This window comes from Mustela nivalis, assembly GCF_964662115.1.
Source record: "Mustela nivalis genome assembly, chromosome: 6".
Lineage (NCBI taxonomy): Eukaryota > Metazoa > Chordata > Mammalia > Carnivora > Mustelidae > Mustela > Mustela nivalis.
The window spans coordinates 151,645,543-151,714,890 of record NC_139025.1 but is presented as its reverse complement, the minus strand read 5'-3'; the positions used below and the strand labels follow the sequence as shown (position 1 = coordinate 151,714,890).

Genomic DNA, 69,348 nt, shown 5'->3' with positions numbered 1-69,348 from the left:
GCGCACTGTGAGAGAGGGGGCAATATGGACAAGTCCCCGGACGGGGCATGGAGAGATGTGTCCTCGGAGTTATTTGTGTTCTTCTAGGGTCTGTAAACCCCTCTGGGGACAGGACGCGTCTGCTCTCACTCTGAGCCCATGTGGTCCAGTGATGTCCAGCCCACTTTAGCGGTGGGAGCCCAGGGAGGGGCACGCGATGCAATCAAAGACCGCTGGTGACCTAGCCAGAAAGAGGGACTTCTTCTGAGACCGGGGACCCCAAGATCCTCTGTCAGTGAGCGGCCAGGGCTATCTCCACACCCACAGAGAGAGCGCACGCGAGGGGAGGACCCCGACAGCTCAGACACACGGTGACAGAACATAACCTTCTTGCTCTGCCACACCTATGCCCAGAAAGTACGCACAGGGCCTCAACAGAAAAGACCCGATTCGGTCAAGTTATCAAACAGCGGGAGAAAATGTGGAGAAAATCGAGAGCGGGCGTTGTAAAGGATCATTTACTGACTGACAGCCACGACAAAGGCGCGAGAGGGTGAGACAGGTCATTTTCATGATCTTCCTCAATCATTTCTTTCCTTTTTAAAAGAATTTATTTATTTATTCAAGGAGGGGGAGGGCAGAGGGAGAGAGGTTCAAGCAGACGCCCTGCTGAGCAGGGAGGGTCTCGAGCTCTGGACCCTGACATCGGGATCTGAGCCTCAGTCATGGGCTGGAGGCTTAACCGGCTGAGCCGCCAGCTGCTCCTACTTCAATCATTTCTTCAGCAGAAGCCAGTGTGAGTCTGAGTGGGGGTGGAAGCAAGCGGGCAGAGAAGGCCGGGCTCAGATCCTGCCGAAAGAAGACTTCACGGTCTCAGGCATCTCTAGAAGGAAGCTCCGAGGGGCCACGAACCAGCCCCTCTCAGCAGACAACCCTGCTTTCACTTCCAACACGGAGACCCCGGCCCCTGGCCATCATGGCGCTCTGCGTCCTCTCCCTGCCTGGCCCCCTGTCGGGGGTCTCTGCCGCCACACCCACACCCTCTCCACTTTCTACCTGCAGGACGAGGTGACCTGCCCCTCCACGCGGGCCCCTTGCCCTCCTCCCCTAGGTCTAGGGGGCTGCCCTCCACCTGCCATCTGCCTCCTCGCCCTTCCCCTTCTTTCTATGCCCCCTCCCCCCACCTCAGCTCACAAACGTGGTCCAAGGGTCTCGTGTCTCCAACACACACCTTCCCTGACACTGCCACACCCTGCTTGTTAACATTCCCACCTGTCCTCGTAAAGAATCCCTGCGGAAAGATGTCTGTCCTTGCTGTCTGCCCTGTGTCACCTCCCATTCACTTCCATGCAGCCCCCGAGTGACCTGCTTGGTCACTAAATCCCCCGGCCACTGCCCCGTCCCTGTTCCACAGACCCACTTTCCGCAGAGGAGCCCTCCACCTCTCCTGACCACCCCTACCGCCGGGGCTCCTGGGTCCCCCGTCCCCCACCCCCATCCCCACACCCCCTCAGGCTCGCTCTGCCCCCTCCTCTGCCAACACCCTCTGTGCAGCTGGTCCCCAGACTGCGCGCTTCTCCATTCATTCTCCAGGCGTCCCTGGGGACCCCCTCCCTTCCTCCAAGGCCTGGCTGTGGTGCCTTCAGCACCCTGTTCCAAACAACTGGCCAACCCTCCACCTGACAAAGCTGCCTACTCCCGTGCTCCCCGGCTGTGGAGGTCCCATCATGCACCCGACCGCCTGAGTAGAACCCCAAGGCACCCCGGATTCCAGGGCGTCCTTCACCCTGCACATTCGCTGGGCTCCCAGGTTTGCTGGAGAAGTAGATTCCCAAGGGCCTCCCCGTCCCCTACACTCCGTCTTCCCACCCATGGACGGCCGCCCTCACCACCTCCTCGTCCTACCTGCCTCCCTCTCCCAGGCTTCCCCAGCGTGGATCCTGCCCAACGCCTGCCTGTTCAATCTCTCAGTGGCGCTCTCTGGCTCTGGGGTAACATTCAGGTCCCCGAGCAGCCTGCCCGCACTGCGCCGGGCTTCGCCTCTGCTCCTGGGGCTCCTGCATGGAGTGCTTCCTCACCCCTTATCGTCTGGCTGCTTCACCTGGCTGGCTCCTGTTCAACTGCTGAGGCCTGAATGTCACCTCCTCCTGGACGTCCTCCCCGATCACTCCCATCCCTCCTCGGTGTTCCAAGCTGGCTGGCTGCGTCATGGGGAAATATTAGCTCCCCTCTCCCTGACTGAGCAGAGAGGGCCTTGGGGACAAGACCTGATCTGTCTTCCTTCCGCTATCCCAGCTTCTAGCCTGGAGCCGGCCCTGTGTGGGGTGGTGAATTATTGGAGAAGTGGGTGCCCTGGGACATGGGTGACTGGGTGGTGGGTGCTGGTAGGGGGCCTGGGGGGAGGGGTATGGCTGTCTCCCAGGTGGGGCGGGGCCCCAGGCTCACCAGCACAGAGCAGGCCGGTGCAGATCCATCGACAGAGCGGCGCGTGCTCCCTGCAGAAGCGTCGGGCCCTCCGGGCTGGCGACAGGCTCCTCCTGTGGGGGGACCGGCAGGGTCCGCCAGGGGCCCCAGACCCCTCCTGCCAACACCTCAGGCAGAAGCCACTCAGGCACACCCCCAGCGAGGTGCAGGCGTGGGCCAAGCGGGGCGTCGGCCTCGACGTCACAGGACCCCAGAGCCAACTGAGGAATGGCCCGGAGCGGCCGCGCCGCCTACCCCAGAACGCGGCCCCCAGGCTCGGGAGGGATGTGACCCCGATGCTGAGGCGAACCGGCCGCTGCAGACATGCGCAAACCAGGACCCACCTGTCTGCGGAGCCCGGGGTTGGTGGGGGAGGCTGCCAGCTCCGCATTCTTCCTGGGGACGGGAGACTCACCGCCTGGGTCGCAGCCCCTCGCAGCCTGTGAAAGCCGGCTCCATGCCCGCAGTGCCCCCCAGCACCCGCCTTCCTGGCCCAGTGCAAATGCCAGCTCTTGCCTGGTCACCGGGCCACCTGTCTATCCTGGGAGAAAAGGCGGGCACTGGGATGGCCTCTGGGGCCCCACAGGCTGGGCATGGAGGAGGTGCTCACTTCAGCCACCAGCTGCTGTTTTAGGGACGCCCCTTTTGTCCCTGTCTCCAACTCCAGCCTCCTAAGGGAAGCAGCCTTTCCCCACCTCCCCTCCACCACCCTCCTCCTCCCGCTCTCCTCAGCTCAGGATCTGGCCAGTGGGGACCCGTGCGAGCCTGGGCATCCAGAGACCGAGTTCTAGGCTCCCACTTGGTGCCTGTGTGACCAGGGCCGGTCTCTCTTCCTCTCAGGGCTTCAGCCACCCCATGGGAAATGAGGGGACCAGACCAGTTCAGGGGGTTTCAAACCAAGCCTGGAGGTTCCCAGCGATGCCCGAGAGACTAAATGGGGTAGCAGGTAGATGGAGAGGTTGGGGGTGGGTCAGGCTGCTTCCGGGCCCCCAGCCAGCTTCAGTCAGAACAGCCCCACAGGATATACTGAGGTCCCTGCAGGGATTTTGTTCCAGCCACTTCAAGGCAGGTTGGGAGCTCCTGGCCAGGGTCACCCCTGCCCACAGTGCTCATTGGTTGGCTAAAGCACGTTTGCTCCTTTCTTTGACAAAGGTTCTGGGAGTCCCTCCCTATTGTCAAGCAGACCAGGTTCCTGTCCCTGCTCCCCACAGTGACTTCCGCCCCAGGCCAGGGTCCCTCCTGGAGACCACCTACCAGCCTGAGAAGGGCTCCGGGCGGGCCTCCGTCCGGCTGTCCCCACCCTCTGCAGGACTTAAGACGTCACCAGGGGTCCGGCCTTCCTCCTAAAGCCACCAGAGAGGGACCAGTGAGAGCAGAGAGAGACCCTGGCTGGTACCTGCATGACCATGGGCACCTCAGGAGGGGGCTGGGGTGGCGGCTGGGCTTTCACACAGGAAGTCATTAGAGGACAACTTCATTAAATTCTGCAAAGCACACATTGACTGCCTACTGTGGGCTGGACTCATTATCAGACGCATCCTTCCCTCAGGGAGCCCATAGTCTGCACGCAGGAGGGACCCTGGAAGCTCAATGGCAGCCAGTCGGGGAAGCCGCAGGTGGAGCCAACTCATGGCATGGCCCCAGGATGCCGTCTGCCCTCCGTTTGTCTGCGGAGTTGTGTTTTGGGGGGTAGAAGGGCTCCTCCTACAGAGGACAGTGTGAAAGGAACACCCGGGGGCTGCACATTGTGCTGAAGGGGCAGGGGCATGTGTTGGGAATGGTGGGGGGTGGGAAAAGGGTGCCATATTTAGCTCCAGAGTTCTGGGGGGTGGGCCTCTACTTGGCCATTCCAGAGCGAGGACAAGATGGCCAGCTTTTCAAAGGCGGTAGCCCCAAAAGAGCTCCACCCCCACCCCACCTCTGATCACATGGTCTCTCCTTGATTCTTAGCTCACTGCTCAAACCTCCCTTCCAACCAGGGCAGGTAGTCCCAGCACACCACAAGGGCACAATGAGCGAAATAAAGGGGCTGCTCGGTGTGGAGGAGGCCAACATGTTGTGGGGGGTTCCCCAAGTTTTCAAACAAAGACGTGGGGGGGGGTGAAAAAAGATGGTGAGCAAAGGGCCCCCTCACAAGCCAAAATAGGGAAGGGGAAGGAGACAGACCAGGCTTTCCAAGAACTCAGCCCCCATGTTCTCCAGACCATTAGCCACAGATGTGAGCGAGATGGACTCTCCTGGTTTTGGTGTCTTGTCTTCCATGTGTCAGACCTTCTAGCTGAAAGACAAAGTCAGGACCCAAAGCTGAAAGCAGAAGGTGAGGCAGGACCCAGGGAGGGGGCCTGGAGAAGGCAGGGGGATGGGAGACGGATGGAAATGGGGAGTGGACACCTGGTGCTGCTTCGATCATCCCAGAGCTCAACCCTCCTTGTGCCTGGGGGGCCCCAGAGGAAGGCGCCTCTTCCTGCACTCACTTCTGAACCCGTGGGGCCCAAGCCCTTGCAAATTCTGTCCATCTCATGGGGAGGTCAAAGAAGGGATTCTGTAAAAGAGGCTCTAGCTTTCAGCACTCCCACAGCAGGTTAACGACTAAAGCAGTCACTAAGGGATAGCTTCACCATATTATACTCTCCATTCTCTGAAAGCTGGAAAAATAATATCCCAAAGACTCTTCCAGACCTGAAACTAGCCCTTCCACTGGACTTTTCAATTCTGAGAGCCAACATAGTCCTTTTTTCCCTCAAGTTCATAGGCTTTACTCATCTGAATAAGAGCCCAAGTTAAGGCCCCATCTCTCTCCACTCCTGTCTCCTCTCTGTTTCTTCCCCTTGGGGAGCACCCTACTCGATCCAAACCCCAGCCTGGTTAAGCTCACACGGTGAGAAGCACATACACATGGGCGCCCACGCGAGCAAGGAGACGTGTGCAAGCACACAGACAGGCAGAGCCCAGGAGTACCTAGCTACCAGTGCACACACGCAGACGCACAGCCACCAGAGACAGGCAGGACCCCCGTCCTACTCACGTATTTGTGGTGAACGAGTTACTTTCGTGCCTGGACAGGAGCGTGTATTTCCACGGGGACAAGATGACTTTGACCTGCTTGCACTTCGGCCCGTCTTCTCTTTTCAGTCCCGGTTCCTGGACAGAGTCCAGAACCCTGGAAGTTGGGCCTCCCACCTAGCTCCGTCCAGTGCCCTCTCCAGAGCCCGGGGCGGTGGCCAAGGCAGGGACCCCAACCGCTCTCAGAGAGAAGGGACACAGAGCCTGTGGGTCCCACTCTGGGCCTGGCCTGCTGGGCTCCTGCTTTTAAACTTCATCTGCCTTCCTCCTGTGAGATGCCCTCCTGTCTACTCTCCCTGGGTCCTATATGGACCCACCTCTTCCAGGAAGCCTGTCTTCACTATTCTCATTCTTTGAGGTTCGCCCCCACCCAGCCCGGGGCCCGCTTCTCCACCGGCCCTCGAGGTCACCCAGGCTGGAGGATCATGTGTGTTTGCTTTTCATCTCACATCTCCCCAGGGCCCCTTCCTCACGGAATTAGTGATTCTGACAGCAAGCTCTTTCCCTGCGCTCAAAGGTAAGGAAACCAGGCTGCTGTCACAAACAGCGACGGCGGCTCATGTCCAAGCCTCCAAAACGTCCGGACGACGGAATGAAATCACATAGTTTGGCCGCCTTTCTTCTTTCCTCCTTTCCTCCCCCCTCCCTTTCTCTCTCTTTCTTTCTTTCTTTCTTTCTTTCTTTCTTTCTTTCTTTCTTTCTTTCTCTTTCTTTTCTTTCCCTTCTTTCTCATATAAGTAATTTGTTTCTTTTTCTTTCTTTTTTTTCAAATTTTTATTTAAATTCCAGTTAGTTAACATGCCATGTAATCATTTCTTTCTTTCTTCTTCTTCCTCTTCTTTTTTTTTTTTTTTTAGCCAACACCTAAGCAAAAGTATGTGAAGTCAAGGGACAAACACATTAATGTTTCAGTCCCCCAACTAAACATTAAACTGTTCTGACAGGGTGGACGACATGTCTTTAATAATTAATAATGTGCACTCAGGACCAAACCCCATGTGATGCATAAACATTTCCTGGTAACACAGGCTGGAGGGTTACCTGCGTACACCGGTTGTTCTAGATGTTTGGAGAGGGTAATGGATGGGGGGGGGTGCCCCTTGTCTTTAAAAACATTTTTTGTCCATCGCTGTGATTACCAAAGCATTACATGTGCTTCATGGAACACTGTGTAGAGATAAACAGACAACAGCCAGTTAAAGACCCCTTGAGGCTGAACCCCCTGAAGGCAACCTGGAGTCTGTGGGGTTGTTCTCCAGACTTTTCCTTTATGTTACTGCTTTTTCAAAGGAGCCTGAGACTACACCAGCTTTCTTGCCATCTGGGGCAGAGATCCACACCCTGCCCCACTCTGTTGGGGACTCCTGTGTTGCCTTGATTGTAAACTCAGTGTCTACGGCATCACCTGGCTTATCCTAAAGGACGCCCATCTCCGTGGGGCCTGGTCAAGCCCCGGTGAGGCTGCACCTGCTTCTCTGTTTCTGCCTGCTTCTAGCCTCTTCCCCCTCCCCTCCCCTCCAACTCCCCCTTCCTCCTCCCTCTTCGCCTCCCCCCTCCTCTCTTGGTTTCTCTTGGCACCCAGAGGAAAGGCACAGGGTAGAGCTCAGCCAGCAGCAGCCAAGCTTGCTGCCAAACATTCCCTATGCTGCACCTAAAACCCTTGACATTTTTGTGTGCCCTGATCTAAAACACGGATTTCATAGGCAGTGTGTCATGGTTTGAATCCTGAGCTAGACCCTAAAGACTCTGAAAGTTAACTTGTTTCTTTCAAGTTAACAAGGGGGGGTACAGTACCTACCTCGGAAATAAATATTGATGGGGCTTCAAGGAGCTAACGCAGGGGAGGTGTTTGGCAGAGAGCCTGGTGCCATCAGGCTGGCGGGTGTCACCACTGTCACAGGGTCCATCTCGGGGATGCCTTGACACTGCTTTCCTTCTCCAAGCTGAGAGAGTCTGGAGGAGTGACCCCAGATCGCCTTAAGTGATCCTGGATCCCAGAAGTCAAATACTTTTTTTAGGTGGAATTTGGCCGAGAGCCCCAGGCTGGGGGTTGGGAAGCTGGATAGGTTGGGGTGAGCAGTTCCCACATCCCCAGGGAAAAACCCAGAGCTGGAGGACCTTGGGCATCCTGGCTGTCCCCACCCTCTGGCTGAGTGACCTCAGCTGGCCCTCTGCATGCCTGCTTCCTGAGGAGGTGGTCTCTGAGGTCTGTCCCCTCATGGGGTCGGCAATGGGGGAGGGAAGCCTGGGACTGAGCTGAGGACGCTGGGTCCAGGGCAGAGGCAAGGACCACATCTCTCTCTGTCTCTATCTACCTACTTTCCCATATCAGTGGTGTGTGTGTGTGTGTGTGTGTGTGTGTGTGTGTGTGTGTTTTCCCTTCCAATCAAAACAAAACAGCACTTGAAAGGATTTGCACGGAAGAGCCTGCTCTGCCTCTCACACCCCCAACCCCTCTGTCAGAGGCAGCCACACACCTGTTTCTGGTGTTCTTTCCCTGGGGCCACTTCCTGTGTCGGGGGAATTCTTGGCCAGAGCGGGGAGAGCATCCTTCTCCCTGCCAGGCTCTGAGAGAAGAAAGAGAACGTTCGTAGGGCCGGGGAGTGAGCTGTTCCGAACGGTCAGAGGCAGACGTTACCAGAAGGTGTGTTCCCCGGTCTCTCATCCCATGACTGTGCTCACACTTCTCGGCTCTTCCCAGACGAGGCCCTTCTGTGGCACCGTTTCCCGTGTCCAGGCCGCACACAACAAGAGAGGCTCTCGCTGTCAGATTCCATAAACAGGAGCTTGTCATCCTTCTCTCCTAAACCTGCTTCTGTCTCTTACTCCTCAGCCGGTTGACGGAAAGGAAAGCCGGTGATGCCATACGACGTTTCCTGTCCTCGGGGCGCTGAGAGATGGGCTTCCTATAGTCGTGGCAGAAATATTCCCAACTCGAAGGCACATACAAATTCTAGACACACAGGGCAAACTACAAAAGCAGAAGAAACAGCTTAGGTTTTTATAACCTCTAATATAAAAAATGTAACTCATATAAATTTTATAAATTTGGGGAATGGACTCTCCCAAGACTTAGAGGATGGCATTCTTCCTAGCAACTCTACCACATGTCTAGGTGTTCACAAGGGAAGGAAGCAGTCCAAAGCCTTCCCCCACCCCCTGCCCCAGCCCACCACCACCCTAGCTGGCTTGTCATGACTCTCCAAGGGTCCCCTGATATAGAGTCCACCCCTCACCCCTGCTCATTCATTGGGAACAGATGGGCACAAATGGCCATTACCCAAAAGAGAACGAGAGGATGACTCTGGGGCTCATCTATGTCAGCTGGGCAAAGAAGGACACCTGGTCCCACACCCACGCAGGGGGAAGTTTCCCCGAACAGTTAAGAGATCACTATCTCTAAATATTGAGCTGGTTGCTATTTTGTGAAGCCTGTTTCCCTCGTGGTTCATTTCCTTGAACATTTCCCTTGTTGTTCTATCTCCCTCTGCCCCTTCCACCTCCTGTCAGCTTCTTACGTAAGGAGAGGCTGACATGTTTTCTTTTCAGTTGGGTCAAGTTCAGATGTTCTACAAACCAAGATAGGTCGTAATTCACATCATCCCGTTGGCTTCAAGGATGACGTCTCTAGCTTTGACAGATTTTATACCAAAGGCTGTAACCCCCCTCTGAGGTGCACCATTTTCCACGAGTCATCCGCAGGGGACATGGGCGCTACTAATTAGGATCTCCATGGCCTTGCTGGCCCAGAGCTCCCACTGAGTCACAGTTGAGAAGCTGGCTCATTACATAGGCAAAAACAAGTCCTTCATTGTTCCCTCCTCTCCTCTGTCAGAGAAGTGGTCTCATGGGACCCCCACTGAGCTTTAGAGCAAAGCCTGTTGTTTGTTGTTTTTTTTTAAGATTTTGCATTTATTTATTTTTGAGAGACTGAGGGGAGGGGCAGAGGCAGAAGGAGAGGAAAGGAGTAGCAGACACCCCTCTGAGCATAGAGACTGATCATCCCAGTACCCTGAGACCATGACCTGAGCCAAAATCAAAAGTTGGAATCAGATTTGAGCCACCCAGGAGCCCCAAGGCTGATATTTTTATAGAAGTTTCCACAAGGAGGACCCTATGCCTCCTGGGAGCAGCCAATAAACTGAATCTACCACTAGTAGTGTCTATAGGAAAAGGTACTGACCAGTAGGGCTTCACAAATTACATACAATTGTTAGAACAAAAATGAACACGTCTGAGTGTCACATCTAGACATTGGAACTTTCCAGGCGTAGCTTGCTTCCCTCCACCCGGGTGGAGTTCCACCGATAACATCGAGCCATGGAATGAAAGACATAGCCTCGCCTCTGCCTCTCCTCTGACTAGTACCAACTGTTCCTCCTGTGAGCACCTGCCAGTCACACACCATGACTCATTCTGAAACATTTCCTTTCCATTTCACTCTTCCTGTAGAAGCAAGTTTCTTATTCCAAAGGCTGGATCCAATCCCCTTCACTCCATGGCCGTGGGGTTTGTGGAGAGCCAGGAGCTAAACATTGGCCACCTTGTGGGTCAGGAGGCCGTGCTGAGTGTCTCCCACAGGATGAGTGTTGACAAGATGGTTTTCAGGGGCAGGGGTAGAGATCTGTGTCAACCACCCCGTTTTGAGAGAAAGGAGAGACACTAGGGTCTCACACCTTGAAGAAGAGCAGCATGTGAGTGGCCCCGAGATGGATTCTATAGTTCCAAGAGATGGGAGAAGCTTGGCATATGCCAGGCTGGGCTATGGCCTCTACCTGTGTGGTCTTGATGAACCATTATAATAACCTAAGAAGGTCGGTATTTGCCACTGTTTCTCCCCACCTGTCCTCCATGCAGGTGTGTGATGAGGGGACCACCGCCATAAATGGAGCCATCATGGAGAAGTTGAACAGTCCCAAGTAGAATCATGGGGAATCGTGCTACATGTTTGTATCTGGGAGCTCTGGGTCAGACACTCAAACTGCCCACCCCATGTTTCCACCTCGCCAGCTGCTTGGCACCTGGATTCTGGGCTCACACTTAAAGCTGATGGCTCTAAATTGTGTTCTCTGGTCAGACCCCGTGAAATCTGGGACACTGTGTCTCTGAGCAACTTCCTAAGACCCAGCAAGAATTCTGCAGGGGCTGATATGCTGGACAATCACCCACTGAACCTGAGTAATCTGACTCCAACTGCTACAAACACATACATTTTGTCCTGAAAGAAAAGAAGAGCCCCAGTGAAATTTCTCTTCCAATGGCAGAGTCCACACAACAGGACACCTGATGGTCTCAGGTATATTCTTTAGCCTGAGGTGGGGATTCCTGTTCAAGTGATTTGCAAGGGACGGGGTGCTCTTGGCAGAAGGGGAGGAAGGGATAGAATGAGGCAAGGGTGAAAATAAAAGTGTGGTCTTGACTAGAATCTGGCTTTAGCTGGGTTCCACAGGAAAGCTCTGGAACACGAACTTGCCCATAGGTTAGTCACACCTTGAGGCCAGGCCAGACCAGTTGGTCATGGGCCAAGGACTGGGGAGGGATTAAGAGGCCTCCATTTGACTCAGGGCAATTCTTCAGACAAGGGCCGGCTGTGAGCTAACTAACTCACAGCACCTGGGGGATGGGTCCCCAGTAAAGGGGCCTGGGCAGGGCACCCTCATTCCTAGGCTGCTGGAAGCAGGGCACAGGCTGCAGGATTACCCCAGGCCTGGGCCCATGCCCAGAGTCTTTCCCATCAGTCCTCTGCCTGCCTCAGGGGGTCTCGTACATGACCCTGGCTTTGTCTGCAGCCTTGTTCCAATCTCATGGGGGTTTGGTGGAACCAAAGTGGTTTAGTGTGAAACCAGGGTGTCTAGTTTGGTTGGAAATGACAACAGCCGGTTGAACCATGGAGGCCATATCCCATACTGGACTTGGAAGTACTAGACAAGTCATTAAAAAGCCAGTGGCCAGAGCAGTTGGCTAGACCATTCCGTCAGGCCGGGAATCTGCAGACTCATCTCCTGTCGTAATGCTGCCACCCGGGGATGTATGGAAAGTGACAGGAGCATCCCTCCGTCTGCACATGCGCCATGTCCTCTGAGGCTGAGGGCACAGCAGCTGCTACTCCTCATTACCCTTTGGAAACAATAGATAAGAGCCATTTGTGAACCATATGAGTTCTGAGGCCAGAGGACAGTGCCTCATGGGTTCCAGGACCCCCTTCCCTGAGCTGGTTCCAGCCGTACAACCGCAGCCTCCTGAACCCAGAGACTCCTAGAGCCTGAATCCCATCGACCTCGACCTTGCCACTGCAATTCAACAATGGGGCTCCAATTTGCATGGTTGGGTGGGATACGACTCAGATAGGTGGTCCCTAAAGCAGAAGGAGTTGGGGGTCCCAAAGTGGGTACTTTTGTTTCAAGTAAGAGTCACATAAATGACCAAAAAAGGATACTTAAAGGGAGCGCACCCCTGGACAGTCTCAGAGAGACAAGAACCAGGAAAACCAGAGACCAGCCCCACCCCCAACCCGACCTACAGAAAGACTGTCTATTCACTTCTGACAGCCAACTCCAGAAATAAAATAGGCGAATGACAGATAAATGGATGGATAGATGATTGATAGATAAAAATACAAAGACTATTTTTTATTGTCAACTTTAGGCATTCTCTGTTGACTCGACTATATACTCCGAGAATTCAGCTCTCTTGTTTGACAGTTGCATTCGTTCTTCTATTCATGACGTTGCACTTGGGGTCAGTTGCTACTGCTTGGGTTGGCAGGAAAGAGGAGACCCGGAGGAGCCCTGGCTTGGACAACATCCTAGAGCTACCATGCCAGCCCTACGTGGGCCGTGCCCAGATCTCCTAATGCCTACCGACCTCTTCCTGAGGAGGAAATAACTCCGTCTTGCTTAACACTACTGCCATGGGAGGGTTTCTCTACTCTTTCCAGTAACCACTGATCCTACCGAGGCACCACTGCTCATGGGGTTCAGTGCCAATGTCCTTCCATGTCTAGCCCCGCTGGTCTCTCAGCCTCGTATTTCGATACCACAGTGTTCTTACTGACCGCGCACTATCCACACAAGTTTTCATTCCACCCCTCTGCTACAACTGGACACAGAACCTTGACCGGATTGTTTCCCCTGCCTGGGACGCTCTTCCCGTTCCTCTGACCAACAGCCTTCTGATCTCAGCTCATGTATCAACGCCTTCAGGTTGGCTCCTGAGAGCCCCAGTCTAATTCTACACAGCCCCATTCTTCTGCTGTGTAGTACTTAACACACAATTCACCATTACACGTTTATTGGTGTGTTTGTTCAATGTTTGTCTCTCCCACTAGACTGTAAGCTCCCTGGGGGAGGAGTCTATGTCTGTTTTGTTCACTGTTATGTACCCAGAACGTATAATGGTCACATACGATAGGCAGTCTGTGAAAGTCCTAGTAAAGGGATTTAAACAACAATGAGGCAGCAGAATTCAGGGAATTTAAGCAACAGGTTCCAACTCCTCTGGCCAAGAAAGCTGGGTCTGAACTCGAGTTTGTCTCCCTCATTCTAAGCTCGCCTAACAACTTTTCCATTTGGAAAAAGAAGGGAAGAATTTGCTTCTCAGGTCGACGCAAGTGTCTGGTTTCCTGGTTGGTTAAACGTCTCATTAAAAATCAATGAGATGGATTTTTGGTGCACAAATCCCATTTTCTCATAAGCTTAATGAATGAGACAGCCTTGCTGAGTTTTATCAGCGCCGGGGTACTGGCACCATTGAGTCATAAAATGGAGACCCAACCCTGTCCCCTACTACACTGTTGATCGGCCAATAACCAGAATCCATACTCAACATAGCTCAGGGGATGAGAGGCAGAATCAGAGCAGGAAAAAGAAGAGTTACACCTGGAAGAAACTATATTAAATAGCTAATACACATGGTCAAAAACTATAGGGAAAATTTATGGAAGCTTTTTAAAGGCTGCTGGACCGAGACAGGTGGAATATAATTTTGTTTCAGGTTGTATTTATTGATATGTCTGCTCAGCAAAATCTACATTTAAGGCAGAATCTCAAACAGCAGGATACAGTTTGTAACCATTGCAGCATGGGGGGGTGGATAACACAAATCTGGACCAAAATGTTGACCCAATGCTACATTATATGAAAGAGACCAACTATCCAAGAAAACAGGAGCTCACAGATTTCAGGAGAAAAGAACGCTTTATTGGGTCCCTTGCCTGCATCCAGCCCATGCACCCTCTCCCTGTCCTCAGACAGGCCCCAGAAGATGGTCTTGCTCCTTGCCATGAGAAAGACGTGGGTGAGGCCCTGCTGGCTTTCCTCTCCAGGCCTAGAATGCTGGCTGGAAGAGCTGCTATGGAAATGGGCACCCTGTTCTCAGACGGATACGAGGAACAAAGTAGAGTCTTCGTCACAATGGTCATGGACATGGAAACCAGACCTCCAGCTGCGGCTAATCAACCCTGGGGTCCCAGGAGAGAAGACCGGACAGTCCCTTAGATATCATCTAGTCATACCAATAACGTAAGACTTGAGGTTGGGCAAACAGGTCTGTCTCAAGCTGCCAAGATGGAGTCAAAATCTTCCACTAATTTCCAGATCTTCGATGGAGAGAAAGCCAAATATCGTTGAAGGGAAACCTTACTTTAACACTTCATGCATATTGCCCACCCTCCTTGGCCTTCCCCAAAGTGATCTGCATCCACTTATCTGGGAACTATAGAAGGAAGAGAGAAATACCCAAACCTGGGGAGAGGAGTTCCGTAGGATACTGGCTCCAAGCTGTCCAGTTTCTGGGCAGCACAGAAAAGCATGCAGTCTGCCAACCCATGGGGATGGTTGCACTGAATTTGCACCATGGTAGACACAGAAGAATCTCAAAGCCGGCCACTGGTTGTTTTGACTGCCTGCTTGAAACAGATCGACTTGGAAAGAGGCATCCCTCCCACAATGGTGCTCTGATGAGTGGGGTAAGAGCGACCAGAGTAGGATACGACAAACACAGGCCACTGGAATCCCCCTCCCTACCAAAACGGTAAATCAAAGGTAGAACTCTACTTCCAAGGGGGGTGTAGGAATAAATCAGTTTAACTACCAACGGCTCGAGAGTGACGTCCTAGCGATTCCCACCACGGCTCCGCTTGGTCAGCGCAAAACACAGGGAAGTCTCTGGATTGCTGTAAGCTTTAAAAAGTGACGTCTCTCATGGCAGGTGCCCTTCCAGAGATGGCCTTCTCGCCAAGCAAATTCATTTTTTTCTTCTATTTTGATGAACAAAGAACTTCAGAAGGCGTTTATCTTCAGCTGGGCTGCAGGAGGGCAGTATATCTTAGCTGACCCCGCTCCGGGCCACCACCTGGCCCCCAGGGACACTGCCCCTACTGGCACAGTGTTGTCTCACACTGACCACATCGTGCTGATAGAGCCTGGAGTCAGCAGTTTCCCTAGATGCCTTGATAAGACGTATGTGAGTCAGAGGTGGGAGATAAATCATGTGAAAATGGAAAAAAAAAAAAAAAGGTCTAAAGGTCTTGTAAAGCTTCTAGGGGTTGAGCGGTCTGATGAGGTCAGGATATTTCCTCCACAACATAGAACAGATGACCGCATTGTGTGTCCCTTAACACGAAGACCCAGTTCCATTAAAAATGCCAGTTTAGGGCCTCTTGTTCTGACCTATGTACTGAGTGACATAGAGGGCCACCAGCTTTGGGCTGGGCTGAGAGCAAGGGAAGGTTCTCCAGCTGGGAGAACGGTTCTCCTGCCAGCCCCATCACCCAACAGATCCCAGGGGGCTTGATATGTCCCTCTGTGGCATATTGGGGAGCCGTGTGGGGCCCGTGGCACAACAGAGGGCTAATGAAGCTTGTGGCAAGTCCTAACAAGAAGAGAATGGCAGGGAAACCCAGGGTTCAGAACCAGGTGATTCTCTGGCCAACAAGGAACCATTCCCTTTAGAGACGTGGTGCTCTGGCTTGCCACTGGGCTCTGGGGGAGCCTAAATATTTGGTTACAGCATAGCGGGGGGCCGTGCTGCCCCTCATGAGCTGGGGTTCTCTGACCACCCAGCCACAGTGAGCCATGGCCAGAAGCACTCAGAGCATCAAGGAGATGCTCTAGGACAGGGCTCTGACGCCACAGGTAGGCCACGTGCATAAATTCCGCCCATGTCCTTCCATGCTCCCTCCTCCTGCTCTACACTGAACCTCCCGAGTCTACATCTGTCATTTCAAGAGAGCAGGAATCGGTTTCGACCACTATGGGCCCTTTATCTGCATGTGGATTTGCTTTTCCCCATCATGCCTCTCCCACTGTCAATATCCATGGAATTATCAGATGCCGGAAACATCACTGTGACACCCCGCACAGGGCATCCAACCAAAGGACACACTCTATGGCAGAAGTAAAGCAATGGGTGGGGGCCGATGGCATTCACTCTTGGGATCAGGATCCCTGCGGTCCGGGAGCAGTCAGCTTGCTCGGACGGTGAGATGGTTTGCGGGAAACTCAGCCGGGGCGCCAGATGAGTGGTTGGGACCGACCCGCTGGAGGCAGCACAAGCTCTCGGAACTGGCGAGCATCTCCTGGTGCTCACTGGCCCTCACACACTGGGAAGCAGGTGCAGAGGGGAGAGACTTCGCTCCATCTTGATGCCTTGCCCATGCCTGAGGTCGGGGACAAGTCTGGCGCAGAGGTTTTGGTCTCCAAGGAGACACATCCTCAAAATGTCATAGCCATACATGCATTGGAAACTGAGGCACACCCAGCTAGTACAGGCTCCTTAGAGCTTGACACACAGCAGGAGGTCATGGGAGTAGTAGGGTGATTAGCCCTTTCAAGGGAAAATTTGATTGCTGCTGCTTAGAAGGGGGCCGGAGTAGATGGAGGCAGTGGGGGTGGGGGGGTCTAAGAGTGCTTCCTGGGCCTCCATATGCCGTGCTAAAAAAACACCTGCCGCAAGGGCAGGACCACCAAGGAGCCGGACTTCAGGACGGAAGCTTGGGGTCACTCCAACAGATGGAAAATTCCCTAGTCAGGAGGCATTCGTTCTCATGACCTGTTCTGGAAATGGTCTCGGGCCTTACCCGTGCTGCCTCTTTTGCTGGGTTCAAGAATTTGCCTTGACTATGGTTCATTTTTATCCCCAGGTTGCAGAATTTCAAAATGGGGTTGTGATAGCAGAGGGAAGAGTGTCACTTCTGATACTGGATGTGGAGAATGGCAGCCCCTGGACTTAGTCACCGGACGTGACCTTGAACAGTCTCGCCCAGGCAGGGCGGAATTTGTCCTTGGTTTTATGTGGGAGAGTCGTATTAGGTCGGGGGGAAGAACAGTGTGTGTGTTGGGAGGGGGTTATCTTTGCTGTTGCCGCCAAGTCCTTTCTACCCTCCTCCTCTCCACGATTCTCCTGGTAAGAATCCTGGTCCTTTGGAAGACGGCCTCTGTCCCTCTCCACAGTGCCCTGAGCTCTAGGACAGGAATTCGAATCTCGAGTGAAGGGAGTCGGGCTGGTTGGTGTCAATCCGCCCACAGCAGCAGCTCCCACCTTCTCAAGCCCAATCATTCAGCTACTCCTTTGGCTCTGGGAGCTGCCCCAACACCCTTCCCATGAAACCCCTTTCTCTTTTGAGACCGCCTCACGTATCTGTGCCTCCCACGGCTGTCAGCCCGGGGGGGCCTGGCACGGAGGAGGTGCTGCGTGTACGTGTGCCGAGCGGACGGACGCATGAATGGATCACACGCCAGCTCAGGTCACCAGGGGTCGGGAGCACATGGGGGCAAGAGGAACAAGTGGGGAGAGTCCCCTGAGCACAGAGAGGAGGTAGAGAAGTCAGAAGTGCCAAAACCGAGAGGCCTACCTGTCAGGCAAGGAAGGCCCGGCTGGCAGCTTGGGGCTGTTGGGGACGAAGAAGCCTCAGCAGCCTGGGGAGCAGGCGAGGGCCGGTGAGCAGCTGAGAGGCAGATGCTGCTGGTCCCCGGGGTGGCCTTGTAGCGGGGGAGGCAGGCCCCCATGCCTCCAGCCCTGCTCTTCCCTCCTGGGGTCCTTCCTCTGTGTTCCCCAGATCCCCATCAGCCCAGCTGGACAAGCAGCACAGACCGTGTGGCTGTGGCCACGGGCTGAGACTGCGCATCCATCCAGGAGCCGAAGCCTGGGTTCATTGCTGCGGGCGGCCCAGGGGCTGCAGGGCGCCCTCAGAGCATCCGCTTGGTGAGAGGGGACCCTGACCTCATACGCCTACAACCACACCAGATGCGGGCGAGCAGGGTGCACAATGGCTGCCTTTATTGCATTCCAAGTGGAGCAGGCTAGCACCAGGCCCATCCTGTCCCAGGCTTCTAGGAGGGGCTCTCAGGAAGGACCCCGGGGGGTTGGGCCGAGCACAGAAATTCCTTGGGGGCCCATAGGTGAAGCCCCAGAGCTGGAGCCCCGAGATCAGGAGCTAATGGCTGGGGCAGGCGTCCTCATTCCCGGGCACAGAGATGCCCTCAGCCCAGCACGTGGGTGGACTGCATCCTTCGTAGAACTGCCCTGGGCACTCCCCTATGGAGAACAGCCCTGGCCCTCCATCCCCACTCTAGAGGGGATGAGAACTGCGCTGCGACTGCACCTCCTTCCAGGACGGAGCACAAGATCCCTCCGAGTCAACATGGCCCTCGGGCCACAGGTGCTGTCCCAACCCCCCCGCCCCCCACCCCTGTCACCTCTACCTCATGGGCAGAGGGCCTGGGAGAGGTAGGGGAGGGGCGGACAGGGTGCCGTGTGCAGAGTCAGCCTGGGGAAGCACCGGGGCAAGGGGGCAGGCAGAGAGGCAGCAGAGGAAAGTCAGTGGGCTGCAGGGGGCTGGGAGCTGGGGACAAGGGAGCACAGCAAGCAGGTGCGTGAGTGCCTGAGCACGGGGGAGGGGTAGGAAGGCCAAGAACACGCATCACCGAAGACCACCGCACAAGAACAAGACAGGCTCTGGAAGGGCCCTGAGCCCCATGTGGGCCCAGTGACAGGTTAGTCGCAGGACACGCTGGGAGGCAAGAGGCCAAGCAGCTGGAAGGAGCAAGCTCCCTGAGAGTCACCAGGCCAGACTCAGCGCAGGAAGTCTGGAGCCCCGAGGACGGGGAGAGATCGGGGCCAAGCAAAGGTAGAGGGTAACCGCTGGTCGGCGCGCCCCCAAAGTACGGCATTCACGGCAGGGTCTGGGCTGGGGTGCTGGGTGCAGAGCTCATGCAGAGGGCTCGGGAGCCTCCAGCAGTGGCCCATGTAAACTTCAAGGAGGGGCTAGACCGCCAGGCACTTGGGAGTGGGGCCTGGGGGCCCCGGCCGGCGGCGACCCAGGAAGGGCCCCCGGGTGCCACCACACACAAAAGCCGTCCGATGAGGGGCAGACTGAGGAGGGGACCGAGAACAGCTGCTCGGAGAGCCCCCTGTGGCACCTCCTCGGCACACCTTCTTTGGTTAGTTCCGTAGTTCCAGAAAGTCTCCATCGCCTCAAGCTGCTTCCTTGTTGGTCTGCTGCCGGGTGGAGGCCCCCAGCCTCCTGCGGGGGCTACCGCAGGCCCTGGGTCTTGGAGCTGCCCTCTTGGGTGGGAGGCTGTCCCAGTAACTGGGTGGCGAGTGCCCCTGAGGCTGGAGGGGTGGCCTTGGTGCTTGGCGTACTCTTCCGGGTGCCCTGGGGACTGGGGAGGCCTTTCTTCTGGGGCTGAGGACTCAGTTGGCCTCCCTTCCTGCCCGTGGATGGGCTCTTGGAGCCTTTGGCCTTGCCCGGAGGGTGGGCAGCCTCGGGGCCTTTGAGGGGCTGGAGCCCCAGCATCTCACAGAAGGGGTTGCACTGGTGGGAAGAGGCAAACTGGTCCAGCAGGGCAGGGAAGCAACTCTCCTTGAGGCCTTGGTATCTGCAGCCAAACAGTGAGAGCTGAGCGGGAGCCCCAGCCCCAGGGAGAACCCCCAGGGGCCTGCGGCGGGATGGCCGTGGCCAGGGTGTCACGCCCCACCCTTTTGGGGGTGCTGGGAAGTCCAGCAGGGGGACGCACCCCAAACCTCCATCCCACACGGAGGCCCCACTACACGGTGGTGCAGGTGTTTGTCACGTCCACACTGCCGGTGTGCGGAGGATCTGCTTGTTCGTACAGACGAGAGCAAACTCTGCGTCCCCCCTTTGCTCCCAGGGCCCTGGCTCATCTGCACCATGATGAGCTTTCTCTAGCCAGAAGGAAGAGGAGACCAGGGTTGCAGGTGGGGGAGGGGGGGTCCCAATACTGTTGCTCCAGACCTGAGGTCAGGGGCATGGAGGGTACAGGGCGGCGGCCCCCAAGATGTGGCTACATGGCCACCCTTACAACTGGGATCATCTGGCCACAGGCCACCCCTCAGGGAGGGAGACCCAGAAGACCTTGGACAATTTCATAGCCCGAGAAGATTCTCAGAGGGCCTCCTGGCACGGACAGTCACTCACCCTCGCAGTTTGGTTGCAATTTGCACATCTGTCATCTTCCAATCAACCCCTGGAAAGAGAAAGAGCTGGAAGCTGGGGCAGCCCGGGTTGGTTTCGGCCCCCTCCCCCCAAACAGGTCTATCACTGGAAGGGGGCGTCCCAGGGCTCAGGGCGTGCCATCACTTCTGGCCGGGCTCACAGGCAGTGTGCGCGTCTAGTTGTTGTTAGTAGCAATGATGCCCCCTTCCCGCAGGTGAGGAGGCGGGCTCAGAGGTCAGGGGCTGGAGCAAGGTCATAGTCATTCTTCTGTTTGCTAACTGTGCACTGACCGTGTGCAGCGGCCACTGTGAGTCAGAGTGCGGGCTCAGTTCTTACTCCTAGACCCCAAGCCCTTCCAGCTGTGCAATCCTGCCTCTAGCACACGACTGCAGGCCACAAGCGGGGCTGGCCTCTGGCTCTGAGCCAGCATCTGCCCCTTCTTCTGCCCGGGATTAGCCTCTCTGGGCAAGGGAGGTCAAGTGGGAATGAGAACATAACCCGGGCTGGGCCGGCAGAAAAGTAAGCGTGGGGAAGACTGGCTTCCACCAACTCACACAGGCAGCAAGCATGCACCCCAGGAAGCCGAGACGAGGGGACGGTGCTGGGAGAACACAGCCAGGCAGAACGGGCTCTGGGGAGTGGCCTGTCCAGCCCAGCCGGTCCACCCCAGCATCCCAGCATCCACGCATTAGAGGGGGAGCCCCTCCCCACTTTCAAACTGTGCTGTCATATCCTTCTGGGAACGTGCCTTTCACTGCCAGGGCCTGGGGCTGGGTGTGACGAATGAGAGTCAGGGCATACGGGCGCTGATTTCCGAGCTCTGCGAGCTTCGAGAACCATCCCTAGGTCCACAACTCTCAGAGGAGCGGATGCCACCGGCCTCGCAGGGGAGTAAGAGCGTCAGGGGGTGTCTAGCTTAGTGTCTGGGGCACACACAGACAGTAGACGTTAGTCCCTGTCATTTCTCTGCGGGGGTCGCCACCTTCCACGCTGCACCCCAGTAACCATGGCCCCTGATGCGTGCACAGAATTCTGGTTTGCGAAATCGCTCACAGCCGTGGCCTCACTCGGTCCTCCCAGCCCGTGTGGGAGGTGGGAAAGGACCGCCACTCCCTGGAAGGGAGAGGGTGGCAAAGCTCGGGGAGACTGGGGGGGTCGCCCCATCTCAGCTTTGGCTTTCTCCTGGGTCTACAGAGACCCGCTGGAAAGCCAGGAGATGTGGAGTAAAGCCGAATACTCTTGAGTCCCAGGTTTTCCTACTGCATCACGTTATCCTCTCCTTCTAGAACCCGGGACACTTATCACAGCTTCTGGAAGACAATGAGTGTTCCCGATTCCCCTTTCCCCTTCCCAGCAGTGGCTCAATGTTGGATTGTCGGAGGCAACAAACAGAAGGCATGGCAACGGCTTAACGGGCCACCAGCCTCCCCTCAGGGGGCACCTTCAGGGGGCACCGTGTTTATGGTGCAGCTTGACCCCAGCAAGAACCACATTTAAGCCCGTTTTCTGTCTCTGGCCCTTGGCTTTCCCACTAATGCACATGGGGAACCCGGTAAGGTCGTGGGTGATATTCCCAGCGTTCCTCTCTTCCCACTCTGGAGGGACTCTCCTTTCCTCTCCCCTGCCTGGGAGGGACTGGTCAGAGAAAGGAAGATCTGTGCTTGTTGGCTTTTGATGGGGGGGGGTTGACTCTGAGGAATGGGGGAGATAGAAATAAGGAGTCACGAGACTAAGATGATTCCTGTAATAAAAGCTAACAAAAGTGGGGGAGGAGGAGGAGGAGGGGAAGAAGGGAGGGGGGCGAAGGGGCAGAGGAGGGGGGGGAGGGGGAGGAGGAGGGGATGAGGAGGAAGGAGAAGGGGCAGGAAAGCCAGCGAGCGGGATGGGAGAGTGGCGAGTCTGCAGAGGGGGACCTCCAGAGCAGATCGGCCAGGAGGGGAGGAAGCGAGATTTTGAGAAGACTTTGGGTGCGGGTGTTTCCTTAGTTCCTGATGAGGGAGCAGGAGGCTGGCTGAGGACAGAGCAGAAGCTGGCGCCTTGCACCCCCTCCACCTGCTCCCCTCCATACGTGTAGCATTCCTCAGGCACCCCTGACCGCCATGAACAATAAGCAGATAGTTAACCTGCTGGGATCACAATCCTGCTAGACAGGAGTCTCCCTTGGCTTACAAATGTCCTAAATCTCACTAAAAAAGACGATTGATAGCAGGATTATGACATCCCACCAAAAAGTCTCCCAACTTGATGTAAATGGCTGGCCTAAAGATGACATTGATCAAGCCAACATTGATCAAGCCACAAGGGCAAGGCCTCCGGTATCCTGGCACCCTGTAGGCCCTCTTTAGCATATGAAAACTCTGTTGAAACCTCCCTTCCCTTCACCTTCCCCCAACCGCAGGGTACATAACCTGCCATCCCTCACAACCCAGGGCAGCAGCTCTTCCTGCCCACAGGTCCTGTCCCTGTACTTTAATCAACCACCATTTTGCACCAAAGATGTCTCAAGAATTCTTTCTTGGTCATCGGCTCTGGACCTCAGCCCACCGAACCTCACCTAGGTTCTAGAACTTCATCAGTTCCCATGTCATGTTCCTTGAACTAAATTCCCTCTTAATTGTAACTGGAGCCTGGAACGTGCTCCCGGGGATGCCACAGCAGTTCTGCACGAGGCCGGGGAGGCCGATGTCCTTGACCAGGTTCCCGGGGAAAGCAAAGGAGAGGAAATGTGGGAGCACAGGGGACCCGGCTATGCCCCTCTGCACACTCTCGTTCTCGGGCACACACGCACCCACACCCGCCCAGACTCCTACCTGCCAAATCTGTGACAAGGAAGCTGCCATTCGTCCACAGATAGAGCCAGTGCTGGAAGGTCTGGCATTTCTGCCTGACCTCGGAGCCGCCGGCCGTCTCCGGCGCGGCGCTGCCCCACTCCCGGGAGCAGTAGGGCTGCAGGGGCTGGCCCAGGTCCTCCTCCAGGGTCGCGTAGGGGATGTTGTTGGCTGGCCGGTAGATGAGGTACAGTGGGAGGATCCTGAACACAGTTGCACTCGGCTGTGAGCGGGAAGTGCGGGCCCAGGAGCCCCCCCACCCCTCACCAAGTCTACACTCTTGGGTTGAAAAGGAGGGTCCTTCCAAAAGAGCATTCTCGGCTCCGAGACCAAAGGACGGAGCGGGAGGCCAGCTCCACCCTGAGCTTGGGGAAGGAAATGAGGCCATTGGTTTCCGAGTCCTGTGCATGCCCTGAGCCCAATGGGGTGAGAACTGAATGGTGCTGTGGCCCCAGGAGGACCTGAGCTTGGACGAGGGACGCAGACCTGGATGCGTCCACCCAAACGGAAGGCCTCTAGAGAGGAGGCAGCCGCACCGTGCTCCGTGCCAACCAGACCCCAGGGTTCGAGAGTCAGAGCTCAATCTCAACATGGAAACAATGACTCTTTATAGTTGACTCCTGCAAAAACCTTCACGGACACTGGCTGCCCGCCAGAGAAGAGTCCTGAGCCACTGGCCTAGAGCAGCCTAGCCCCCCATCCCTTTTGGAGAGTCCCAGCATCTTGCCATCTGCAAGCGAAGGAGTGGGGACCTGGGGTGAGCAGGAGGAGACCAAGACCAGGGCAGAGGCTTTTCTAAAGTGGGCGGTTAATCTTGAGGGCTTCGTTTCTAGATTTTGGGGGACCATTGAGCCGAGCATGGGCTGTAACTCAGGATGCTGCTAATGGGCCCTGAAATCACTGCTCTGGGCCAAAGCTCAAGTCTGTAGGTCTACACAGCACCCGCCCCCCCTTGTGAGCACTCACTCTGGCACCTCCCCAAAGCCAGCGGCCGCCTGGGCTTCAGCCGCAAAGATCTTGCAATACTCCCGACTCATGTTCTGGATCTTGCACCCCTGGGGATTAAAGAGAACCAAGTCTGGTCAGCAAGGGCGCTCCACTGCTCTCCATCAGGTCCGGCTCTAAGGGGAAGGGTCCGCTGCAGCAGGACAGTGGGGTGGGGGTGGGGGGGATTCCAGCCCTGGGAAAGGTGGGGGTCACTCCTTCCCTGCTCCCTGCTCTGCACCTTAGTTTGCTCATTTGCAAAACAAGAGGCTGTGGGCTTGTTTTCAAAAGTGGTTTCCAAACCGTGTTTCCTGGAGCCCAAGTGGCAGTGCCCCAGGGCCCACCCTGTGGGGAGTGAGACATCAAGACTGTCCCCCCCACCCAGTCACTCTTTTGATCTCAAGCAGAGGCTCCAGGATGATATGCATGAAGGCAACGAGAAAGGATTCTGCTACGAAAACTACGGTTTGAAAACCGTGGCCCCAAAGACAGAGCCAAGCTCATCTCCAGACCCGTCCCAGAAGCCTCCTGAGGATTCACACAGTCAGCCTCTGCCTCCAAGGGGACCCAAGGTGAGGAAGGGGGGAGGTGACAGGGGAAGAAGGGATCTGGGATGGCACACGGAACCTGAATGGTGACGTCGTAGTTTCTGCCCAGGAGAGAAGTCTCGCTGCTGGGTCCAAACACGAGCAGGCTGGACACCTTGATGACGCACGTGCGGCCTGACTCGAAGATGGGCTCCAGGCCGTAGATGACCTTGGCCTGGGAGGACTTCCGCAGGCCACACCCATGTCCACCCCCTCGTAGCTCTTCGCTCACCAGGCGTCCAAAGAGCTTGTCCCCCCAGCAGCCAGAGTCAGCCAGACCCTTTGCAAAGACCATGGGGGTCATCTCAATCTCTTCTCCAACTGCAAGGGAATGGGGGAAGGTGCAGGAAACTAGACATTGTTGCCTCACCAAGGTTGGGGGTGTGTGGGGGGTAGGGAGAGCTGGAACAGTCCCCCTGTCCCCCGACTCTGGTACACTCACTGTCTCCCATGACTCCTCTCCAGGGGCCCGTACACCGTGGGGCCCAACCCAGCCCGTGAGCTCCCAGCGGTGGATCTGTCTGATGCAGGCCCCGCCGTCTGATGGCACTCAGCGTGCCCCTCACGTGGCAAGGATGTGCTCAGTGTCTGTGCAAGGCACAGCTTTTCTGGGGAAGCGTCCACGCGGGTGTGGATTTTGTTTGGGAGTTAGGTGTTTGGATCAAATAAATAAATGTCTCCATCTCAAACAAAATATCTGACTACAAAAGGCTTCAGGACCCGTCCAGAAGCATGGGCTGCCTCAGTGCTCAGACTGTGGTCCCTACAAGCCATCTCCCTGCAAAAGGACCCCGAGCTCCCTCAAGAAACGGCTGAGTCCAGGTCTCGGGCAGGAAATAAACTCAAAGCATCTGGGACCTCTTCTCTGACCCGAAGGCGAAGCAGCCACGAAGACCCCGGGGGCTTGTCAGAAGGACACAGGAGCCGTGGAAGGGGCTTCCATGGGGGCAGATCAACTTTACCAACCAAAAGGAATGATTTCTACAATGTGGTGAACATATCAAATATATTTCAAAAATCACAGTCATCATTGCAGTTGGAAAAAACTCACTCCTCCCCCCGCCACACACACAAAACCCCAAACCTCACTGGTGACCTTTGGAGGACGCTAGGGACCAACTCGAGGCAACAAAAGACCATTTCTCCTTTACAGAAGAAACTCAACGGATGGATGTAGAAATGACAGAATTAAAATACTCTGGTTGGAAACCCAAACAAAATCGTGGATTCGGGCAATAACTGGTAGCTGCTCGAACCCCCGGGTAACAAGTATCAGATACAGTTCTTGAACTTTTTCACAGGATAGAGAGGGCAGGAGACCGCGGAATGAATGCAGAGATCAATCTTAATGTTACTCGAGTAAACCAATGACATCATGTGCCTCCGGATAGGATGCTAAGGGTCAGACAGAGCACCTTGTGATGGGTTCTTGCCCACTCAGACCCTCCCCACCCCCACAAAGAACTGCACTTGAATCTGACCAAGCCTCCCCATCAAATTACCAGTTTAGGAGAAGCACATGAGAAGAGGAACATGTTAAATGGGATTAAACCATCAAAATCCAGATCGCAAGAAATCCTACCCATCAAGCGACTTCAACAACTAAAGAGGGAAAACCACGAGCAAGAACAGGTATGTGTCAGAGATGAGATCGATCTGCCTGAAGCAATGAGTGATTCGTAACCCAGGTAAGCCAGCCGTGACGAGACAGCGGGGGGCGTGGGACTGAGCGTTTGCGTACGTTAACGCTCTATTGCTAAGTGTGTAGGTGTAAGCTTCCATCGGATTTTGCTTGCACTTGACAACCGGTCAAAGATGCTAGTTGAATGACTGAGGGATTAAATGAGTGAATGAACAAATGAATGAAGGAATGCATTAGTTGGCAACAAAGCTCTAAAAATTTATCCCCAGCTGCCTTCACAGTCCTGATTTTCAGTGTGTTTCCTACAGAAGCAGCCCAGACTTTTGCTCTAATGTTTAGGGACATGCCTTATAATTTAGGGGTATCACAATCACCAGAGACCTGCTGAAGATGCTGCTTTTCTGGGTCCCTTTCCCCAGATGTTGTGATTAAGGATATCAACAGCAGGGCCCTGGAAACTGCATTTCTAGCAAGCTCCCCGTGTGCACTGGAGGCAGGGACCCACAGAGCACAGTGAGAAACTCCGGGAAAGGAGCTGGCAGCGTGAGGCAGGCTCTAGTAGCCAGGCCTGCCCTTGGTCAAGGGCTCCAACATGGGCCAAGGGCACAAGGCTGAATTAACCTCTTGTGGAAGGGCCTCTTGGCCACTCCTTCTCCCACAATCTTCGGAAATAGCACTCCTCCCCATCCTCCATCCCGAGCCCTATCCTAAACGAGGAGGCCCAGCGTAGCTGTGCGTGGAGGTAAACACAGCACTTGGGATGGATGAAGCAGGTCCTCCCCGAGGACGGCAGGAGTAGGGATGAGAGCCCCCCGCCCCTCCCCCGTATGGGCATCATACCTTCACCTTCTTCTCTGGAGATGAATCCCGACAACACTGTGTGGAGAAAAAGAAGAGGAAGCGGCTGCCCTCAGGTTGGCCTGTGTGGAGAGAGCACCCTCTGCACAGAAGACCGCTGCCCCCCCACCGGCCCCGGAGCCAGGCTGGACAGAGAGCGTGGGAGGGGGCCCGCTCACCCTCGGGGCTGAGGCAGAAGTCGGTAGAGGCGGAACCGTGCTCATTGTTGATGGTGCATCGGTACACGCCACAGTCAACGGAGGACGCCTGCACGATGGCCAAGGCTGCCGGCCCCTCGTCCCCGGCACTGCAGAGAAGGGAGACCCTCCCTGTGAGGTCCATCACTGTGCACAGCCCGGGGCTGGACTGCGGTTCTGAGGAAGGTCACCCCCTGCCCTCCAAGGCTGCCGTGGACCCAGGCTCTGAGAGCTCGGGCAGGGGGGTGAGAGGTACTATGGTCAAGGGGTAGTCCTGGGTCACACAGGTCTGGGTGGCTATCCTGATGCCCCCTAGCTGTGTGACTTGGCAAGTGATTTGATGCCACCCAGCCTCAACTTTCTCCTCCCTACCAAGGAAATACTAGCATCTCCCTCATAGGGTTCCCCTGAGCCTTGCATGATGGACAGATCCACAGTGGGGGAAACATGCCCCGTATTACTGTACGTATTACATATTACTGTCGCTGCACTTGGGGAGCCAGGCCAGGTGGGAGTGGTATCCGGCTGGCTTACCTCCTGCCCACCTCGCCCACTGGGCGCTGATCCTTGGCCCACGTCAAGACTGAGTCACTGAGAATGTTGAAAAACTGACACCAGAGCTTCAGGCTGCCCGAGGCATCAGGAAACTGCTCCACCCGAATCTTCCGGATCACCTGTGGGGCTGAGAGCAGGGGCTCAGTTGAGAGGGACAAGCCACTTCCCCGCCACCTTGGCCCCACCCCTGTTTCCCTGCATGTGCTTAGTGGGACGGGCTGGGAGGAAACAGGATTCAAGCCCCCGCACCAACCCACCCTTCCCGGCCCCCAGCCTCACCCCGTGTGTGTCTCTGAGCCGTTGGCTCTGACCCCAAAGCACACATCCTCGCTAGAAAGGCCCCACTCCTGGGCCCCCACCCCAGGCCTGGGACAGCCTCGGAGCCCAGGACCCAGATGGCAGAGAAGAGAGGACAGAGGGCAGCTGCACTTGTGGGGAGCACAGTGTGACATAGGTAACAGCTGAATCACTGTGACACAAATGTAACATTGTGTTCAATGATACCATGTTATTTCTATACACACACATTATATTATAGATACACACATTCTTATACATGGTATTACAACTATACTCAAATTTAAAAACAAAACAAAACAAAAATCCATGAGAAATCAAATGCCTAAGTGGGAAGAAGAAACAGCAACACAAATGATCAGAATCAGAAATGCCCAAGGTTGTGTCAGAACCTTCAGGTATGAAATGGATCACAGAGGACGCTGCGGCAAATATGAGCCCCGACATTGGTTTTATAGATGAAAAGAGAGAACTCGCTGGGTGGTACTGGCTAGGAAAGCCCAGCCAAGAGTAAACAGATAATGCAAGCGGCCTCACATCTATTAAAGGAACGGAGTTCACTAAAAGAACAAAGAAAACACAACAACGAAACATAAAGCTTCTCCTCAAATAAAACGCAAGGCTCTTGTGGCAGGAGAGCGAGAGAGAGAGAGGACTCCAGTTTGGGTTCTAGGCCCTAACTCGAGGAACCTGCATCGGGATCCTGACCCTCCTGCTCTGTCCTCTGGGGACAGGTCTGTGCAGAGGGGACAGCGGGGACAAAGGCGCCAGACCTAGCACCACCTGGGGAAGGCAGCCCCGTGCTCGGGACCTGATTTCTTCCATCCCGCTTCACCCTCGGTGGCACACAGTTTGTACTGTGCCCCGTCCTGCGTGGCAGAGCCAGGATGAGAACTAGCCCTGGGACGGCATAGCCTGGGGGGTCTAGTTCCAGGAGACTGTTGTAGGAGGGGCGCTGTAAACCCCTCTCGGGTGTGCCCCCTCAGCGCCCCTGCTGCTGCAGTGTGCAACCCTCTCCCCTGGAGCCCTTCCCCACCCTCCCCATTGCTCACCTTTGAGCAGGTCTTTGGCTTTCTTGGACTTGGCCGAAGCGTCCTGCTTGCCTTCATCCAGGACTTGCTCTGTGTCCGCACTGCTGGCCTTGGGGCTGGAGCCCAGGTCTCCTGCTGCCGGCTCGTCCTCTGCCCGCGGCACCTCCAGCATACCTGCCTTTCTACCCTGGGTTGGGGAACGTTTCTCCCGTCCTGGGGTCCCCGGGGACCCCGGTGTCAGGCCCTTCCTGGGCCCCCGAGGGGAAACCGTGGGGCTCTCCCTTTCTTCAGCCTTGGCTGCCTCCCTGTCTCCTCCTGCTCTGACCTTGGGGAGAAACCTCTTCCTCCGGGCCCCCAAAGCTAGCTCCTCTGGTGTCGCTGCAGGGAGGCCTGTCGGGGCCTCCCCGGGGGCCTCCTCCTCCTGGAAGGGCTCCTGGGCCCTTCTGTCTGCTGGGAGTGCTCCCGGACCCGAGGCCGTCTGCCCACCCGTCTCCCCCAGCCACCTGCGTGCACCGCTCTCCGGGGAGGCTCCTGGGAGCCCAGGCCCCTTGGGGGGACCCTCACCCTCGCCCTCACTGGATCCTTCGGAGGCCAGCCCAGGGCCCCCCTCCTCACCTACCACGATGGCAGGGACAGTGAGGGTGCTGAGGCCAGGGCCCTGGGCTGCTGCAAGGGCCTGACGGCCAGCCTGCACCTCGCGATCCAGGAGGCCGGTGAGGCGGCGGGAGGTGCAGGGGCTCAGCGCCAGGCTCTGGGCACTCTGCACTAGATGGTTGTTCTCCACACGCTCCAGGATGCGCCTGGACGTCCGAGGACTCAGACCGGCCACCTCCACGTCGGGGACCAGAGTGGCCGAGGACACCGGAGCCCCAGTGGCGGCTGCCCCTTGCGCCTCAGCGCCCCCGCCCCCTGGCTCTGCACTGGAGAGCTTCAGCAGCAGAAGCAGGTAGTTCTTCAGGGAGTCTATGAGGCCGGGGTCGCAGCTCTGGGGACCCGGGGGCCTCCCCTCCGCATCCGGCCCCGGGGCACAGGACCCCTCAGTGTTGGCGGACATGGCTGCTGGCGGGTGACTCTGGGTGGGGGTCCCTGGCCCCAGGGACAGTGAGGGGGCGGGCCTCAGCAAGGCCTGGTTCCCAGACGGCGGGAAGGCAGCCGCACTCGCGTGCTCAGGGGCCGGAGTGCTGGGCAGAGCCTCCCGCGAGCTCGTGGTCAGGCCCCGCCTGGGAGGAGAGGGCAGAGCGGGCGCCTCCGGGCTCCGGCCAGCGGGAGGACAGCCGCCCAGATCCACGGACGGCACCTCCCTCGGCCGCTCCTCCTTGGGGCCTGGGATCAGGCCATCCTCTGGCTTGTCCTTGACCAGCCCCGGCCACTCAGGCCCTCCTCGCTGCTCCAGACCACCCTGGGGAGGCCGCTGGACTGGGAGCGTGCGACCGCCTCCTGAGGCAGCCAGCAATGCCGGCTCATAGCTCCCGGGGGCCGTGACTGCCACTTCTTCAGATCTGAGCACGAAACCAGGTTCTTCCGGGACAGAGGGCCCTTCGGGGATCTGGTCGAAACACTCACTGGACTGTGGGCCGGGGCTGCTCACGGAGCCCTTCTCGGACTGACCTTTCATGGCTGGGGGTGTGCTCTCCTCGGACCGTGTCCCTCTGTCTTCCTGCATCCTCCTGCCTGTCTGTGTCCTTTCCACCTGCGTCCCTGCCCCTCCCTGGGCCACCACATCCTCCTGGAACCTCCTGGCGGATGCTGGCCTCTCACTTTCTCGTGGCCCAGTGTCCACCCGGCTCTTCCTATCTGCCTGTGTCATCTGGGTGGCCTCTGTCCTGTCTCCCTGGGTCCTTCCATCCACCTGCCTCTTCCCATCAGCCTCTGTATTCTTCTTGCCTCCACGTTTCTGGTCAGCAGATGTCCTCCCAGCTTCCTGGGTGTCTGTGTCCATGGGCTCAATGATGCCCCGGCTTCTGGGGTCACTGCAACCCACAGAGACCATGTCGGCGGTGTTGGCAGCCAGCGCGGTAGGAGCCGGGCTTGCCCGGGATTCCGGGACCTGAGAACACGCGGAGGAGAGGAAGAGCTTGACCACGTGAGCCTTAGGATCTCTCCCAGCCTGGCTTCCCAGCCTCCTCTGACCTCACCCAGATGAGCCCGACCGTATTCCTGCCACTGGTTTTCCAGGCCTACTAGGGGTTGGAGGCAAAGGACATGTGGCCAAGTCCCAAGCCCCCCATCCTGATCCCTGATCCCAGAGTCTAGACCAAGGAATGTCCAGAATCCGGGTCTAGCTCTGGCCCTTCCCACCTCTCCCTGAAGAAAAACCTGCCTTCCCTGAAAGACCCCTCATCCCTGCCATTTGGAGGAGAGGGTCCCCCTTCCAAGGCTTCTGAGCAAATTGATCTGTCCCTCTTTTTTGGCACTAACTGCCACCAGATAGAATTACAGACGACAACGGAGAGAGATGAAGGGTCTCCTGACAACGCGCTCCATGGCAGCATCTGCCATTACCATAGAGCAAATGGTACCCATGTGATGTCATCCGAACACAGAGGTTACCATCACTCGGGACACCAGCTATGCCGGAGAAATCAATGAAGTGTATGCTACTACCCTTTCGAATGCCCTATTTAATTACAAATCACTATCCTAGGCCCCTATTTGTTACACATGCACAACCTCACTTACTCCTCACGGTGTGAAGTAGTTGTGAGCGCTCTCCATTGTCACTCAGACAATAGAGCGCCCAACTCTTGAACTCGGGGTTGTGAGTTCAGACCCCACAATGGGTGTAGAGATTATGGAAAAATAAAAATCTTTAAAAAAATTTCTTTAAAAAAAAGTAAACCTAATAGGTAGGAACACACCAATGGCCAAAAGAGAAGGTGACTGTCCACCATCAGACAGGAAGTGGTAGAAGTCAGCCCAGAAGCCGGCCATGTCTCACTTCAAGCTGGAGAGAATACAGGAGAATGCCGTCCCGTCCAATATAATTAAAGGACTTCTGGTCTAAACATAGCAGCACAAGAGACAAGTTGTCTCTTTTCCTCCCCAATATAATCAAAAGCAACAATAAAAACAAGAAAAAAATATTAAACTTCATCAGGAGTGAAACTGGAGGCATATAAAACTTACAGTCTCAAAAAAAAAAAAAAAAGTAAAAGAAAAGAAAAACGGAGCAGGGGCTGCCGCAGGGAGGTAGCTGAGAAGAAACCGTGAGAGAGCTCAGGCAGGCGGAGAGTGAAGAGTTCTGTGGGGCTCAGAGAGCGGCCGCCAAGTGCAGTTACTGTGGGTACAGGACTCCTCCCGCTGTGATGAGCGCCAGAGCCCCCCTCCAACGAGAGCTGTGGGGTCGCCGAGAGCTGGGTGGGAATCACCCAGAAGACACCCAAGGTTGACGTCCAGCGGACACAGGCAGAGGAGAGTGGAATGACCTGGTGGAAGCCTATCTCAGAAAACACCCACAAAAAAACACACTTCTGAAGGAAATTCCTGAAAATCTCTAAGCATAGGAAGGTTGTCTTTGAACACACGAGGACTTAGGGAATATCATTCCCATGAGCCCCGCTTGAGCACACTACCAGAGAACATACTCCGGTCAGCTGGAAGATGTTTAGGGGAACCACAGCAAAATTCTTGCTGAGCATTAAATATGTATTAATTACATAGTCAAGACCACACCCAAAGGGGTTTAGAGTGGCAGAGGAAAATGTCAGTGTTCTATGCCCTGAGCAGGCAGAAATGATACAACTTGTACAAAAAGTAGAAGGAGGAAGAAGGTGATAAGTGGAGTCTATCACCTATACAAGCCAGGAACCAAAGATTTAGTCAAAGCTGGAAAAACCAGGTAACAGAAATATAGGATATCTAACTATACAGAGATAATCGCCTAGATAGAAGATGTGGGGCTAGTATGAGATGGAAAATGATGGGGAAAAAATGACATGATCATAGCTGTCATGAACAATTAAGACCCTGAACAGAGGAAATTCTTAATAGTACCATATAAAATATAAAATATATATTATATATTACCACATACAAATATCTCTAGTTATCAGAAGAACCACACACAAAACCAAAGGAAACAGATCGCATAAAGAAAGACTTTAAAATATATATAATTAAACTACATTTGAATTAAGTATAGAATTTAAAGTTACTGAATATGGGATTTTGAATGAATGATACCATTCATTCAAATATGGGAAAAATAAGAGTGTGGTGATTTTCAGAATCCATCAAATAATCTCAGTGGCCAAAGAATTTTTGTAAAAATGCTCCTCTAACTTCTCCAACAACCAGTAAGAGACTAATAGACAAAAATCCCTTGGAGCCAACAGACAGAGGTTAGTAATACATTAGAACTTTCTGTTAACTCCTGGCATTCTAGGATTAGGAAGCATTAACACGGGCATAAAATCCATAAATTTACAAAGAAAATGCTGACTTTGAATAAGTCTCATGGGAACAGAGTTTCTTTGATTTTTTTTTTCAAGATTTTATGCCCAACATGGGGCTCAAACTCACAACCTTGAGATCAAGAGTCGCACACTCTACTAACTGAGTCAACCAGGTGCCCCTACAGCCTTTGATTAAAGCTCTCTTCTCTCCCCCATCCCCAAGCCTGATCAGTCCCTGAGTCCTGTCAAACCTACTTCCTCAGGGTCTCAATACCCATTCCCTTCTCTGTCTTCCCTGCCAACCGCTGAAACCACGCTGCCAACAATTCTGTCTCGCCTGGACCCCTTTCAAGTCTCAACTGGCAATCACAACTCTAGTGTTCTGCCTCTGCGCAACACTTACCCTCACTGCAAGCCAAGTGATCTTGCCAAAATACAGATCGGATTGTGACACTGTCCTGCTTAAAAACCTCTCCAGGGCTCATCATCACTCACAGGATAAAGCCTAAAAAGCCTGAGCCTAAAGGAGCAAAAAGTTTAAGAACACTGCTGGCCAGGGTCTGGGGAAAGAGGCTGTCAGCACCGCCTCCATGGACGGCCACTTAGCATCATTTAATAAAACTTAAAAACGCTTGTGCTCTTGGACCCAACAGTTCCGTTACGAAGAATAGGTCCTATAGATGTATTTCCACGCGTAAATGGACTTAGGGACAAAAATGTTCACTGCAGCACAGTTTATAACGGCCAAACTAGCGATGACCTAAATTCCGTCAACAGAACCAGCCCGGTGAATTACAGTACATCCATATTCCAAATAACTAAAATAAATATCCAAGTAGAAAAGCAAGGTGTGGACAGAAAGGACAATATGCAACCTTTGTGTGGCAAATGTACAGACACATATTTTTAAATGCAGGGAAAATAGTTCTGGAGGTATGCTCAGGAAACCCGTTCTGGCGACTGACTTCAGGAAGAATAACTGGTGGGGGGGGGGAATCCAGTTGAGGATGACAATATTCTCCATATACCTGTTCTACTTTTTAAATTTTATACCATATGCACATGGGCACATATCCAACAACGTTCAATTTAAAGTGAAAACAAATCAATTACACCTCGTGGCTAACGAAGCCCATCCTTCCGTAAGCGTCCCAGATCTCTCTTCCCGATTCATCTCTTGGGTCCCTCTGCCCAACACCACTAAGTTACGGTAGTGACCACTGTGCTATTTTATTACTACTTGGTGTGTTTTCTCTCTGCTGGACAGTCTCAGCCTTCTCCTTGCCCACCTGAAAGACTCCTCATCCTTGAAGACCCTCTTCTTGGAAGACTTCTGAGTCTCCTCTTCCACATACTCCCCCCAAAATCAATAGAGGCTCCCTACGCTATGTACCCACAGCAAATGTACCTGATTGTATCGGGATTCCCTCATTCTGTGTGGTAGTGTTTCATCCAGATGGCACTGTTAATGTGTAAACCCTTCCCTTCCAAAGAGATGGACCCAGCACAGACCCTGGATTAGAGGGGCTGCTGGGTAACTCTATGGTAAAGGATCAGTTGAGTAATTTCTGTACACTTCTGCAAAGGATGACCTCTTTAGACACTGTGGTACATGTGTGCGTGTGTGCGTCTACATCTGGAACCGTGTGGAGATATGAGAAGGACTGCCATGTATTCTTTAAAATAACCACGGTGTGAGCAGGGGTGAACCCAGCTGGTTCTGTATGAGCTTTGTCACTACAAGGAAGAGCAGTAGGTTTAATTATCCATCCGGACCTACTGTCTTCCTCATAAATTCTCAGAGATTAGGGATGCAGTCTGCTTTACCTCTGCACCCAGCATGGGCTCAAGCACATAGGAGATTTTGGAATCAACTACTAATTGACAATACAATGGCTTCTAACCCTCAGAGTGGGACATGGTCCCAGAGTGCTGGCTTGGGGAAGCAGGGACTAAACCAGGAGCTTAACAGGAATGGTGAGGGCAATGTCTAGGACCTGGAATCTCCTTCCTCTGAAACCTAGCCCCAGGGCTGATACTGAGGCTTTAACATCTTTAAATGCTTGGTAGATTTGCCAGAAAAACTATCTGGTCCAAAAGACTTCCTATTTGGATGATTTTTAGCAACAAATTTTATTTCTGTAACAATTATAGGATTATTCAAGTTAGCTCGTTGTTTGCAAGAGTTTCATAGCTTGTAGTTTTTAAAGAGTTCGTCTATTTCATCTAAGTTGTTGAACTACGTGCAGAGTTTTTCATGATGGGCCTTGATTATCCTTTTAGTACTTGCAAGATCTCTAGAGAAATTACCCTTCACTCCTTTTTAAAAAAATCTTTTTTCTAAGGATTTATTTATTTTAGAGGGATTGAAAGAAAGAGAGGGAAAGAGAGAACATGAGTGGTGGGGAGGGGCCGAGGGAGAGAATCTTCAATCAGACTCCCCACTGAGTGCAGGCAGCCAGACACAGGGCTCAATCCCACGAACCAAGAGATCACGACCTGAGCCGAGACCAAGAATCAGACATCCAACTGCCTGAGCCACCCTGGTGCCCCTAAAAATTTATTGAGGTATAATTGGCAAAAACTGTATAATTTAAGGTGTACAACCTGATGTTTTGAGATGCCTATCGTGTGAAATAATCACTATGATCAGGCCCTTCTTTTACCTTAATGCTGGTTATTGTGTCTTTTCTCATTTTTTTCCTTTGTGAGTCTTGCTAGAGGTTTATCAATATTACTGATTTTTTCCAAATAACCAGATTTCGGTTTGTTTTCTCCATAGTTTTCTGTTTCCAATGTCATTGTTTTCTGCTCTTTTTTTTTTTTATTACGTTCAGTTAACCAACATACAGAACATCATAATTTTTTGATGTAGTGTTCAATGATTCATTAGTTGCATATATCGCCCAGTGCTCTTTTACTCTTTCCTTGCTTCTCTTTGTTTTGGGTTTATTTACCTCTTCCTTTTCCAGTTTCTCAACACGGGAGCTTAGATTACTTAGACCTTTCTTATTTTCTAATATAAATATTTTAATGTTATAAATTTTCCTCAAAATACTTATTTACCCAAACTTTTCATGTGTTGTATCTTCATTTTCATTCAGTTAAAAATGTTTTCCATTTGCCCTTAAGACCTTCCTCTTTGGGGCACCTGGGTGGCTCAGTGGGTTAAGCCGCTGCCTTCAGCTCGGGTCATGATCTCAGGGTCCTGGGATCGAGTCCCGCATCGGGCACTCTGCTCGGCAGGGAGCCTGCTTCCTCCTCTCTCTCTCTCTGCCTGCCTCTCCATCTACTTGTGATTTCTCTCTGTCAAATAAATAAATAAAATCTTAAAAAAAAAAAAAAGACCTTCCTCTTTGACTCACGAGAATGCGTCATAAATATTTAAAGCATTTTGAGAGTTTCCTGTTATCTTTTTCTGTCATTGATCTGTTGCTTAAGTCCCTATTGCACAGAAAACATACTTTGTATTATTGCAATTATTTTCTATTTGTTAAGGTTTGTTTATGACCCAGGATATGATCTATTTGGGTGACTGTTTTACACGCACCTGAGAAGAACAGTATTCTGTTGTTACATGGAGTATCCTATGCATGTGTTAGACCCAGTCAGTTGATAATGTTGCTCTTTTCTATTCTTATTCATACTGATTTTCAGTTTATTAACTCAAGACATTACTGAGAGAACTTTAAAGTCTCCAACTATAATGGCTGATCTTTCTGTTTCTCCTTCCTGTTCTTCATATATTTTGAAGCTCTGTTGTTAGAGGCAAACACATTTTTTTATTATGTTTTCTTGAGAGGACCCTTTTCTCATTATATAATTCACAATTTTGCCCTGGAGTCTACGTTGCCTGAAATTAAGAGGGTCACTCCAGTTCTCAACAGATTAGTGTTTGCATAGTGTATATTTTCTATCATTTTATTTTTTGCCTACCTGTAATATTATAGTTGAGGTCAATTTCTTGTAAAAATCCCAGCTTTGAGAATCTTATTTGATCCATTCTCACAATCTCTCTTATTTGTGTGTTTAGACCACTTATATTTAATATAATTATATGTTTGCATTTAGGTCAATTATTTTATTATTTGTTTTCCATTTCTTTCCTCTGTTTTTTCTGTCCTCCATTTCCCCTATCCTGTCTTCTTTTAGATTATTTGAACATTTTTAGCATTCCCCTTCAATTTATATGTTGTGATTTTTACTTACTATTTTAATTTTTGCTCTAAGGGTTACAGTATATATACTTCCCACAGTCTATTTGGAATCAATATTTAACTCTTCAAGTGAAATGTAGTCATTTTATCACCATATAGATCCCTTTGTCCTCTCCCTTTTATGCTGCATGTTTACCCCAATATTTACCATTTCTGTAGTTCTTCCTTCATTCCTTATGATATAGGTTCCATTCCGGTATCATTTCCCTTCTATAGGTAAAACGTACTTTAGCAGTCTTTCAGAACAGGTCTGCCAGTGATTTATTATCTTAGTTTTATCAGGTAATGCCTTTATTTCACCTTCAATACTGAAAGATGTATTTTGCTGAATGTAGATCTACGAATAGAAAGACACTTCCTTTTAGTAGGTCTATTATTCCACTTCCTTTTGACCTCCATTGTTTTTGATGAGAAATCTGCAGTCATTTGAATCATTGTTCCCCTATAATGTGTTGTTTTTCACTGACTACTTTCAAGACTTTGTGTTGTCTTTAGTTCTCAGCAATTTGCTTATTGCTTCTTGGCATGGAATTCTGTAGGCATATCTTATTTGGGATTTGCTGGACTTCTTGTGTGTAGGTTTGTGTCTTTTGCCTAATTTGGCTAGTGTTCAGCCATTATTTATTCAGGTATTTTTTCTGTACCACACCCTTCTCTCCTGGGTCTCCAATAACACAAACATTAGATGTTTTGATATGGTACCACAGGTCCCTGAAGGTCTGTTTATTTCTCTTTCTTATCTTTTTATTTTCCTTCTCTGTTATTCAAGTTGAATAATATCTATCGACCTATCTTCAAGTTCACTGACATTTTCCTGCCATCTTCATTCTGCTATTGTGCCCAGTGAGAAAGTGTTTTTATTTCAATTATTGTATTTTTCAGTTCTAAAATTAAAATTTGGTTCTTTATATCTTGTATTTCTTTGCAGAGACCGTTCTAGGTTTCTATTTATTTCCAGAATGTTTACCCTTACATTTTGTCGTATTCTTATAGTTGCTGACACTAACTGAGATAATTTCATTATCTCTGCCATCTTGACACTGGCATTCTTTGTCTTTTCCCATGCAAGTTGAGATTTCTTGATTTTCCATATGCCAAGTTACTTTTACTATATCCTAGACGTTCTGAATATCATGAGACCCTGGTTCTTATATAAATCCTACGGATAATATTAATGTTTGTGTCTTAGAAGACACTCTACTTGGTTGTGTTCAGGCTGCAAGTTTCATTCAGATTGTAGTTTCAGTGAGAGTTCCATTTTTCAATGCCTTCACAGTACTATTCAGACCAACCAGTGTGTATGCCACTGGGGACCAGTCTGGGACCTGGATGATGGTCTTTTAGTTCCATTCTCAAAGTTTTTGATACAGCATGCAGAACCAGATCCATGCATGCATAAATAGCTTGGGGACAAGCCCAAGAATTTATAAACAGCTTATGAAGTCACTTTCTCAAATGTTCCTTCTCCAAGATCTCTCCTGTAATTTCTGGGTCCTTAGGGCTCCCTTTTTTCAGCCTCTGAACAGATAGCTGGGGCTTCATTTATTCATCATATACTTTCACACATGAACCTGTGTCCTAGGCCAAGAAAGAGACCCAAAAGAGAGAAAAAAAAAGCAACAGGGATTCATCCTACCGTTTTGGGAGACCACAGCTTCTCTGAACAGAGAAAAAGATTCCCTCCCTCAAAGTTTGACACCTGTGGCCTCTTCTGCCATTACTGTCACTACTAGGAGATTCCTTTCCTATTCCTCAAGCTTGATGTACAGTAGAGAGCTTCTCCTAAAGTAAAGCTGATCCTTACTTCTGAGTTTCTGATTGAATTAAGACCAGGACAGAGAATACTAGATTTAAAAGGCAAAAAAACAAACAGGAAAACACTGCTAGTTCTAGGGTACTTTGAAGTCCAGTCTTCCCCGGTCTGCCTACTATTGTTTACCAAAGTCCTCAAATAGCTGCACCAAGCATTTTGCCCAAGTTTTTTAGCTGCATTCAATGGGAAATATAGGGTGAGTGTTTGCCCCATCTCATCCAGAACTGGAAATGTTATAACAACTAGCTTCATACTGATTATTGTATCTTTCAGTTCTGGTTTTCCAGTTGGTTGATTTTTAAGTTTATCCCACTTTTTATAACTTCTAGTTCTCTGAAATTTTCAATCTTGTCTGGAATCTAAGGAATCTACATACTCAGATCAACATCAAGTTAATTTAAAAGTCAAGTGGAGAAATTCAAATAATAAAAATTATTTTTAAAATGTAGATTCATACTCAACTAACCTCAGAATAGGGAAGGAACACTTAAACCATGGGAGGTGGTTCAATAATAAATGGCAGCCTATATAACCATCAGCGTTTTCCAGAAAATTTTTAGGGACCATGAGAAAATGTTCATGAAATAATGAGAAGGAGAGGCGCCTGGGTGGCTGGTGGGTTAAGCCTCTGCCTTGGGGTCAGGTCATGATCTCAGGGTCCTGGGATCGAGCCCCTCATCGGGCTTTCTGCTCAGCGGGGAGCCTGCTTCTCCATCTCTCTCTGCCTGCTTCCCTGCCTACTTGTGATCTCTGTCAAATAAATAAGTAAAATCTTTAAAAAAGAAAGAAAGAATGAGAGGGGAAGAAAGTAGGATATGACTGAATCAGAAGAGCAGGACACACTGAATTTGTACTGCATATACAGAAAGATTGGTAGCTACATCACGATGCTTCTCGATGGTAGAATTCTAGGTGAGCTGTTATTTATCCCGTTGAATTTTTAAGGGTTCTCCCCATATTTGTCACCACGAGCATGGGTGTCTTTCAAGAGATTTTTTAAAGACTTGGTAGGATGAGAAGATGAAAAACCAATCTGATTCAGCCACGAAAGAGCAGCAGGTTTGGCGTACGCCTAGACGTTAAATGCATTTTTCACCTGTGCGATCTATGTCACAATTTTCTAAGTACAGAAAATAGAAGTCGCACACGCGTCTTGCAAGGACCGTGGAACCAGGGCGGGCCGCCTCTCCTGCACCTGCCGCTCCTCTGAGAGGCAAGGAGAGCCCTGCTGGGAGGGGGCAGGTGGCCTGGCGCTGGTGTCCCCTCCACTGTGGGCAAGGAGGCCGCCTTCGTCAGACTTGGCTGCTGGCCTGGTCACTTCCCGAATGCGCTCCCTGGGGGCTCCTGCCTGTGGGCTGGGTCAGGCACACGGAGCAGTGCCATCAGGGCCACTAGGAACTCAGCCCACCAGCTGCCAGCATCCCCAGAGACCAAGTGTGAGCGCTGAGTCACCAACCTCCAAGAGTCTGGCTTGAGGTCCGCCCCCTCCCAAGCCCTCTGAACCTACTGTCCCCACAGACTAACTCAGCACCACTCTTGAAATGCCAGAAGTTCTTTCTGTGGGAAGGTCAGTGCCCCCTTTGCCTATGAAGCTCTGTCCCCCACGAGGTCCTGGGGCAGGTAGCTTGTCCCTTCTGCCGTCTGTCCTCCCTCTTGAAACACGTTCCCTTTCTGCCACTCAGAAGAAATATGGCCTTTTTTCTGCCTACTGTGAAACTGTCTCCCCCAAACTCCTGTGAAACACCGTCTGCCTCCCCCTTTGGGGGGCCTGGCTGACTCTTGATCTTGGCTCAGGTTGTGAACTCAGGTTCATGGGATCCAGCCCCACTCTGTATGGGGGGGGGGGTAGTCTGCTTCTCCCTCTGGCTCTGCTCCTGCCCTGCTCACTCTCTAATAAATTTTTAAAAATAAAAATAAAGATGAAATACGGTCTGCCCTTTGTCTCCTGAGACATGCAGCACTGACCAAAGGGGACAAACTTCCCTCTGTCACTCTTCTCAATCCTGTTCCTCCCTCTCCGCTCCCTGAACTTCTCAGTGCTGTCGCCCACCTCTTCTTTGAACAGTGGATACCCCCATCCCTACCTTCCCTCCATAGGCCACCTGATCCCCTGGAAATGATGGCCTTCCTGTTCCCAGATAAAAAAGGGGGCCTCAGTCCCCCACCTGTCACCCACCGTAGAAGTCATCTTACTCCTCCTGCCATTTACTAGTTCTTAACACGCACCAGGCCCTCCGCTTAGCCAACAGGCTCTCCCAGCAGCCTACGATGTACGTAGCATTTTTATTCTGATTTTACAACTTGCCCCGAACACCAGATGTTAAGCAAAGTCAGAATTGCAAATAGGTACGCCTGACTCTGAAATCTTAGATTAAAAACCCAAATTAAACCAGAATTTCCTGGACAGTTGATATTCGTAGAAATCTAAGCATCCAGGTCAAGACCCACCATACCCTACAGCTCACCCCTGCTCCTCAGTCTCCCCATGAAACACTGTTGCCTCAGTGAACCCCAGGAAAACCCTCCACTGGCTCTTTCCTCCCCAAAGGACATAGTTTCCCTCCACCTCCGTCTGGAGATTGGCTGGGGCAAAGGCCAGGCCTGTGGTCCTCTGCTCCCGGCTGGCACTCGGTCACCACCTCACCCCTTCTATAAATAGCCCACTGCTCACTGGCTGCCGAGCTGTGGGAGCAAGAGTTTCCATGAGCTCAGCTTCCCAGAGAGGCCCTCCAGGTACCCAACACCCACACTTACCTCTCCCGAAGTCCTGTGGCCAGCTGGACCCTGTAGGGGGCTGTCCCGGGGGCCGTGTCTCCGCCGGGCAGGGGGTGTGGGCACTGGGGCCGAGGCCTGAGGTGGGGCCTTCCCTGAGCTCTGGGCCCCTGGTTCTGGAGCTCCGCTCGGGGAACAATCAGGCTTGCTGTCGTTGGTGGGCTCCCCTTTGGGCTTCGGAGGGGCAAATCTCTTCCTGTTGAAAGGCCTAGTTGTCTGGGGGGCCGAGGCGGTGGGCTGGGCAGGGGCAACAGCCCCCCTTTCCCCTCCAGCCTCACTGGGTACCTTCCCGGGGGGCCTCTCTCCAGGTGCCCTGCCGCCTGGGGTCTGGGAGCCCTCTTCCCCCTTTGGCGTGCCTGCGAGGGTACTTTCCAGATACATGTCCTTTAGAGAGAAATACACTTGCTGGTCTGGGGCCTGCTCTTGAGCGCCCACAGCCGGAGCGGGCTTCCTGGCGCTCTCTGCTCCAGAGGACCCCGGCCCCCGCGCAGCCCTGCCTCCGCGCCGGGTCTGGACCTGCTCCACGACCGCAGGCCCCTGCATCCCGGACTTGTCTGAACTAGGGGCACGGCCTTCAGGAGAACTTGGGCTTCGAGCCGCCTTCTCTGACTCTGGCTTCTGGAGACCCTGCTTAGGTTCCTCATCTTTCTTCTTTTTCTTGGCCCCAGACTCTGCTTTGGGGGCTCGCTGAGGCGCCAGCTCCATGGCCTCGCAGATGTACGTCAGCAGGGGGTGCTCCCCGTCCTCCCCATTCTCGGGGGCCGCCTCCCCGTTGGTGGTCACTTCTCCAGGAGCGAAGCTGTTGAGGAGGCCCAAAGCTGGGTGCTGAGCGGGCTCAGCCTCTTCCTCCTGCCACGCCGCTGGGGTCCTGTCCTCCGCCTCCCGGGCCGGGGCCGAGGGGAGGGACGCCTCGTCCCGGCTCAGCCGCCGTTTGCGCTGGAAGCGGTCGGGGCTGAGCTTGCGCAGAGTGTCGGCGTCTCCCACCACCTCCTTCCGGGGCTTCCAGCTCTGCTCGATCTCCCGCATCTTTGCGGCGGCCTTGAGCTTCAGCTTGGCGAACCAGCGCTGGTGGATCTTGTACTCCGTCATGGTGCCGACCTCCAAGACCCCCGAGCAGGACACGATGCCCTTGGTGTTCCGGGCAGAGGCCTGGTAGATAGCTGCGTCTTCCTCTTGACACCTAAAGGGAGGGGTGCGAGATGCCCACTCTCTCCTCCTGCCAGGTGGGAGGCCCACCCCGCCCCCCGCGGCCCGCGTCTCCCAGAGCTGAGCATGCCGCCCCGCCCCCCAAAGTCCCGCCCTGAGCACCCCACCCCACCTCCGACGCCACAGCGCTCCGCATTGCAGTTGGGGAAACTGAGGCTGGCCACAGGGAGGGAGCTGGCCCAGGTCATGCTGTTCCAGAAGGGATGAGACATGAGGCCCAGGAGTGCTCCCTGCAGAATCAGGTGACCCACACAGCCCCTTGTGAATTAAGGACAACACGGGAGCTTTTTTGGGTAGCTGACCTCATGGAAAATGTTTCTGGGGGTTGGGACCTCCTCTGGTTGCGCTTCAGTCTCGGCTGTCAGAAGTCCTCCCACCCGGCCTTTGGAGATCCCAGACCCTGGCAGGCAGGCAGCTCGCCAGCAAGTTCAACTCAGCAGCAGAAACCCGCCCTGCACCCCTAGATCCCGCCGGGGCATCAGCGCGCAGCCAAGCCCATCTCTGATGGGGCCACAGGCCCCCAGGAGCGCAGAGAGAGCGGGACAAGTCGCGTGCCCCCACCTGTAAATGTGAAGCGTGTGGCGGTTGCCCTGGTGAGTGATCTCGTACTTCGGCAAACCACAGTAGCGGTCCAGCTCTATGTCATCTTTGTACCAGGTCACCTCCGGCTCTGGGTATCCTAGGAAGGAAACGGGGCACTGGGTTGCAGGAAGACCAGGTCCAAAACAGTGGGAGGAGAGAACAGGATGCGGCAGGAGAGAACGGCTTCCCCAGACTACCTGCCCCACTCGCAGGAAGAAAAGGGCTATCATTTGGCTCTGCCTATTCTTAGAAGCTAGCCCATGTCAAGGCTGAAAACTGTTCCCCTTCAGCAGCTGGAAGGCAAATATGGAGGAGAAACTTCCTAGCAGAGAAGCAAGACGTTTCCAGAGAACCTCGGCTGGTAGTAACAAGCCCCCTTTCTTCAGTGTCCTGACCTGCATTCTCAACTGTGGTAACGGCTGTATCCTCACAGGTCTCCCCCAGGACCCCAACACCGAGAAAACCTCCTTCTTTTGTCCTAGGTTGCTGCAATGCTGGCCTCATTTGCTGGCACACCAGAACATCCATCCATCCATCCATCATCCATCCACATTTCCCGACCCACTCATTCACTGCTGTGGCCCCTTCTCTCTGGGGACGTCCAGCTCTGGCCACAAGGAGCACTTCCAACTGTTAGAGTCACCTGTCCTGCCTCCATCCCCACACGCCTGGTGGGTCCAGGAATGGACACCCAATCAGCTCACGGAGTCTGGTTATTTGACCTAGGTTTTAGCAATCAGGACCTAGAGGCAGTCTAGCCTTGGGCCTGGAGCTAGAACTTCAGAGGGATGCGGCCGAGTCCTCCACTCGGACTGGCCTGCGGTGAAAAGCAAGAATGAAGGGGATATTGAGGGCAGAATACGAGATAGGAGACAGACAGATGCTCCCAGCAACCTTCCATAGACTGGCTCCATTCCCTGCCTGGGCCCCGAGGACTTCCTGCCTATCAGTCCCACAAGAAGCCCCCAGCCTTACCAGTGAACTCTGCTTCTAGCCGACTCCCAAATGATTTACACTGTCGATCTGAATTCAAAGACCCCTAGCTCGCCTTCCCTCCAATATACATATTAGGCACGTGCTGAGCCATGAGAGGGCTATTACACCTACAGAAGCCTGGCCGGCAGGGTGTCTGCTCTTGGGGAACCCACGGTACAGTGGGAAACCTAAGTCAGGGCACACCCGCTCCACCTTCCCGCGTGGATGGATCCGTGGCGCACACGCCTCTCCAAAGCTGTCCTCACTGGACCCCATCTCCTCTTGCCTCGCCAAGGACGTCTCTCCAACAATTTTTCCTGCTCTCGCCTGCATCAGCAAACGGTTCCCCTCTGTGACATCACCACCCCTGGCACGCAAGCCTGCTGCATGAGTTTTACAAGAACGTTCTCTGCACTCTGTCTTCCTCCCTCCCCTCCCACCAGGCTTTTGTGCGCACACAGCACCAGAATCCTGTCCGTGGAGGTCACTCCTGACTCGCACGTCGCCAAGTTTCCTGGCAATTCTCATGCCTCATCTGTTCAGTCTGTCGGCGTCGATGCCCACTCCCTGGGACCTTCTCACTCCTTGGAGCGCTCTCCCTGCCTCATGGGCCACTCTTTCTAATTTCCTTCATCCGTCCCCCTCACCACCGGAGCCTGTGAGCAGGAGGTGCCCCAGGGCTCGGGCCCCAGAACCGCTTCCTGCTCTCTCTCCATATAACCTGAGGTCTGAGGCTGACCGGTGGGCTGTAAAGATCTGTGTGCTCGTCACTGCCACGTTCGTACGTCCAGCCCAGACCTCCCCCCTGAACTCCTGGTTCCTGATTCTGACCATGTGTCTGACAGCACCCCTGTGAGATCTGATAGGTCTGGAACTTACCATCCGGGCCCGGCTCCTCGCGCCTCCCTCCAGGACAGTTGTGACATAGCTCGGTACCCAGTGACTTTATCCTTCTAAGTTGATTTGGGCCCCAAATCTGGAGGCATTCCTTTATTCCTTTCTTTTTCTCACACCCATGCCATCAGACAATCCTACGGGCTCTTCCTTCAGAATATATCCACCACCTGGTCCCTTCTCGCCACTCCCCGCCACCAAGCAGTCCCCAGCCCCGTCTCACAGGTCAGTCTCCGTATTACCCCCCACTGATCTCCCTGCTCCCGCTCTGGCTTCTGTTCAACCCCTGTCTACACAGCAGCCAGAGTGAGCCTTTGCAAGTCAAGTCAGGTCGTGGCACTGCTCTGCTCCAAACACCCGGGAGCTCCCATTCAGCGCAGGTTCTCCCAATCGGTGCCCCCCACCCCACTGCCTCATTTCCCACCACTCTTCCACTCTGGGCCTTGCTCGCTGCTACCCACCCCCCAACCCTAGCTACAGGGTCTGACCGGCTCGCCTCTAACACACAGCGCAAGCCACCCACCTCTATTCCCTCACTTTCTTTTTTTTTTTTTTTAATTAAAATTTTTTTTTAAAGATTTTATTTATTTATTTGACAGACAGAGAGTACAAGTAGGCAGAGCAGCAGGCAGAGGGAGAAGCAGACTCCCCGTTGAGCAGAAAGCCCGACGCAAGGCTCGATCCCAGGACTCTGGGATCATGACCCGAGCCCAAGGCAGCCACTTAACAGACTGAGCCACCCAGGGACCCCTATTCCCTCACTTTCTGTCCTCACATTACCTTCTCGGAGGGGCCTTCTCTCCCTCCCAGAAGCCTCGCCCCCCGCACCTCTGCCCCTCTCACTATGTTTAGTGTGTAGCACCCATTGCCAGCTGACAGGTTACACACAGAGGACTTTGTTAGGTGGCGGACACCCTCGCCAACCCCCAGGGGAACATCGGTTCGTGACTTATCTGTGTTAGTCACCGCTGTGTCCCCGGTTCCTAGAATAGTGCCTGGTCTGGAACCAACGCTCATTAAATATTTATAGACAAATACACGAAGTGCTCTGGGTGCCGAGAGGGGACCAAACAAACACCTGTGGCTGGGATATGGCAAAGGCTTTATGGTGTGAGCGGCCCTGGAACTGGTGGGCGGAATTTCAGAAAATGTAAAAGTTTGGCGTCTGCCCCTCCCCTTCACGGCAGGAGTCATGCCCCTGTGGTGACCTGTGTCCCTGCCTATCTCTTCTAGACCCACGTCCCACGTGCGCAGGAATTCTGTCTTCCCTGCTGTTGTGTCCCCGGCACCTAAGTCAGGGCCTGGCCCAGAGCGGTCACTTACCAAACCCTGACGGAGGAGTGAGGGAAGGAGTGAGGGAAGGAGTGAGAGAGCAAACAAGCAGGAGACAGATGGGGCCGGCGCGCCTCACACGGGAGCCGTAGCAGTAGCGTGTGGGGGTGGGAGGCAAAGGACATGCCGGGGGACCGCGTCCAGGAGCAGGGAGCACAGGAGGGGAGGCTGTGCTAGAGTCGGCCAGGAACAAACTCTGGGCAGCCCTGACTGTAAAGCGAGCCCCATGTTTCCACTGTGAGCTAAAGCCCCTGGTTACATCACCGCGCGGGGCCGAGGCCAGCACAGGTGTCCTCTCCATCCTGTGTGATGACCTCATCCCTCCAAGGGCCGGGCTCAGAGCCTCCAGCCTCATGATCTGCCCAGTAGGGCCTTAACCTCCAGGGCATCTGAGTCCATCAAGCTGGGACAGGGAAGGAGATACGGAACGGACCCCACCAGCCCAAGGCTGAGTTCTCAGCCCCCGTGGTGTCCTCTGATGCCTCTTCACAAAACGGCGGCCAACCTGGCAGCTGGGGGCTCCGTGGCAGTCATGGGCTTTTAGAAACACTTCTATCTGGACAGAAAACATTTCCTTGGGCCATGGATGATATGAACTATATCCTAAAACACACAAAACAACAGGAACGGCCCTTCCCTCCCAGCTGCATACACACTCCGGCCCATGCGTGTGTGTCCACAAGTGGGCACGCACACACGTTCAGCTCTGGCCAGGAGAGCCCGCAGCGGTCCCACAGCCTGGGGCTTTCCCCGTCCCCCCTCCCCCTTTCCCCCTGAGACCTCTGCTTCACAGGCGACAGGCCTAAGTCTCGAACCCAACCTGGAGACTTGCAGCCTTGTCCCAACCAACCCCAGTTTGAGAAGCTCAGGTGGTAGGGATCATTAATGATGAAACCCATGTTGGAGTTCTCAAAGAGCTTTCGAACGGTTCTGTCTGGCCCTCCGCACAATCCTGTGAGGATTCTTCACACTTACTAAGGACTCACTACGGGCCAGGTACCGAGCTGAACATTTTTCTTGTATTATGTAATCATCGCAAAAATCCTACAAGGAATATACTGTTATTTTTTTTTTTAAAGATTTTATTTATTTATTTGACACAGAGAGATCACAAGTAGGCAGAGAGGCAGGCAGAGAAAGAGAGAGGAAGAAGCAGGCTTCCTGCTGAGCAGAGAGCCCGATGTGGGACTCGATCCCAGGACCCTGAGATCATGACCTGAGCTGAAGGCAGCAGCTTAACCCACTGAGCCACCCAGGCACCCAGGAATATACTGTTATTAATCCCCAATTTAAGAAGAGGAATTCAGGGCACCTGGGTGGCTCAGTCGGTTAAGCATCTGCCTTTGGCTCAGGCCATGATCCCAGGGTCCTGAGATCGAGCCCCGTGTTGGGCTCCCTGCTCAGCCTGCTTCTCCCCCTCCCTCTGATGCTCCCGCTGCTTGAGCTTTCTCTCTCTCTCTCTCTCTGTCAAACAAATAAGATCTTAAAAATAATAAAGAAGAGGAATGTAAGGCCCATGAAATGAAGACTTCTGCCTAAGATCATCTAGCTAATGATATGCAGAATAACCAAATTCAGACCCCTCTTTTCTATAAAGCAGGCAAGTCAGGGGTTTTGATCTGTGTTTCACACAAAAGTGAGACAGGGCTCTGGGAAGTAAAGTGACAGCCAGAGTCACAAGGCACCTGGCTTCCTTTTCCCTTTACTGATGCTCTTTCTGGTGAGGATTCTGGGACCAATATGTAGGTTTGTATTCCCAGCATTCATTGTATTAGACTCATTTCTCTAAGAAAGGTGTTTCTCTGGAACTTGGTTCTGTCTAAAGGCTCAGTCACTGTCCAGTGTCTTTGGCTGCTTCCGCCTCCTGCCTCAATGTCTATGCACACCTACAGGCACATACACCAACACAGAATCCACAGAGTTGAGGAGAGTGGGGGAATGGGCCACCATGCTGGACAAAGATGGGCAACATCAAAGTAGCTTTCTGACCAACGGAGCCCCTGGGGGAGACAGCCAGAAAGCAGAGTCAAGGTCTACCATCCCCCACTCCAAGAGGGGAGAGACTCTGGGTCGTATAATCCTTCTCCAAGACCACAAGGACTTCTTTCAGAGCTCAGCCAGCAGGAGAAGGGGCACAGACTCCTCTCCCTCATGCGGTCTAGGTTCTGACCCCCCCAGAAAGCATCACCTGCTGCTGGCAGGGGGCCCTGGTGGGGCTGACTCATCACAGTCCAGTTTAAGGAAGGAATGCTACCGGCAGGGTGGGAGGAAGACAGACACAGGTGGTCATTGTATCTCCACGGACACAAGCTGGGCTCACCACGTGAGTCTCCCGTGGAGGCCGGTCTCAGCCACAGACGGATCTACCATCTACTTCTCCAGATCAGGAGACTCAGCTCCTGTCTCCTTTGTTCTCTGCTTTTTCTGGATCCTGCTTCCCCCTCCCCCTTCCTTCCTCATCCAGTCTACATTCTCGCCTTGCTAACTGGAAAAGGCTTATTGATGGTGGACTATGGCGATCACAGAGACCTCCTCCTTAATGTACTGCATAAAACTCAAGCAGGGAGCATGCTTCCCTCTCTCTCTCTCTCTCTGCCTGCCTCTCTGCCTACTTGTGATCTCTCTCTGTCAAATAAATAAATAAAATATTTTAAAAAAAATAAAATTAAAAAAAAAAAACAGGGCCAAGCTTCATAATGACAATGGGGGGTATTGAATAAAATGCCCCAAGATTCTGGAAATCAGACTCCTGTCTGGCTTCTCCAACATCCCTCTCAGAGTCCATGGCTGCGAAGGGTAGAAAGGAAGAGGGAGAGAAGGGAGACCCGTCCCCGATGCCTGCCCCTCTCAGGTGGCCCAGGTCCCCTGCAGCAGCTGCGACCGAGAGGAACAGGCATTTGGCCAACAGGTACTGAGCGCTTTCTTTGTGCTTTTTCCAGAAAGGCAGCGTGTGCCTGGTCTGCACTCTATCCTCACAGATCTCACAGTTTTCCTGGAGGAGCAGAGAAACAGATACAGCAAGAGATTTCCGTGGCAGTGCTAGAGATGGATATGTCCTAGAGGATAAGCCATGTGGTCTGGGCTTTGAAAGATGAGAAGGAATTTTCCAGCAAAGGAGTAGGCTTCGAGGTAAAAAGACAGAATGAGCATATCCCCTGTTTTCACTCTCTCCACTATGAGTACTCTAACGAGATTTTTTTAATTAAAAGACATAAAACCACAGGGAAGAGGAGAACAGATGAGGCAAGCAACAGGAAGAAGAACAGTCTGGAAGTCGGAAAGCAGATGGACAGTGGACACGGGCTCTACAGAGCCTGGACAGCTGAACCCTAACGTAGCAGTGGGGGAACAGAGAGCTACCCTTTGAGCACTGGAAAAGCCCCCGAAAGGCATAATTGCAAGCAATCACTTGGGGGAAAGGGAAAGGAGGAGAGGTTATAAGGTGCAAGAAAAACCATCAGATCTCTGGATCCCCTCACCCCCTCCATACCGCTAGGTAACTACTTCTTCCCACCCCCATGGCCAAAGGTGAGGATGATTATCTGGAAAGGTACAAGTTTACCCTGAGGGTAAGCCAGCACAGCTGAGAGCATGGCTACTCTGTGGGAAACGAAAATGTAGTAATTGTATGCATAAAATGAATGCTCTCTGATGAGAGCCCACCCAACCCTACAATCTGCAAGCTCCTGGAAAATCTTTACCCGCCCTCCCCCCCCCCCCCCCAGGCAAGATAGGGGAAGAGTATTCACTAGGGATGCTAGCTAGCCCAAGATGAAGGGATTAAAGAAACTTGCCTTCTCATTTCCCACAGTGGCTGCCAGATCTCCCTACAAGGAAGCCCCAGGTTTTCAGGACCCTCCTGCTTCCTCAGAACCAACAACCAGATTTTTGGTCTCCACTCTTAACCATTATCTGACAGCTAAGGATCGCTAGGTGTCTGAAGACAGCCTATACATAGAAGACTAAGGATGAAAACAAATTAAAAAAAAAAGCTAATTGGAAGGAACTCAAGCTATGCAGGGAGAAGGAAACTTTTAGAAAACTATCATTACTAGTGTCAGAGAGCTAAGAGGAGATGGTACATTCATGAAGATCAGGATGCCACAGGAAAAAAATTAAGAATTTCTTAGAAATTAAAAGCCCAATGGAAGAGTAGAAAGAGAACACTGAGGAAATCTCCCAGAAAGAGAGCAAAAAGACATATAGATAAAAGGGGAAGAAAGGAAAAGAAAAGGAGAGAATGAGTCCAGGGGAGCAGATACCCACGTAACGAGAGTTCCAGAAGGAAGGAGCGAGAGAAAACAGGAGGGACAAGCCAACATCAAAACGATCTCAAATTTCCCAGACCTAGAGGCCATCAGTTACTAGATTGAAAGAGTCCAAGCACGCCCCAGGTTGAAAAGACACTCATATCAAGTCACATCCTTAGGACACATCAGAACCTTCTTACAAGCTTCCGGAGAGGAAACAACAAACAAACAAAACCAGTCCCCTGTCAAGAATGAGGAGTTAAACCATCTTCCTGCTCTGAACATTAATGTTGGGAGAAAGAAGACAATGCAACAACGTCTTCAAAATGCTCAAGGACAATGATTTTCAACTTAGAATCCTATAATTCCATACCTAGCCAAACTCTCCATCAAGAGTAAAATAAAAAAAAAAAATTTTTTTAAGATTTATTTATTTATTTATTTATTTATTTATTTGACAGAGAGAGATCACAAGTAGATGGAGAGGCAGGCAGAGAGAGAGAGAGAGAGAGGGAAGCAGGCTCCCTGCCGAGCAGAGAGCCCAATGTGGGACTTGATCCCAGGACCCTGAGATCATGACCTGAGCCGAAGGCAGTGGCTTAACCCACTGAGCCACCCAGGTGCCCAAGAGTAAAATAAAAAATTTAAAAAAAATTTTTTTTCAGTCAGGAGTTGTCTAACATTTACTTCCCACATACTCTAAGAAGCTACCAAAACAAGAATGTAAATCAAGAAAAAGAAAAATGTGGACTATAAAAACTGGGAAATTTGTCACAGGAGAGAGGTAAAGGGGACATCTAGGATGATGGTTAAGGGAGATCCCAGGGTGCCAAGCGTGCATCAAGTGCAGAAGGCAACTGAGTCACACTGGAGCGGAAAGGCTCGAAGGAGAGATAGGTGGCAAGTGTGTCATCACCATGCCTCCTGTTGTAGTGCCATTTCTGGTAGGATGTCTTCTTACGTGATGACACTATTGAAGGATGTAGTTCAGTAAAGCCAGAGAAAAAAACAGGAAAAAGGAACATATGAGATCCAGGAAACTGAATCAAACCCAGGAGAAAGACAAAGAGAAAACTTAGGATAACAGCTGTGTGTCTTGGTGTACCTGGGTGGCTCAGTGTGTTTAGCCTCTGCCTTCGGCTCAGGTCATGATCTCAGGGTCCCGGGATCGAGCCCCGCGTCAGGCTCTCTGTTCAGCGGGGAGCCTGCTTCCTTCTCTCTCCCTGCCTGCCTTTCTGCCTACTTGTGATCTCTCTCTGTGTGTCAAATAAATAAGTAAAATCTTTAAAAAACAAAGAAAAAAAAAAAAACTGTGTGTCTGGGTCTAAAAGGCCACCAGTTGAAACAGAAGAACAGAGATCTCTAAGAGAGAGGTCTCCAAGGAAAGCAGCTGACAAGAATACTGATGACAGTGACCTTGTAGGAAACTATAGTTAAGAGGCTACTGAATGGGATAAGAAAATCTAGCAATAGATAGCAACAAAACAAAACAATTAAATGGAAAAGTTAAAGAAATACTAACAAGTAAAAAACAGAAGAAAGAAATGTAATCGTAGTATACTACAATCTTGAGTTATGAATAATAGTGCCTAGAAAGAAGGTAAACAGTAAATATTGATTTAAGCAAAAATTATGACATAAACTACATTGAGAAGATAAGTGAGGAGAAACAGAGAAAATGAAGACAGAGCTAATTCCCTAGCCACTGTAACAGGAAGATCAGCTAGCACGAAAACCCGAAGTCTCAAAAGTTAGCAACAGTCACACTATCACTCAGCACTGTGGAAATGTATACCCTTATAGCTAAACGTATACACTAACAGCTAAAAGGGGAAAACGGTTGCTTCTAAAGACAAACCGGGGGGCGCCTGGGTGGCTCAGTGGGTTAAAGCCTCTGCCTTCTGCTCAGGTCATGATCTCAGGGTCCTGGGATCGAGCCCCGCATCGGGCTATCTGCTTGGTGGGGAGCCTGCTTCCTCCTCTCTCTCGCTTTCTGCCTGCCTCTCTGCCTGCTTGTGATCTCTGTCTGTCAAATAAGTAAATAAAATCTTTAAAAAAAAAAAAAAATAAAGACAAACCGGTAGGAGGAGTGAACACTGTCCTTTGATGCTAGCGTAATTTAAAGATGCGTGTTATGTGCATGTATGCATTTGATTACATAAAAATTAATTTCCTTTAAAAAGAAGAATGAAGGACCTTCGATATAGGGAAAATAGCAGACGTGAAAGCATACATCTGTGAAAGAGCCAGGTTTGTCCAGAAAACCGTTAGCGCCACAAGTCACAAAGCGGGCGTAAGCAAGCAGCCCCAAATGCTACAGAGAGCAGAACTAGCATTTCCTCCTCACCAACTTCGCAGGCTTTGGCAAGTCACCTAACCTATTTTGGGTTCTCCGTAAACCTGGACTAACAATAGCACTTACTTCACCGGGTTTTGTAAGAATCCAGGGACAATGGAAACAGATGAATGTTGCAAGACGGGTCATGCCACGCAAATGTAAGGGATATTGGCAGAGGTCTGAGTCCCCTGGAACAGACGGGGTTCTCTGCCTGGAGCTCAGAGGCTTCTGGGTCAGGGTGAGAACTACCTGGGGGGACCCAGTCCCAGAGAAGCTGTTTAGATGGCTGGGGCAGACAGGTCCCCCAGAATCAGGGTGTGTCACACCTGGAAACCACCAATGCCTTTGATTTACTGGGGAAGCTGGGGGGCTCTCAGAGGGACACTTAACCTGGGCCCCTTGGTCTGATGGCTGCACGGCTGGGAGGGGCAGACCCGCAGGCCCACAGACAGGTCAGGCTGGTGTGACAGGAGGTCTGGAGGGGAGGCCATACTCAGGGCCAGCTTTCCGGTACACCCACCCCACCCTCCTCCCTTCCCAAGGACCATCACTCTGCCTCCGGTACTGCCAAATCCGGCCGTGGAGCTCAGGGAAAAGCGAGTAATAGTAGTCTTCATCTCTAGCACTTACATGGTACTCACTGTACACCAGGCACTATTCCAAATGCTTTGCAGGTTTGATGCAATCGGTCTCACAATAATCCTATAAGGTTCCTACTGTTATCATCCCCACTTTACAGATGAGGCACTGCAACGTCGTGCAAGGTTCTGCAACCTCTTCTATATCACATAGCTGGAAAGGGGACGGATGCGCCTTCCAGCCAGGTGACCTGCAGCCAGAAGCACTAGACATGGCTGTCTCCCAGGCTCGACACGCCCAAGCCTCAACACCCTCAACTCTAAAACGGGGATATTTGGGAAAATGACCTCAAAAACCTTTTTCAGCTGGAGAGCTTCTTCCCTTGCAACTAAGATTCATTAGTTGTCTATGTTTGCCCAAGGGTTTAGAACCTTTACCGAAGATAGGTTCTGAAGAAGCGTGGGGCGTGTATGTGGCTCCAGAAGGGGAGGAGAAAGGGACCCCAGCCCCCTCAGGGAGATTCAGCTGGAGAGAAAGCTAAAGAAACGAATATGAACTTGCCCAGTTTTGTGCAAAGAGCCAACCCTTTCTGTGCCTGGACCCACAGCACAAACCCAAACCCTTCTGTGTGCAGTGACCCTGGTGTGCATCCTACAGAGGGCTTCATTACCTGTGACGATGCAGGTGAACTTGGCGTCACTGTCCTGGGACACAGCCCGGGACTTGAGCGTGGTCTCGAATAGCGGCTGGGTCTCCTCTGTTAGCTGAGCAATGATGGAGCAGAAGGTGCTCCTAGGAGAGGCAAAGAAATGTTCAGAGTGGTCTTCCCCCCACACCCCACCAAGATATCTGGTATCGCCCAGTTCAGGCTGGTGTTGTCCAAAGCAACTTCGATCTTACCATATCCATCCATCATCCCGTGGCCACGGCTCCAGTACCTGAGCAAGTCTTTCTTCAAGGGAGCCTGATGTCCTGGCCAGGCGGGTGGCAGGGATGGAACCGACGGGCTGGATGGACTCCTGATCCAGACCCCTTCCAATAGGCAGGCTTCTGACCATGGGCCAGGCTCCTAAGCATGCTGAACCACCAGCCCTGGCGTCCCCTTCCCATCCTTGTCGGAGGGCCTTGCTTTACCCTCTACCTTTTATCTCCAGGAAAGCTCGTGCATGGGGGTGGCACACATTCGGACAGGCCCAGCCTCGGAGATGAAGACCCCAGCACAGCAGGGCTTCCATCCATGCCAAAGAGGGAAAGCCAGTCAACCCTCAAGGAGACACAGTTCCGGGGCCTCTCCAAATGTTTGGGCTCAGAAGAAATGCCCCCGCATGTATGAGCATAGATCATAATAGACAACGAATAAGCCAGCCAATGCCCGGGGTCCAGATCCAAGGGTAGGCTCTCATTCATTGGGGTGTCAGGAAAGAGAGTCTGCTCTTGGACCCTCTCTGGACGCCACATGCTCGCGTGGATACATGGCTTCCAGCTCTGAGACCAACCAGCGGGACTGCCAAATAAAAAGACCCACCCCTGCAAAAGCCAGGACTTTGAGTTCCATTGTGACGGTCTGCCTCCCCAAAATCAAGGGCATTTGCAGGCTCATGGGAGTCCAGCGTGGACTCACCAACACTGCTGACCCCATCAGGTCCCCTCCTTCCCAGGCGTGGGAAGCAAACCACCATGCCAAACCCTCTCATGGGCCAGCAGAGACACAATGCGTCCCTAGGCGTGAAGCGTTAACCACACAGCCAGGTCATCTGGTGCCCAAGCCGTGCCCAGCCCTCCCCACGCCCCCAACTCAGACAGCCCATTGTGAGCAGCAGTGAGGATGGTGAGGGGAGAAGTGATCAGAAGCAGGAGGGTCTGCCTTTCTCTGTGCCTCGGAGGAGGGGCGGTCACCCAGGCAATGCGTGTCTGCTCGAGCCCCTTCCACCAGGGGCAGCGGGGTCTGTGGGAACGCTGCACCAAGGGGCTATGACCCTGTGCTTGGTGGGGAGAAGCCTCCACACTCAACTCCTCGTTTCAGTGGCTGTCGTTCTGGACTTGAGGTTGAGGAGAAAAGTTCTAGCCCAGGAAACACATCTGGAAGCAGTGAGACTTCTGGACCAACAAGTGCTCCAGCCACGGGGTCTCCACGGGAATGCAGATGCCTGGGCCTCCAGGGAGTTGACAGCAGCCCTCCCCGACAAACACTACCCAGAAAGGGGACCCTAACTCTTCACACCCCTGAATGCTTGACCTGGGCTCGAAGTCCAGCTTCTAGGACACTCCCTAGGACACCCTTACCTAGAACTCCTCTCTCACATGCAACTTTTCCTTCTCTAACCCATTCAGGGATTCACCTCCTGGACACTCAGGAACATAACATCTGAAGGCGTTTCTTGCCGCTCTCACGCTCTCACACTAAGACAAATTTCTGACTTCGGGGCATACCAAATCCCAACCGACAGCTGCCCAAGGAAACTGCTGTGCCCAAAGGAATTGGACTTCCATGATGTCGCAGCTAATTCAAAACATCCCTCATTCTGTCCCCCCTCCAGAACCTGAATCCTATCTTACTCGTAAACATGAGCCTGGATCTAATACCAGCTTAGCCTCAAGGGATGGAGCTGCTTGGACGGGTCTAAGGAAATAAGCTACCGGAAATGGGCTACCGTGAGAAAGCAGGGAAAGTCTGCTTCGAGGAAATTTGCGGAGGCAGTGCTTGTGCTAAATATTCAGCAGCAAGTAGTTATTTTGTGTCCGTACTGATTTTGAACAGGAAAGAACACTCCTCTTCTCAAACTTCCCACACTAGGTTCTAAGCTACATTATAGAAAATGTTGGCGTGGAAAAATCACACGTTAACTGTTCAAAGGCATGGCAGGCCGAAAGCCCTCTGGGAGGTAAGTGTGGGGTGCATTCAAGGAGACGGGGGAGTTCCTGCATAAGCTGTCCACTGAATGTCACCTCCCTTCTGTCCCCTTCCTCCGGGCCACTCTGCCGGACTCCGGATGCGCGGCTTCCAGGGTCCCGGAGAGCCAGCAGTCCACACATCTGGCAATGGCCTGGTCCCACCCTGACACCTCCAAGCCTTTCCCACTCTGTGACTTCATAAGGAGATCACAGCCTAATCGTGTGTTTCTAAGGAACACCAGCATCACTGGCTTTTGTGGTGTTCGGAGGAACCTAATACTGCCCTTACATTAGCTTCTTTACCTTGCTTTAACTTCTAAGGTCCTTTCTCTTTCAGCACTTAGCCCTCCCCTTAGAATTTGGCTGTGATGCCCTCTCTTCCACCCACCGAGACCCTGAACCAACCGAAGAACCAAGGTTCCGCAAGGCTCTCCTACAGCAGAGGATACATGCATGGTAGGTCCCAAGCGTGTCTGTAGACACTATTAGCTAGTCGGGGACCATCTGGCTCTGCAGGCATATTTCTCTGTGTACAGAAAGTGTAGGCACCTCTCCCCAAATCTACCACAGTCTGGGATGAGGCCCAACTGGTGGGAGAGAGCCAGGAAATGTTCCCACTTTATGAAAGTCAGCTCAGCCAGTGGTAAAAAGCTGTCCCCAGCTCGGGAGGAGAGGACAGGCATTCTGTGGGTGAACCCCGACTGTGGGCCCACTTGGGTCCTGCCCTACTTCTGCCGCGGGTTCTGGGAACAAGCAAAAGCGGTAATGCACTAACACGGTATTCCCTGCCCTCAAAGAGTGCACACGGTCCTGCAGGGGTGGACAGAGCCAAGGGAGAAGGGAATAAGAGAAAGAGGCGGTAGAAGAACTTAAGGGACTCAGGAGGAAACCATTTAAGGCAGGAACCATGGTCAGAAGATCGGCAGTAAGGTGTGCAACCTAGATGTGGCATGACAAACACAGGGGGGACGGACCTTGGATTGGGAAGTGGGTCCCATGCCTGGTGGCTCGCTGTCCAAGCCCCGTGGTGCCTCTCCCGGGGGCACAGAGACATAGCAGCAGGCACCTCCGGAAGCCTTGCCTATTTCTGGGTCCCCAGATGCCTTTCAGTGGCCCATGCAGGCATCAGCTCCGGCCCCCGTGGGACCCTTCCGTGCTCACAAGAGTGCCCTCTCACACTCCCCGCCCGCCGCCCTCCAGCCCTCCCCTCGCCCCATGCAGCCTCCCCCGATAGTGCACAGGCTGTCTCCCAGAGGCCCTTCAACACCCAGACCCAAGAAAAAGAAGCAGTCAGAGAAATGTAATGCAATGTGCGTTTACCTTCCAGAGCTGGGGTGAGACAACCGGTTGCTTGATAAGCTAAGCGAAAACAGCAAATGGAATCATTAGGCCAAAAAAGCAAGGAAAGGAGGCGACACCAACAACATTCTGCGGAGTATTAATTGGCCACCATCTGGGGCCCAGAGGCCTTTCTATTAAAAGGGACCAGCTGTCTTAGTTGGCCTGCTCTGGTTAGCGAGTGGCCCCACCCCCAGACACCAGTGTATCTGAAACCAAGAGCTCATTAAATGCAGCCGAGTCCAGAGAGATGGTTAGGCAGGAAGGAGGCTCCTTGGGGCTGCGCTTTGAGAAAAATGCGTGCCAGGCACTTGGGTCACTGGCCCCCAGAGAGGGGCTCAGGGCTGCCTGGCATGCTTCCGCACCCCGCAGCCCTCCAGCCTTGGGGGACAGCTCCTGCTTCACCCCTCGGTCTTTGGGGGAGAAGAGCCCCCATTCCTAGAAGGAGACAGGTGGCTTGGAAGAACACCCATTAATAGGTTAAAGTATGGTTAAAGGGGCCACACAAGGCAAACCAGCTAGAAGAGAAAAGAAGAGGAGAAAGACAAAGCAGTTAATTCAGCGGGAACCAGGAGGCACCCAGCTCCGTCAGATCAGCACACGGCCCGTGATGATGCCCACAGGCCCTGATTAGCCCTCCTACCCCGGGGCAGCTCAAAGTGGACACTGGCCGGGGGGTACGTCGGCCACTGGGGGCAGAGGACCCACACAGGGACACTTGCCTTGCCTCTCCCTCCATCTTTCCTAATATGATCACCTCTGGGAGAGTCTAGGGCCACTGTCCCACGGCCCTTGGGGAGACTTTGGGGCCATTCCCTCCACACTGGCCCCCTTCAGCTGTCCCTACGTCTCCAACTACAGCAGGTTCCACTGACAGCCTGTCCCTCTATAACCAACACCCAGAACTCCTCCTCTGCCCCAAAACACGGCTTCCCCTACAAAGCTCCTGGGTTTGCAGCCACCTCCAGAATCCTCCCAAACTCCCAACTGTAAATCTGCTGTTTGGACTCCTCCCTCTCCTCCAGCTTCCAAGTGCAGCTGGTCCACAATGCTTGGCCTTCTTTCTCCTTTTTTCGCTACTCCTGCTGTGTCCTGGTCTAGACCCCCCCATAGCTCCATTTCTGAGGACCACCTCGGCCCCCTTCTCCTTCACCCCCCATATCACACCACTTCCCTGAAAAAGATGTGACAATCCCCCCTGTTGAGTCTCAACTCCTTAATTGGGCAATTAAGGTCCTCCCCGATCGGCTCACACCCCCATGACCACTACGGTTCTCTACTTCCTAACACCCATGTTCCACAGGAACCAGCCCTGTCCCTAACTGCCATGGACATGTCCACTGCTGACCTCTGAGCCCATCCGTCCATTCTCCCTGCTTGGAAAGCCCTCCCTCCTTCCGTCTGTTCCGCTAAACCCTGTCTGCCCTGCCTTCCAGACCGAGCTCTTTCTGTAGCTTTCCTGCTCCCAGCACAGTGCTCAGCAGACAGCAGGCATTCAACAGCTGTTTTTGTGGAAGGGAGAGAGAGAGAGAAAGAGAAAGAAGGAAGAGAGAGGGTATGCACGAGCATCTTTCAAACAGGAAGGGTGCTGCCCCCCAGAGGGAGCCGCTGCTCCAGAGAAGATGGGAAGAGCAAGGGCGCAGCTGCCTTTGCTCAGAGCTTTAAAAATCCTCTGGAGGCTGCGTGGGCAGAACCTCCCATGGTTCCAAGACACTGGCCAACTCCATCCTTTCCTGACCATGAACTTCCTTTGCCTTTCTCCTCGTAATTGAGAGGTTTCTCCTCTGTTGGGTCTGGATTTCTTCCCTGGGAAGGAGAGGGAGAGAATCAGCTCTCTAATTCCAAGAGGAAAATGAAAGGTGCCCCCTGCAAGCAGATAAGACCCTGCGCCGGGACAGAGACCCCGCCCTGGCTCTCTCTAGAGAGAGCCGCTCTGTCCCGACCTGCTTTCTCTAGGCCTCGCTCTTCCGCTGTTAGCCGGGTCAGGAGGGGTCCTGCGCCACGGGGGCACCTTATCTTCAGCGGGTGGAAGCTCTGCATATGCCCTGTCGACGGGGCCAAAGCTAGGCTCGGGGCTTCACCCAAGCAGGAACGTCTCCTTTTACTGACCGCGAAGGGGTCAGAATCTGAGGGGCATCGAACATTGGTGCAAAAAGTCCTAATGAGTTCTTAATGCCACCTGCATTGTATAGAACGGCGATGCAGGGCCCAGGAAGGAAGGCTCTCTCGGTAAAGCAAGAACGTGATCCTGGAGGGAGCCAGGACTGGCTACGGAAACCAGGGTCTCCCATTCATCCTGGCTTTTACATATTCTGGGACATAAAAGGCTCTTGGAAAATCCTAGCCTGATGACTCAGGCTGAGCCCTCTTGCCTGACCCAAGTAGAACAGAAGAGGTCTTCCAAAGCTGTCTGTAGTAAACATACATAGGTTCTAGGGCTCCTCTGAGCCCAGGTGGACCAGGCTATCCAAGAAATGAGGGGGTAGGGATTTCTGAAACTTCTGAGTGTCTCTCCACCTGAATATAGCTCCTTACCCTGCTGTAGTCCCCCATGTCCCACTTCCTAGAGGGCTGAGGTCCTAGAGGGCAGATGTCCTATGAAGCTGGACCTACAGGGATACAGGAACTACCTGTATGGTGGACCTCTGACCCTAGTGGGCACTGGAAATACCCTTGAGCTGACTACAGTCTGGAAACCACCTCAGGGCCGTGGGGTTAAGCAAGGGGAGATAGGCACAGAGAGCCAGGTTCTAGACCTGGGCCAAGGCTTCTGGTGGCCCAGCCCCCAGCCCAGCTGTCCATCAGCTCCCAGAGGCAGCCCATCCTCACTAGGCCCCTGAGAATGATGCCTCGTGAGCTCCAGGCAGAACAGGGAAGGCAGTGGATCTGGACATAGACCCAGAAAATGTGGGAGCCAAGAGTGCGTGGAGAAGAACTTGCCTCTCCATCAGGACTCTGGGATAGTCAGGGTTCATCTGGGGGCTGCAGCCAAGAACAACTGGCCAAGTCCTCAAGGGACCCTCTTTCTCCTTCACCTCTTGGGTCCTCTTCCCATCCCCAAAGGCAGTCAGGCCATTGCGAGGGACAGAAGACTGCAGGGTTGCCCGCTCTAACGTGAGAGTCAGGCCTTGAACTAGGCATCGCTCCCCCAACCCCAACACAGCCATTCACAGTTCCATTCTCCCTTCTTTGGCCAGAGGCTTTTCCAGAGGTGAGATAAATCTGGACTTCCCTGTCCCTGAGGACCTGTGGGGGTCCAGAGCCAGCCAGCAGGGGCAAAACAGAGCCCTCTCTCCCACTGCCCCAGCCCAGCCTCCTCCAAACGCCTGATGAAAAGACTGTCCTTTGAAGAACTTTCATGTTTAGGTGCAAGGTGACTTGGACCAGCCACTTCCATCCTGCCTGCAGTGCTCAGGCTGGGACCCTGCCTTCTGCTCATCAGGTAGGCAATTAAAAATCATCTACCATATGTCCGCTCAGTGAGGTAGCTGTCCTCTCTGCCAGTCCAGATCCACTGCCTTCCCTGTTCTGCCTGGTTTTCAAGCCACCCCTCCCTCCATCAGGCTTCGCTTCTGTGGGTTCTCCTGGTGTTGACAAAGGCCAGACGCTGGAGGCAAAGCCCAGGCGAGTGGCCGAGTCGAGTCGCCGTGACAAGTGTGAGACAAGTGTGAGGCTCCCACAAGGCACTCAGCTTCACCACAGATCAGAACAAATGCCTGAGGTTCACTCCAGTTTTTCCATAGAGCCAAGGGTTCAGAGGAAGGGGCATTCTTTCCTGGCAGCCAGGGGCCTCGTCCAGTCTGACTCAGTCACTAACACCAGCCCTCAGCCCTGCCCCAGACATGTGACACCATTTGACGAGTTTTATGCAGAAACCGGTTCCGGTTACATTTGAACTTTTCCAACTCCAAGGTCAACAGAACTCAGCCAATTCACGAGGAAGTGCCTGGGACTTTTCCTGAATGTCCTTGATGTCTGTTTTTGTGCTGTTTTAGGAACGGAGGACAAGAGGTCCCCAGACAGCTTCTCCGATGAGTGGCTGTTTTCTGCATAAACTACAAGAAGCCAAGCTCTGGGGCTGGGACACAACCACTGTCCCAACAGCCAAGCATCACAATTCCCTTCGGAAAACGGGCTCCAGTGTTGGAGGGAAACTGAGCTGCTCGGAGGCGGACAGGAAATGTCCATGTCCGTGGCAGGGCACGTGTCCCTGGGTGTCTGGGTGCCTCTGAGTGCCTGTAGGCCTCTCTGTTGACTGTGTGTCTTTCTATCTGTGGGTAGTCTAGCTCCTAAAACAAAGAAACCCCACCCCTAATTCTTGGCGGAGTGTACAGACAGGGCTCATGAGCTGGAGCCCTCCCTTGGCATCCCACTCCCGCAAACCGGCAGGGTGCTTGGCTCCCTTGGAACCACAAGCTCTGATTCTCCAGACACGGCCAAGCAGCACCTCGACCCACCCCTGTACCTGCCCAGCCCCCACGAAGATCCTGGGGGAAGACCCAGCCCTGGGCTCCGAAGAACATCTTATTTGCCCAGAAATAGGGACTTATTTCTTCCCGGTGAACCCCACCGCCGCGCACCCCCCCCCCCCCAGCTAAGTGGCCCTCAGGCAGGGTGGGCCTCTCCTCCCACCCCACACCTCATGCTCCTCCTTAACACCCCCCCCCCCCCCACTGGGCCCCTACCCTGTGAATGCTCCCCGCCTCCCTTCCAGCCAGGGAGGAATTTCACCACTGCCTTTCCTTATCGCTCACTGTGGAATCCGAGGCCAGGGAGTAGCTGAGTATGGGGTGAGGGGGCCGAGGGGCCGAGGGGGGACGGAAGCCAGGTAGGGATAAGGCAGGCCTTGGGGGCCCTTGTGAAATCGCCCCCAGAGTACCGCCCGTCTCCGCTCTCGAGCCTCCCGTAGCCAGAGGCCCGAGGCCCCGAAGGCCCCGAGGGGTCAGGACGAGCCTTGACGGCCCAGAGGGCCACCGCGCCCCGGCCACCGCCTCAGGTCGCAGCCCGCCCGCCCCCCCCCACTCCCCGGGAGGAGGGCGTCGCCTCGGCCTCCGCCCGCCGCCCCCAGCCCGGCCCCGGGGGGCGCGCCACGCACCTGGTCTCGGGCCGCACGCTGAGCAGGTAGCTGCGGCTGGCCGGGCTGGGGATCCACACCGGCCCGTCGTCCTCGCCGTCGCCCCCCGCCCCGGACCGCCCGCCCGAGCCCCAGCCGCGTCCGGGGACCCTGCGCGACCCCATCCCGCCGCCGGCCGCGCTCCCCAGGCCCCTGCCCTGCCGGCCGCCGCTCCCGCCCGCGGCTGACGCGCGCCCCTATTTATAGCCCCGCGGCCCGACCGTCGTCACCTGCTGCTGTCCCTCCCCCGGCCCGGGCCGAGGAGCGCGGCCTCCAGAGGCGCGGTGGGGGGGGGGGGGCGCCTCCAGGCCTTGCCCGAGGCGGGGACCCCGCAGCGCTGGCCCGATGCGCCCGGGAGGGGCCCGGGCATCCGGGCCAGAGCCTGGGGAGGCCTCCCGCTGTGCCCCAAATTCCAGGCCCCAGGACCCGGGCTTCCTGCCAAGCTTCCTTCCCCGGCTCCCGGGGCCCCTTCGCCGCTGGGGAAGCGCGGGCCCCGCGGCCTTCGCGCAGTGGAAGGTGCAGAAGCCCCGAGAGCTGGTGGAGCCGGTCGGGCGAAGGCCCGGGGACATCGAGCCGCCTGGAGCCTGGACTCCACGCGGTGGGCGCCGAGGGAGCCGGCGACCGGGCCCCTGCTTCCTGGTGGCGGCCTCCGCTGGCCCTCGCCTTGCCAGTGACTGTTGGTCCACGACTTAGACGAGCCCACACATCTCCACGGAGTCCCTCTGGATGCGTCTTGGGTTCCCTTTCCATTATCTAGCATAGATGAAGGGCTCAGAAAACCCCTCTAGAATGATCGGACCTCCTATTCCACACAGCCTCCATTTCTGGGCACCTTGGTGGGAAATGGTGGAGTCCTAATGCTCAGAAAACTATTCAACCATGCAACGATTTCCAAGAGTAAGAATGTAAGCACTGCCTGATCCTGGTTCTGAATATTGGGAGTGACCAATATTTATCCATTCTTTTTTTCTCCTTTATCCTTGGAAGCATCCAGAAAGTGTGTGGAGCTGGGTGACTATGGTCCCAGAAGTTGCACACATGTACATTCCCCCTTGTTTTGGAAATGGCTCTTCCCTCCCTCTCCCAGTGTGGTCCCACCCGCAGCCGCCTGACTCCTACACGACCCCATCCCTGGCCTCTGCTGGCTGGCAGCTGACTCACGCCAGGCTCATCGTGGTACCGGGCTCCCTGACCACAGAGGTAAGCATCACCCCCAAGCTGTGCCAGTGGGAGTCCTTCACCAAGTTTTTTAACTGGAACTGGGGGAGAAAAGTGGCCTCTCTGTGCTGGGGAGCGGTGAGCTATGAGGTCTCAGCTCTCAGCAGCCATGCTTCCTGCCTGATGGAGGAGGCCAGTCTGCAGCGGGGAAGAAGGAAGCTGACCACAAGAGGAGCAAAAGCGGGGGCTCAGAGTCCTGATGGCTTCGGGTCCATCTCTGCAGGTGTTCCTGAAATCTGGCTTTATCCCTGACCTTCTTGTAGGTCGGCAGTCTGACCCGTTCGTCAAATCTGTGTACTAAAAAAGTTCTCTTTGCTCAAGCTGCTTCAAATCAGGCTTCTGTTGGGAGAATGGGAGTCTTGACCAATAAGAAGACAGTTTCTCCCAGGGAGCCCAAATCTGTCTCCTGACCACATGCCTCCCTGTCCCCTTGTTGTTGGCTTTCTGGAGGTGCATGTGTTAAAGCGCCTCAGTCATCCACATCCAAATCCTTGAAAGCAAGCTTGAAGTTTTGGTGCATTTAAGTTGTATGAACACCCCTGAATCGTACTAGGGCAGTGTGCTACAGGTAGGAGTCACGGGATCTGTGCTTTCAAGAAACTTTCGTCCAACCGGAAAAACAGGCATATAAATAAAACACAGCGAAGATGAAATGTGTAGTTTTAGAACTGTATGTAAGGGAGCATGAACGTATAGAGAGAAGAGTGGGTTGCTCGGGGTTTGGGTTTGGACAGTTCACAAGGCAGTAAACTTGAGAAGGATTTTGAAAATTACATAGGAGCTCACCAAGCCGACTGCTGGGGCAGAGGGGGAGAGGACAGACAGAATATTCCAGATGGAGAGAAACAGAGTGGGCAAAGGCATGGAGGTACAGAAGAGCCTGGTGGGCATGTTGTTCAAATGTGAAGGAGGTGGGGAAATGGACAATTTAGGCCGGATCTAGAAGGTTTTTTCTGCTCCACCAGGAAGCTAGACCTCCCTTTGAGGCCAGCTCTCCCTATGACCACAGATTTGGTATCACTAATCACCCAAGTGACCCTCTAATTGATGAATTTCCTTTTCAAAAAGTGACCCACACAGAGGTCACCCCACAGCGGCCTACAAATGAATTAACACCTCCCTGGGTTTGGGCCCCGCTCGCTAGCAAGTGTTTTCGCAGCCAAATCATTTCATCGATTTTGAGCCTGTGCGTGCTCAGCACGAACTACTGTTCACCTAAGTCTTCCCTACTTCTGGTTGTAAAGTCTTTTTTTAATCCCGAGTGCAAACTTGTACCTTTTTTTAGTTAAAGCTCATCTTCCTAATCTCCCACTCCCTTTCCTTCTTGTCTAAACCTTTGTAATTTCTGCTCCTGTCAGCTAGTGTACGATCCATCCTTCCAGCTTCCCGTGGTGTGCTGACATCAGGAGCAGACTTTCAGGAGGACAGGGGCAGAGCTGAGTAAGGGGGGCCAAGGCACTCGGGGATGGAGAGGTCAGAAAGGCACAATCTCTTTCCTCTCTAAGCTTTCAGTCTAGCAGGAGACGGAGGACGTGTTGAGGGCTGTCAAATCCTGGGCTGGGAGTCTAGACACTTGGGTTCTAATTCTCCTCCCCACCGAGTGTGACCTTGGGCAGATGGCTCCCCGTCCCCAAGTTTTAGCTTTCTTCTTCGGAAAGAGGAATGAAGCATTCCCTTTACGACCCTGTAGGTCGCGGCTGTTCCTTCAGCACATATTTATTAAATAATTGCTAACGACTCTGTGCTGGGCATTATGCCAGGTGCTGAGGGTAGAGAAATGAAGGTGATAATCTGTGCCTCTCCAGCCTGAAAGAAAGACAGCCTCGGAGAGAAGTTCGTGCAAGCTGCTGGGAGACTATGGAGAAGCTCATGCTATTCTGCATTTGGCAATAACCATCGTCCCCGGTTCGCTGTCAGATACGCGTACTGATAAAGCATTGTAGGAATTTCTTACTGGTGCCAGGACCCCCTCTCCTGGTTGTTCTGAACTTCCCAGGGCCCTGCAGTAATTGGGTGCTTGTGGTAGGAAAGTCTTAGGCTACTGTTCATTAACATGTGTCGCTTGGCTGGGGAAGCTGGTCCCTGTCTAGGCACGGCTGTGGCTCCTGGGGCACCTGCCCCCCCCACAACTGTGCCCCTCGCTTTGCGCTCTACGTGAGGGCCAACACGCCTCCTGTTCCAGCTTCGTTCCATCTCTTCCCCTTCCACTCTCCTTTGAAGCAGACGTCACCCAACATTTACGAGCTGCCAGGACACCACTCCACGTGCCTCACCATCCTCCCCCTGAACTTACTGAGTTCAGGCCACTGCACAGTGAGCGCCACTGTGTACCAGGCTCTGGGTCCCTGCCATCAGCTCTGCCTTTCTAGTAACTCAGCCAACACACTGGCAGCAGGTCCGCTGACCTCAGCCTCTCGAAGACCTTCACCCCCACTTCCCTGTAGCAACCCAATCAAATGCCCATCACTTGAACCTCAGCAGAGGAATTTCTCCACCTCTAAAATGCCATTTTGTTATCTTTCCCCCTACTCAGCCTGCTGTCTGCTTTAAGGCAACTCCAGACCCCTACCTTGCCCTCCCGTGAGTTTCTCCTTGGCTCCTTTACCCACTGCTCCCCCATCCCCGTCTGGACACAGGCACAGTGTAGGGAGGACAATGACCCTGACGACAACTGTACTCTTCTCAGAGGCCTCATCTCCCTGGGCCCCTGACCTTCTACTAAATTTGCCTTGTCAGTCCCTAACCTGGAATCCTGGCTGTGGCTTCTAGTGACAAGGCTGGCTAACTGGTTTCTAACCTCAATCCGGTCTCGGGCAGCTTGGCAATCCTTTCCCAGCTCCCCAGGCTGACCTTTTTCTTTCCCTAGAGCAATGGCTCCAAACAAGATTCCAACATCCTCTTTGCTCTCCTGACTTGCAGTAGCCAACAGTTCCTTCAAAATATAGGGGAACGTGAGACCATCGGATAAGAACTTCCACTTTGAAGGAGGGCAGGCCAGCTGGACACAGATCCCAGCTTGGGGGTCTGAGGCCCGGACCCTGGAGGGTGGAGACTCCAGGTTCTACCGCTCTGGGATGGGCAGGCCAGTCTGGCGCTCCAGGGACCGGAGATGTGGCCGCATCTGCGCTGGAGTAAGTGGACGCCAATTAAAGGATTACTGGCTGCAGGGAGCCACTCCTGATTCTACTTTGATTGGAAGGAGAACAGGGGACTCAAGCACAGAACTGCTCCAGCCCAGTGCCCTCCCCAGTGCACTTACTCTGATTCCACATGGGATTGGAGGAGTCAGGAATTTCTACCACAGATGTAGGCCCTGTTCCAGGATAAAGCGATCATGAGATGAGAGGGAAACTCTGTGGTCAGGAGGCAGCGGCGGTCACTTGGGCCCAGGACACAAGCTCCACACCCTCAGAGAGACCTGGGAAAGCCCCCCCCCCCCCCCCAGCCCAGGCTTCTCCTGGTCTCCTTGCAGGGCAAACCAGTCAGTCCTTCTCCTCCCCTTCAAGTCTTTCTCTAAGGACCCTTCTGTTTCTCAGCCAGACCTCAGCAGCTACATCTTCTCATTTTTTGCAACTTCAAGTGACTGCATGGACTGCTCACCCAAGGTGCGCCCCGACAGACCATTTCTGAGCTGGCTGGGACCCACCATGCTTCTCCTGACGGGCTGGGCCTAGTGTGTAAGCCCATCACCGCCACCACCCTCGCCCGCCTGAAAAGTCGAGTGCTGTCTCCAGTCTCTAACCCCTCGACCTGTCCAAACTTTCCAGCTTGCCCACAACTTTCTACCCCGTCCTTGCTGTCCCCTTCCCACTGTCTGCCTTGTCTGACACGCAGTTTCCCTGCATGGAAATCACATTCCAGAACCAGCCTGGGTAGAAAATGTGAAGCCTCCCTCTCAGGCAAAGCGCTTCTTTGGAAGCAAAACCTACCCTCCTTCTCAGATACAAAAAAATATTCAGCCCTATCTCTGCACAGTGGGTCCTAGGGAGAAATTCCAAGAAAACTGCTCTAAGGACCAGAAAACCCCAGAGGAAAATAGGAATTGTGTACAGAGTGCCCTGGGCTATCCCTGAAAAAGGGAGGTGAGAAACAGCGGGTCTTCCCAGTTTAATGAACGAACACCTCACCAGAGAGCAGGTTACCACTCTTCACACACCAAAGGCATGGTCAACATCCCCATCTTCACAGGAAGTGGAGGTCAGAGCTGTGGGGCTAAGCTGTAGAAGCAAGGTCGACCGGATCTTAGACCTTCACCATGATATATAGATAACCACGCCCGCCCGTGAAGACAGACACGCTGCTGGTCACTGGAGCTCTCACTAGCTATGGGGGCTTTTCCCACTCAGAACTGTCTTAAATGGCTTTATCATGTCCTTTTGCCCCATCTTCCATTACAATCGGTTACATATACATTGACTTCCTTTTCTAGCATTTATTCACCAAAAACTCAACTTCAATTTGCGATAGTAAGTATGACAAAAAATAGAAGCATCGTAAAAGGCCAATGCATGACTCAG

General features: G+C 53.3%; 2 protein-coding genes and 1 long non-coding RNA gene across 14 annotated transcripts in view; 1 reads left to right on the top strand and 2 right to left on the bottom strand.

The window, feature by feature from the left end:
• The window catches only part of SLC28A1 (solute carrier family 28 member 1), a 42,686-nt gene extending 36,123 nt beyond the window's left edge, over positions 1 to 6,563 (bottom strand). Inside the window, exons 1-5 of one of the 9 annotated variants that reach the window (XM_082736155.1) lie at positions 6,547 to 6,563; positions 5,468 to 5,583; positions 4,609 to 4,720; positions 3,697 to 3,785; positions 2,425 to 2,516 (exon numbers count right to left, since the gene is read on the bottom strand). In XM_082736155.1, the coding sequence (XP_082592281.1) occupies positions 2,425 to 2,516; positions 3,697 to 3,785; positions 4,609 to 4,704 (277 nt within the window). In that variant the 5' untranslated portion in view covers positions 4,705 to 4,720; positions 5,468 to 5,583; positions 6,547 to 6,563. Of the gene's footprint in view, positions 1 to 2,424; positions 2,517 to 2,786; positions 2,839 to 3,696; positions 3,786 to 4,608; positions 4,721 to 5,400; positions 5,803 to 5,822; positions 5,927 to 5,954; positions 6,058 to 6,307; positions 6,326 to 6,546 lie in introns of those variants that run through there. The other 8 variants (XM_082736154.1, XM_082736160.1, XM_082736161.1 and 5 more) reach the window with 8 other exon arrangements.
• An 11,196-nt stretch (positions 6,564 to 17,759) lies between these two features.
• ALPK3 (alpha kinase 3) lies at positions 17,760 to 63,770 on the bottom strand. Of its 4 annotated transcripts, XM_082736136.1 has the most exons (14): positions 63,596 to 63,770; positions 58,483 to 58,521; positions 54,941 to 55,062; positions 43,882 to 43,999; positions 42,097 to 43,294; positions 28,940 to 30,965; positions 27,570 to 27,717; positions 27,018 to 27,145; positions 26,842 to 26,877; positions 24,400 to 24,680; positions 23,755 to 23,843; positions 22,771 to 22,991; positions 19,943 to 19,991; positions 17,760 to 19,382 (listed from the first exon to the last, which is right to left on the bottom strand). In XM_082736136.1, the coding sequence occupies exons 1-14, from the start codon at positions 63,736 to 63,738 to the stop codon at positions 19,037 to 19,039; spliced, it is 4,944 nt and encodes a 1,647-aa protein (XP_082592262.1). In that variant the 5' UTR covers positions 63,739 to 63,770; the 3' UTR covers positions 17,760 to 19,036. The 4 variants fall into 4 exon arrangements, with proteins under 4 accessions (XP_082592262.1, XP_082592264.1, XP_082592263.1 ...); XM_082736138.1 differs by lacking the exon at positions 58,483 to 58,521; XM_082736137.1 differs by lacking the exons at positions 58,483 to 58,521; positions 63,596 to 63,770 and adding an exon at positions 55,171 to 58,324.
• Positions 49,369 to 51,050, top strand: LOC309866202. Its single transcript, XR_014312493.1, has 3 exons — positions 49,369 to 49,426; positions 50,043 to 50,232; positions 50,915 to 51,050. It is a non-coding gene; the product is annotated as an uncharacterized lncRNA (long non-coding RNA).
• Positions 63,771 to 69,348: the final 5,578 nt, after the last annotated feature.

Excerpts from the sequence above, each read along its gene's own strand:
- ALPK3 (XM_082736135.1), bottom strand. The coding sequence starts at position 47,404 with ATGGAGAGGACACCTGTGCTGGCCTCGGCCCCGCGCGGTGATGTAACC. Across the intron at positions 43,295-43,881 it reads CACACGCTTCACATTTACAG|GTGTCAAGAGGAAGACGCAG; the intron begins GTGGGGGCACGC and ends CCCTCCCTTTAG. Across the intron at positions 27,718-28,939 it reads AGCCAAAGACCTGCTCAAAG|CCCCACAGGTGATCCGGAAG; the intron begins GTGAGCAATGGG and ends CCCTGCTCTCAG.